This window comes from Typopeltis vanoorti, chromosome 26 (assembly GCF_054136105.1).
Source record: "Typopeltis vanoorti isolate ZY-2024b chromosome 26, IOZ_Tvanoo_1.0, whole genome shotgun sequence".
In the NCBI taxonomy this organism is placed as follows: domain Eukaryota; kingdom Metazoa; phylum Arthropoda; class Arachnida; order Uropygi; family Thelyphonidae; genus Typopeltis; species Typopeltis vanoorti.
This window is the reverse complement of record NC_143574.1, coordinates 31,710,127-31,782,215: the sequence shown is the minus strand read 5'-3', so window position 1 is coordinate 31,782,215 and position 72,089 is coordinate 31,710,127. Positions and strand designations below refer to the sequence as shown.

The following is a 72,089-nucleotide window of genomic DNA, read 5'->3' as shown; positions in this document are numbered from 1 at the left end:
ATGAAGCATTTGATGCGTTTCGGTAAAACGTTTACCAAGTTTAACACAAAAGTCAATCGCAGCTCTCTGTTTGAAACTCATTTTCTGAGCATTCATCAAAACACACTGTCACTCTTGGCACTATAACTCGGCTTCTAATAAAACAAATATCATAAACCGTTGACACAACACTAACGAAGGTTGCCGCTTTTGACAACAAAAAGATGCACGACAAAAAAAAAAAAAAAAAAAAAAAAAAAAAAAAAAAATACAGGTGGCGCCACTGGTTTCTTCTATTTTCTAAAAATTTAAAAATAGAAGAAAGAGAGGTTTTTATGTCTATGCGCAGAAATTCTGTTTGTTTCCTGAAGTTCTTTGTAGAAATTTTTCAAAATTTTCAGAACTTAGCAGATGTCTTCTGATGTGGATGAATAGGAATCTTTCCGAGCAGGGTGCGTCATTCAGATCAATATTCCTATTTTGAAATGACAGCACCAACAAAAAACCATGTAGGCTTTAAGAAACGTTCACTGTACAAGTTTATAAGCTCAGGGAGAAATTGGATGGGCGAAACGGCAGATATTTTGTTTTGATTGTTACCTAAGCACATAGTGCAATAAGCACAGTCTTATTGCACTGTTTTTTTTTTTTTTTAACTACTATACGTATCAAGATTAATATCCTCTCATATAAGTATTTTTCATTCTATGTTCCATTCTACCTTTTTTTTTTTTTTTTTTGATATGTTGGATGGTGGGTGCTGTCTGAAATTTTTCAAAATCTCTCTTTGTAAATATTATTGTTATCTCAGACTATTGCTGAGAAAAAGTATTCCTCAGAAAAGATATTTCTCAGGTTCACTGAGAAAGGTAATTTTGTATTCCGAATTTTGTTAATTTTGTTACCTTTCTAGTTAAAATTGACTTAACTTCGAAAATTTGAAACCAGGTCATTCTGCGCATGGGCAGATGACAAAAAAAAAAGTCGTCGGAGAAAGTAAAACAAATGGGCAACCCTTTTCTCCATGCGCGTTAATAAAAATCACGATGGCATGTATTTCTTATTTTTATTACGTGTATTAATTGCCTAAATTTTCAAAAATTTTCAAATTTTCAATCGATTTGAGGAAAACATTTAGGGAATCACAGCTTGATGGTATTTAAGGATCCTCGGCACATGGTGCCAACTAGAGGTTCTGATTTTTATTAATGAAATGAAATAGTAATAATAATAATAATAATAATAATAATAATCAGGGGCGGCTCGTGCATAGGCACTGCTGAACTGCAGCACCCCTAATTTTTCTCGATATATAAATATATTTATTCATATACTTATATTTGCTTATAATATTTAATTTTATCATCAACAATCCCATACAATTCTCTTATTTTGTATAAAAAATAATAAAAATCCATTTTGTAGCACTTAGGAGGGCGCTAGCAGCACTGTGTTTACCACAGTGTCATATTGCTACGCGCGCAAATATATGCACATCATAGTGAGATGCGAGCTATTAGCGTAATGGGGCACTGTCCGTCGCGCAGTTCCACTGTTGTTTATATGCAGGTTGCGCCAATAGTAGAGTGTTCGTAGTGCTTATCGTGTTTACTCCGTCTCTTTAAATATTTGGACATTACAATTAAAGGAATGGATTTTGTTTTTAAGTAATTTTGAATTATCTAAACTGTATAATTTTATCGATAATAAACAATATTTTTTCATGCTTTTTTTTTTAATTTTTACCATAATTTTGATATTTTATCCAAACACGTACACACTGTACTTACAGTGTGTACGTATATTTCGAAAGTTGCAGCGCCCCCACGATTTCAAACCACGAACCGCCACTGATAATAATAATAATAATAAAATGCACCTTGTAATGCTATTCAAATTTAAAATGTTATTTTACTGAAAAGAGTTTTTGATGTAAAAAAAGCAACTGTAATAGGGTCCTCCTGGAAATATGCTGGATCTATGAGAATAGTCGCCTCTGATGATCAAATCACCATAGCAACAAAGTAAGGCAATGCACAACCACAAATCTCATCATCATAATAATAGAATACCGAAATAAACAGCCGCTAAAAGAGCGATGCTTTGTGGTAACAAGATATTAATGGCATTTTCAGTCATTAAAGTTCGCATTAATGTCAGGAAGGCTGTTAAGTATATTTAGAAGATTAATTATAGTATGGAAAATATGGTTTAAATAAATACGTTTAAAAAATTAAACGTACTTATTTCAACTGAATGAATTAAATGTCAATTATTAATTAACATCACTCGTTAATTAACTTCTAATATTAATAAATATTAGCAGCTCTGCCTCTTCTCTCAAATCTTGAAGCGATAATCTCCCTTCCAGATCATAACATCAGCAGTGAGAACAGACGTAAGTCTTCAACAGCAAGACACAGAAAGACACAGAAACAATATCCGACAATGTCTGAACTTTTTAGTTACACAATTGATCTCTAGACGCCTTGTGTTGTCATTGTCCTGAATTGGGAGTGCTGAGACTGAGTGGCTGCCGTGGCAACGATACGTAGTCTATTATAGTGATACTCTGAGCACATCCAGAATTTCTTCAATATTTTACTTGCTCAGTTATCGTAGTTATAAAAAGTATTCCCCTGGGTCTCCGTGCCACTTAAACAAAGTTTTATATTTTACTTGCCACTGTTCAAAGTTGGTTTACGTGAAGACAACAAACATGATCATCGCAAGAATAAAATATCGTGGGCAGTCTTTCGATTTGTAGTGCCATGTTGCATATGAGAATAAAAGGCTTCAGACAAGAATATACAGAGCGGTTGATTAAAAAAAATGTTTAAATTGATATATTTGGCAATTAAAGAAGAGAAGGCAGCGTATTGATGTAATTTCTCGTATTTACATGGGAGATGATAAAAATTCTTTGATCACAAGGAAAAGTCGGATTCGTGTTATACTCACCGCAACACATTTCTGTGTCTGGTTGCTTTTTTTTTTTCAGAAGAACCGAGTATTAAACAGAAATATGTGAAATTTGCATTTAAATGAAATATTTCAGATATATCCAGTACTTTCTGTGTTGAAAAATGTAAATGTTCAAGACGAAAAATACTGGAGGAGAAAAAAAATGGTTTGTTACCATTCTGATGGTTTCTATGTGTAAAAGGTAAGAATGGCGTTACGCAGTGGCGCCATCTACTGAACTTAATATGATGTCTTGCAAATAACACTACACTATAACAAACTCAGTGATTTAATATTTAATTAAATTTATTGACGGCTTTTTTTTAATTATTTAAAACAAATAATCAAATCAGATTTAAGAAACGTCAAAAATTGTACAATCTATTATAAAGTTAATATTATGCTATCAAATACAGAAAACCTCGTATTCTCATTAAAAACATAATTTATTAGTATTATTATTTTGCTTAGTATAACTTATTATTATTATTATTATTGATTTTCTTAAAACCAATAAAAGATTAATTATTCGTTCGGCTGTGTTTAAAAATCCAACATCCAATTGCTTCTAAGATTTATGATATGTTACTGATGTGTTTATTACTTTGTACACGCTACTTCTGTCACATTTAAAATGATCCAGTATTTTTTTTTTTTTACCAATACTGAATCACATCCCCTGTAAGATCATACTCTTCCGACTCTAGTCGTACGCATGCGCAAAAGCACAATTTAGGATGGAGACGTTTTTTTCTCCTTCTCAAGCTTGGCGTATTCTAAACGATTGTGGTGAATTCTACACATGGAACTCGATCCTTCCTAACAAAATATTAGGGATTTCATGTGAGTCTTTTATTGCATCAAGAATGAAATATTTAGAATATGAATTTGCGTGTAAACTCTTGGTGTTTAGCATAAGGTCAAAGCGGCAGACTTTGACTGTGTTGCAAGTGATGAGAACCACCGAAATGAAAATAAATAAGGTGGAATGGGGGCTGTGGGGAATTTTTTAAATAGAACTTGCCATGCAGAGGTTTGTCCAAGTCTAGTGTAAAGCGTTGTGGCAGGCTATTTATCAGAACGTGTTAGTTCGTTTGTAGAACATTTAAGTAACAAATCAGAGACTAATATCGTCTTCAGTATGTTAGGACTGCATGGAAACATTCAATAATTTTTTGCAATTTTCACAGGTGATTGGGATGCGTTAGAGTAGCCATGTTTTTTCAAAGAATTTGAGTACATCGTCATTTAAATTGAATTTTCTTGAAATCAATCTTTGCTGATGCAACCCCCATTGGCTCAGGACGATATCAAAAGTTTATCAGACAGCTTGCAGGGTAACAAGATGTGATTGCCAGGGGAGAATGCTGGTCTTGAAATTCACGCTTGCTCTTGTTATCATTCAGGGAGTGAGAGGAGTGGTTGAAGTCTGATTAGCGGAATAATGAGTTACTGACCATTTAAAACTGTATATTTAGAAATTTATGTACATTTAATCATACAAATACAACATTTTACAAATGATATTCTATCTTTTTCAATTTAGCTACTTGAATACAAATTCTACCCTACGGTTCTTCTTTATGAACTGGTCAATAACATCGTCATAAAAAGTTGGTTGTAACTTAATTTTCCCAAGCAACACGCACACTTCTAAAGGCTGGCTGAAGCTCACTGGCTAGAGCTACGTTGACTGCGTATGGCCTGTGTTTAAGCAACAGAATGAGACGACGTGAAATGGCTATGCGCGCGCATGAAATCACAGTACTGCTGCGAGGACCTGGAAGCTTCTACAGCCGAGCAAGCCAAGGTAGCTTTGACTAAACGAGCAAGCATCGGCCTTCGATATACAACGCAAAGCTCAATTATTGCCGCGCAAGCTTAAGACGTCTTCTGTCTACAAAAAGAAAAGCCTAAATGGAATGCTTATAAATGCATGCATTTATTAACAAATAAATATTAATTCTTTCTCAATTGTCTGTTCCCTAAGGTTACAGTTTTATGGGAAAGACGTATTGAGAAACAGTAACTCCCCCTGTCAATTCTTGAAAATTTGCCTTTGTGCTTTGTAAATTATCAAAGCCATTTTCCCGATAATAACAGCGCATGGATGTTAACTATATTAACATCCCTGCGTTAATTTCTCTTTACTAACACGATGATAGTGAGGTTCTTATTTCTACAGTGAATTCTAAAGCGACTTCAGTAAAAAATTTTCACGTAGTAATTTCATTTATTTTTACCATCATCAAAGTAAAGAAAAGAATATTCCACGCACGTATATGAATAAATATCCCACGTAAATGGCTGACAGCCGCAAAAGAGTTCCAAATAGAATGTGACAGGTATCAGACAAGCGAATAAGTGAAGTAGGCATAAGAGCAGCGAGAATTTGACAGCGTTGCCAGAGAATGACGTTTGGATCACGTTCAATTTTGTGCCAAAGCATCATGGCCGCCCAAATAGCGTAGGCTTAATCAAAATGGAAATTGCAAAAAAAAAGAATCTGATTCTGGTAATACAGCTGCTGAAAATATACGTAGATAGAGACATACATAACTGGAATTGTCTTCGATCCTTAGCAGGATCATAGGCTTTAACAGCAAGAGTGCTTTTTCTGACACTCTATAGTGATGCGCAGTTATAGCTCGGGTTTTTTATAAAATATCCTGCAGTGATATAAAAGAGATCGAACTCCATTACGTGATGCACGCTATCTAACTGTTGTTTTGTTTGTTTCCACATTTGGAGTAGAACATTAAAAGTACGAAATATTAGAATGAGAGAGTTGTTTATAATATATAAATGAAGCAAAATAAAATGAATTAAAGAATAAATTAATAGTTAGAAAATTCAAGGAAGTGAAACCTTCTCGACTTGGCTGTCCAGTTCCAATTGTACGTTACGAGCTAGCTACAGTAACCTTTTTAGGCGATAAATGAAAAAAAAAATAAATAAATAAAGGTAGAGCACATCTACCTTTACTGGAATGTAACTGCTTCTCATAAAGGCGACTCATAACCCAACTGGAATTCGAACATGGTAATTTCCTCTTCCTTGCAATGTCCTACTTCTAAATTTCAAGTATGGTGTTTTGCTATCATTAGCCTTGTTGATAGCGATGCAAAATTGGATCGTTTGGCTGTAGCGAAATTTTTATACAAACACCAATGGTTCGTAAACTGAGAACCCATATCCCTGACGTATGTATTCTTAATTCACGTGTTTTGTTTTGAAGTGCGTGTATAATTAATAATTTATATAAGTAATGATCAAGTACGCGTGTGATTTTGGTTCGCGTATCCTAACATTCCAAAATCTGCAAAGTAGAATGTTGTTGTGGGGAAATATTCAACTAAAGCGAGCGAACGTTTAAATGTGTTCTTGGATTAGTCGTGACCTCCAATAGAGTAACACTTAGGCAATTTTTAACCAAAAAAAAAAAGTGTTAGAACTCTTTTTAAAAATTAACTTGAGGACCTGGAGCTTCCAGGTCCTCGCAGCAGCTTATAATTTATAAGAATGCTTATAAATGCATGCATTTATTAACAAATAAATATTACTTCTTTCTCGAATAATGAGCTTGCGCAGGAAGCATAGCAAACATGAAGAATTCGTCCCAGGTAATACGATTATAAAGCGTATACCAATCAAATTATTTGAGAACTAAATCAAGCCTAAACAGTGGTGGCTGTTAATTTTATTTTTTAAATTGGAAAAACGAGAAACGTTTTTCCAATAAACTATCGATTTTGTTCATAGTTAAAGCGTATTATTTATGGATGTAATAAAAATTTAAACTTTAAAATAAATTATAACAAAAAACGACAATAATTAAACACACTAAAAACAATACAACAGAACAACAACGAGAATAAATAAGGCAATGAAAGAATCGCGTACACTATTTACGTACAAACGCAGTGATTGGGCCAGACTAAACGGACCCCAAGATAAGCCATGCACCTGGTAAAGAAACACGATCGCTAGTGCACTTGCCTCATATATGCCCTGTGTTCTACACGTATAAAATAGGGCCAACCGTGGCTGGCCCAGAGACCGTACTAAGTCGCATTATACAATATTGCCCCAAAATACTACAGTATGTTTTTTATTAATCAATAAAACGTGTTAGAAATTGATCAAAAAATAATAATTACAAGAAACATATTTTTTAAAACTACAATTATTGCGCTACTTATACAAATATAGGTGGGGTCCGGCTCCAATAGCCCCTATAGATGAGCCGCCCCCTGAGCCTAAAGATCCCAAAATACGTTTGTTTTATAGACACATTTATGGAGTTATTTTCTGCTATATGAAATAGTAACAGAGTTTATATAAATCATGATGCGAATTCGATTTGTAATCTGAGTGAAAGAATTAGTTGAAAAAGATCGAAACGATAAATCTGGGTGTTACTGTAACTGATCATTTACAGAGTACGATCCTTTGTAAAACAAAAGTGTTAGCGATAAGCGAACTACAACGACCTCTATCGTCAGTGGAATCTACACTAACGTGAGGTCTGCAGTTATCTTTTCCGGCTCACTGTTATCGGCCATCAGCACATATAGGGAACATCATACACGGAGTTATTTGAGACGCAAGAAACATCCAAAAGGCCTCTTCCGGGTGTGCACACACAGAGCGCATGAAAACCGTTTCGAAGGAAGGATTGGGGGGGGGGGGGCTTTATTAAAAGAAAGGTTCCGGTTTCACAATGTGGAGTTACTTATCTAGGTGTTTGCGTTTTCATGCTTCGTTACAAAGAGTGCTTGTCACTTTTTACCCAATTTTTGGAGGGAGTGTCTCGTCCAGGAACGCGTCCATTGATCTTCCGGATGTCTCTAAGCGCAGACAGGTACCTCTCCTGGCGGAAGAGTCAACAAAGAAAGATCCGCCCTCGATCACCTGGCACCAGCAGAGCAACTCCAAATGGAATTGTCATATTAATCCATTTAGAACAGACGCGTTGGTCACCGGAACAAGGAAAGGTTAAGTTGGTTGTTTGAGAAGAATGCGTGCATGTTGCGTCTAAAGGTTAAAAGAGGTTAAGTAAGACAGAATTTTTTCTTTCGATTAATTAAAAAACAAACCTTTCCACCCACGCACACACGTATTCACTCCTTTAATACAAATCTATCGATGTATTTCGTTCGGTTATGGTTTCACGTATTTTAACATTATATGCTTATGTGAAAGCAAGCAGTTCCGATCATTCTGCCTACGTTTTGCCTGATGCCATCCTTATCCGGTGATTCATGAGGGTGCAAAACCAACCGTATCCTTGTGTTCTGTGTGCGCTACCTTCCGCACAAATTTGACACGGTACACAACGCTTGACTGTTTCCCCCAAACTCATTCACTGTCAGGAAAAGGTGCTTGCTTTGTACTATCGCGTACACCTTTCCCAACCCAGCGCGGGGTTGATCTACCCTTCTTTACTCTCGCCTGACTCATACTCTCTGAGGTATTGTTTGATCAAGAAAGACAGTGTAACGAGACTAGCGATGAGTGATTGCAATTGCAGGTGGACTTCAAGAGAAACACGATCGCTCGAGTACTAAATAAACATCTTTTCCCCTCCCATGCATGCAAACACAGATTACGAGTCTGATTTAGATTAAAAGCATTTTATATGAAGCAAGCGGTTTGTTTGGTTGGTTGCAATGAATAAAACAAATGAAGAAATTTTACAATCCCTTACAAAACCAATTAATTACTACATAGACAGCATAAACAAAAATGGATAGAACATTTAAATCGAATTACCTCCCTTAGACCAAGTTCCACCAACATCCTGCATTCAAATCACCTATGTAAACAGGTGATTTAAATGATAAATTCGTCTCTATGGCCATGTCTGACTATTTTATGTTCTTACTACGCTTTTTTTTTGTTTTGTTGGATAATAAAAAGGTGTTCATACCTCTGCATGAGGTCAGCTAACTCGCCATAGGCTGAAGTCATTTTCGCCAGCGAAGAGGATCAAACCGAGGTATTTTACAACTAAATGGGGTGTCGCATAATTCAGCCAATTGTGCTACGGAGATACCTAATTAGCGGTTAACTCAAGGGTGAGTTGAAGGAAGCCAGTTATTAAGCTCTATTTCACACTTCTATTTATATACATCGTCTGTCAACTTAACTCTCACTGGAGACTGCTAATTACATCAATGAGCATAATGCTATACGGCCAGATCTCTCTCTCTCTCTTACACACACACACACACACACACACACACACACACACACACACACACACACACACACACACACACACACACACACACACACACACACACACAAGCGAGGGGCATACAAACTACTGGAAAGATATGACAAAATCACTCCCTTTGTCCTGACTCCTTTACTTACTAGTTTGACCTCTTTTGTGTAGCACATAAGACATAATTAAATTCCGAATACAAACTACCTCCACCAGAGCTGCCCCCCCCCCCCCAAGAATAATGAATATCAGCTGCCAGATAAGAACACAAGCTTCATAGAAATCTGGTTCTCTTGGTTTTCTGAGGAAAACTCTTTATGGCCGCAGGCCCAAGAGGTGAAAGGGTGGCTTAAACATTTCTACCTTTTCAACAAAATCTACGAGATCTACAGTTGACCTGAAGTTGCTTTTACCAGTTTTGCTTCATATAACAGAGCATTATGACTCGTTGACATGACCTCCGATGACCAGCGTGTACTTATATTTCTCACGCGATGGGACTCGTTTTTGAAAATCCAAGTTCTGTAAGATTAGAAGTGGCCGCAGATTATAGTGGTGTAGGGGTTATTTGGGTCTCCAGGTCCGTTGATAAGCCAGTAAACAATTGCTGGAGACCTTAATGTCTACAAACAACTATCTTTAATGTTGGAATATCGTGAGCTCCGAAAAAAAATTCTGAACATTAAGTTGATATCTGCATCCCAGTTGCACTTCAGTTCTTTGGTCGCATCGGAAGCATTGTGACTCAGTGAACGAGAACTTTTAGCATTAAACTGCTACTAGAAGCTAACTTACGTAATCTTCCAGAAGAAAGCGTTTTAGAGATATAGCAGCGGCAGGAACCTTACTACGTCTAAAGTTAACCCTATGCCTATAACTATTTTATCTCTAAATGGGGTGTGTTCTACTTGCTGGTTTGCCTATAGGCAGGAAGCAAAACCCGAATTTTTGAGAGGGAAAACCTTACCACCTTCGCATGAGACCGGAACAACTCACCCTTCAGTTGAAAAGTCCTGAACAAAGATTCTTCACATCCCATAATTTTTAATGTATCATCCGCCTAATCTTAGTCCTCCTCTGGGTCTTTTTCTACCATTATAGCAACAAACACTTGATTTAATGACCTTTCTCATTCTGTTCAAGTGACCGTATCACCTGAGATTAGCTCTGCTCACACTCTGGATGCTAGCAATGTCACGTTCCTTCCTGCGATCTTCATTTTCATCGCGATTCTGTCATTGATGCCATCCATTCACTTTCTTTTCGAACCAAGTGGCCATTAGACGAGAATGCCAAGGCTCATAAATCTATAGGTAGTGATAACAGAAGCTTATGAAGTAGTTTTCATAAGAATTTTTTTTCTAGAGAAGGTATGTAACAACTGAAAATTGTGTTATTTGTAAAATTCCTAATTCTCATTTGTATTCGTCTAAGCAGGCATTACTTTATCTTACACTTTAGCATGTCCTGCTTAACGAGTCCAGTTTAAATCAGAAGAAACTAGCACAACAATATATATATAAAGAAAACCCACTCTCCTAGACTGCAAATCCCAGGTCGAGTTAAAGCAGTCATAACCTCAATATGTGTGAGGGGAATTCCTATTGTGTTAAGCCTTTTGGTTGTTTTCTACGAATTCAGATCTACAATTTCATGAATGACCCAGGGGATGGCGTGTGATCGCATCCTTCGTCTGCTGTTATACTTTATATTTGTTGTTACCAGCGCCTACACTGACGAACTGGTATCACCTGTTCGTATTTAGGACATTAATAAAAGATGACAACAAGAAGCGATACGGTGATACTCCCGAAAGGGAAAATTAGTTTTGCTATAGAGTTTTCGGTTGGATTTAAAACCGAAAATGAACTACAAATGGGTGCAGTAAAGAATAATTATTCTTTACTGCACCCATACATACTGAACGTATGTATACCCAGATTATAATCTGGGTAAAATGGAAGGATGTGACAATGTTGATTTTTGTGAAAACAGACACTGGGATGAGAATGAGGATTATGAAAAAAGTTGCTTGATCTGTTGTACAGGATAACAGCCTGACTACGTGCTGCTGGTGGATAAACTGCCAGTGTAATGAGCAGACAGAGAAGAGAACAGCCTCGCATCATGATCTTGTGTGGTCTGTTATCAAACGATATTCATCTTTAGCGGTAGGCGATATCACAGACAGGTCTCTCACACAAGAAAATGAGCCCTCATTACTAGGATGCAATCTTCGGTGCATTAAATGAAGGTTCTCATCTCATCAAAAAGTGCTTTCAAGGAAATGGAACAGGGACATCCGTCTTATGTTATGCGTTGTATTTTTTTCAAAGCTGCTTCACGACAGACAAAACACTTCAGCGTATCTACTTATGACGTAATTGTGTGCAGGACCTTACATATGACTATGATATATGTGGGATAATTGCGACAGTCTTGGTACGTTTCAGGGGATTCATGTTAAGCGGAAGAGGCCATTTTGAACCCAATTAAGAGTATTCTGCTCATCTTACCAAATGCTACGTTGTCGGTCGTAGGGCAGACATTTATTATACAATTGCATCACTCAGCGAGGTATAACGAGTGTAATTATTTTGGTCGTTCTCTCTCTCTTACTCGTTTTCAGATAACTGCTGTAACTGTCTGTTTTACTAACAGCTGGGTTATTCGTCTATTTTTTTCCCTTTTAATTGCATCAAACCTCCAAGCAGTGAGGGCAAAATGTCTGTTGACAAACTGAACTACAACAGAGCAAACTAATGATGCCATTTGCCACGACCTTATGTTCAGATAGAGATATTAGTCGTTTCGTGATGCAAATTAAATCTTGGTTAAAATACGTAATATGAGTTTGTTCGTGAAGTGGGTTAACATAGTTACTTTTCAGTTAAGTGGAGATTGTAACATGTAAACGGAGAAGTTCATTCTCGACTACGTTTTATTTCTGCAGCTGATTATATCATGTGGGTTACTTACCTTTGATTCGTTTTGAATAATTAAGTTTAAGGAAATTAATTGGGCAAATTAAAATTATATCTTCTGGAAACTGGATTGAATTCGAACTGAAATTTAAAAAAATGGAATAAAATTGCATAAACAGAGAAGGGGGGATGGAACCAAGTTTCTCTTTAAACACTTCCAGAAAAATTTAGTTTATTATTTCAAAAGGTAATAATGAAACACAATAGCATTCATATTTCCAGATTTTGAAATCATAAAAAATAACTAAATCAACGGCTGAATTATTATTATTATTATTATTATTATTATTATTATTAAGAGAGACCTCCAAGGAGTCAGAGACTCATCGAGGAGGCCACATACTACACACACCAACTATCATACTTATTCTTGAATTCATTCACACTGCTTGCACTCACAACATCCAATGGCAATCCATTCCAATCACGCACCACCCTCTGAGAGAAAATTCTAGCCCTCACACCTTCTTGGCGGCCTTCATTCTCAGCTTCCAAAGATCTAGTCCTTTCACCATCCTCCATAAATTGAAAAATTCTATCAATTGAAATCCTGTATGACCCTTCCAGAAGTTTGTAAGTCTCAATCATATCAACCCTCTTTCTCCTATTTGCAAGTGTCTGCAGTCTACAAATTCTCAATGTCTTCATAATCAGTATTCCACAATCCTGATGTCATTTTTAACACTCTCCTTTGTACTCTCTCCAATATATCAGAATCACAATGGAGACCAGATCTGCGCACAATAGTTCAAGTGAGGTCTTATCAAGGCCTTGTAAAGAGGCAAAATTATTCTTATATTCAGTTATTCTTTGAATGTACTTTTTTAATTATTTATTTTAGCTATTCTTTTACTATTCCTTTAAGCTATTCTTTTTTAAAATATGTTCAGCTGTATTTTATATTCAGAAAAAACAATTTCCAAATAAATAAATGAAAATAGATACACAAAAATAGAGTCTAATAAAATGATTGAATACAATCGGAGTTAAAATATAACTTAATAGAAACTTACTAATTCTCTTTTATTAGTTTCAATAATCAGTAAATGCATCAAAACTAAAAGAATGAAAATTAAAATTTACGGTTTACAGGAGAATCATGTTACTAACAAAACTTGCACAAATCTAGGCCTAGAAGTAACTCGACAGTGCTGCCCCCTGAACGTTAATCAAATGAAAAGAACATCTGATATTATTCTAAAAAATTAAATTGAAATATACCATGGCATTATATACAGTTAGTGTGCAGCTAATTATAGAAAGGTATTGGCATCTCTATGGTAACAGACTGAGCTGACCACCCAACCAAATAAATATACCTCTTGATAATAAAAACATTCCTTTCAAAGTAAACATGCTATTCTATCTGTACTTATTTCATCACATTGTGTTTACGATGGAAGTAACGTGCAGTTCCTTACAATAATCATAAGCGTTTGCAGGTCGACTCGTAGGGTGAAGATTATCGCATTCTTCTGTAGACAATAATTCAAATCGCCTCGTAGGCGTCCCAGGGCTGACGTTAACAGACTGTAATTTAGCAGTGACATCCTTTCAGTCACGCTACAATGATGAGAATTCCATGAAATGGCACATTTCTGATGTCACACAGAGAATAGCGGTTCTGCATTGTTAAAAGAACTCTGTAATTAACAAGACTCGAGCGAAGCTGCAGTATTAGAATGTGTCACAGGTCACTAACAAAACTTGCACAAATGTAGGCCTAGAAGCAACTCGACAGTGCTGCCCCCTGAACGTTATTCAAATGAAAAGAACATTTAATATTATCCTAAAAAATGAAATTGAAATATACATAGCATTATAATATATACAGTTAGTGTGCAGCTAATTATAGAAAGGTATTGGCATCTCTATGGTAACAGACTTAGAATAAGGCGAGCTCGTCGAACAATGCTTCCTGCACGAGTATAAACATCGTGCCTTGCAGCAACAAATTAAATACTTGTGCTCCACATATGTACTCAGGAGGATGAAATGGGGTGAAGTGTGTAAATACACTCTGGATGTGAGCTACTTAACCTAAATCGAAAGATGGGCCGTATCAAGAGTCGAGGTATTTTGTGCCTCAGGTTGAACTGAATATATAAACTAATATTCCGTAAACAATCCATTAAAAGTTTATTTAATTTAGTTGATTGAATTGTGTTGCTGGATCTTGTACGCTTTCTCATTACATCACCGTTAGAATCATCTGAGACAAATAAATGATGAACAGTTGTTGGCAACTCCACAGTAATAATAGAATCACAAGTGCCAAAGTGAGATGGAGATTGATCCACGAAATTTAACTTGAGAATGGAGAAAAGGTCTCTCATTTTGCAAGTATTTAGTAGCGTTTAGATTTATCTTCTGTGCTAAGTGATGCTTTGGGCTGAAGCCACTTCAATTGGAAGGCTGAAGTGGCTTCGCAAACTTCCATGTTTAAAGTAACATTTCGTTCTTCCAAATGTTTATTGCTTTTAAATTTGCTTCGGAGTAACACTGGGTTGCTCAGCTAAATAAAAATAAATGCAGAGAAAATGAAAATAAAATTAAAGAGAAAATTCTAAAAGTCGATTTTTTTTTTAGAAAATATATGACATGTTTAAAAATCTAATAAAGTTTCTGAAAGGTCTCCTGAAACTTGGAAAGAGTTCCCCGATGTTCAGAAAATTCTTAAAACTAGTCGACTCGATTTCATAATAAACTTTTTCATATATTTAGGGTTCTCAAAGCAAAGTATATGCCAAGTCCTATTACCCCTACCGTGTATTATAGCTTGGTTTCTGACTTAACATGTGGAAATTTACAATTGGATATAAATATTTTCCACCATTACATAAAATAAATTATTAAAAGTGAATCATTTATATTAACTGGCGGGTAAAAATTATTCTTCATACGAAAAGTTTGTGAGCCAACCTACAATAGTCATAAAATGCTTGGAAAGTTCTTGATAGTTACCATTAAGATTTTTTTTAAATACACCGGTGCTCTTGCGTACATTTGCTTTCGTGTGTGTGTGGGAGCAACATAAAAAAAAAATGTTTAATTTCCAATGCTATGATAATTAATTCTCACTGTTTGAGCAAAGCGTACAAAATCTTGTAATTAATAAATAGACAATTTAATGCCACAGATATTTTAGAATATTTGTACATGTGAAAACAGTATTTGCACCTGTTTATTTGCAACCAATCGTAAATGCTGATTGAAGGTGATTTATATTGCATTAACAAGTTATCAAAAAGACTGGATAAAAAAAGAAGTTCATTTTGTACTACGTCATCAACTAAAAGAAAGTCAAACATTTTGTCAATACATTTGTGGTAATAGCTTTCGAGATATTATGAATATGAAATGGTTGTTCCATCTCTCTTTTGTTTCTTTCCACATCTGTCTATCTTATATGTTTATTACGCCTCATCTAAATTGATTCTCGGAGATAGTCAGCCAAACATCACGTAAGATTTGCATTGAATGCATGGCCTCTAGACTCGCCTGTTATAGAATGAAAAAAATAAATAAATAAAATAGTACCTTGACACACAGGCAGGGGTATATTCATAGCACCTCTTGTTCGGAGGTATTTATATTTCGGGGTCATATGCCCCACTTGAATCAATAGAGTCTTTTATCGTTGCTAACAAACAGCGTCGAATACAACTAACCTGGATAAGCGCAGAACAATGAAGGTTATAAGGCCTTTCTGTAGTATCTACTTGGATGAATACTGCGATCAAGCTTCACTGCGTAACTCATAATGAAGTTCGCTACGACATGCACATAAAAACTTCACTGGGAATGATTAATCAAAGTTAAACTGACTCTTTTTCTATTTTTAATATCTTTCGATAGATTGAAAGTAGGAAAATATCCACTAAGAAGTAATTTATCTTGAATATCACTCAGTTAAGCCCACTGGCTTTACAACCATAAAATATCCGGAAAAGGTAACATACCTTCGAGAATCAAACAGCAAAGAAATAAATGTGTTCCTTTATATTATCATCGGCACCTCAATAAATCAAATCCAGTTAAACAGCGTATTATTCTCACTAACAATTCACATTCGATTGATTAATTAATGGCATTTATGCTATTTTGATGACTACTGAAATGGATATTGTGACTTAGTAGGAAACTTATAATATGGCGTCTGTTTAAGGTGGAAAAAAAATCTACATGGAATGGCACCAAGCAATAAAAGTTGGTTTTCTTTAAAAAAAAATAAATAAAATAAAATAAAAAAAATATAAAAAAAAACGGAAAAAAGTAATCCATTGCGGGAATTGACTATCGAGCATTAATTAGATAGCGCAGGATGAACAAACGCATGGAATAAAACCAATATTTTTTTATTTTTTTACAATACTGGTTTACTATTTCGTGTTAACTTTAATTGCCAACCAACGATTCGCCTTCCAATTCATCTACTACATTCAAAATATGTAGTCGTTTTTTTATTACGCAATTTCATAACCAGCCAATGTTCAAAAGTGCTCGGTATGATGAAAATAATAAACAGTGTTCGCTTTTTACAACCCGAAAAATATTCCACTAACATTATTACATTCACCGGCATACAAACAAAAACACACTAGTAAAAACTGACCTCTCATTATATTGAGTACAATATTTCATCGTACTTTTACTGCGCTGTGTTTACAGAAGGGTACGTTTTTATTATTAAGGTATTAACTAAGTGCGACTTAAGATTTACGAGACAACAGATAGGAACAAAATGAAATATTTAAATACATACACACCCTCTTTTCGATTTAATACTCTTTATAAAAATTAATTCAGTAGCTCATTATTCTTAAATAAAAGTCCTTAGAGTGCTAGTATCCCAAGTAGTTAATCAAATAAGTGGTTGCACATTTTTTTAAACGAAGTACCCTCTACTTTTATGTTATTTTATTTTACTTATTTATTTATTCAGTCATTTATTGCGATATGAACATATTCGACTTGCTTTTGATTGTTCTTTTACCAAATTTGGTACATGGATACCTCCTGTGGTTTCTTAAATAGAGACGGTTTGATTGAATCTCATAAGCCTTGCATTGAGTTCCACGAGTCCCATTTGTATCAATAGATTATCCATTTCGATTATGTATGTGTGTACACAATTCTCAACAGATTATCGATTTCGAATTGTGTATTCTCATCGAGATTTGCTTTTGTAACAATTGATGCGTTAGTCGGATCTTCAGAATAAGAGAGGAGGTGGATTTTCGAAATCTTTTAGGAAATTGCATTCGATTGAGGATGTAGGGGAAAAATCTGTTCTTGCAATAGACAAACAAATTGTAAATATTATCAAAAAAGTTTTGTTTCAATCATTTCAGTTCTTTTATTAATGCGAACTTCTTTTCCAAGGCGATTGAAAATTAAATAAATAAATTTAACAATTTTTATTTATTTAATTTTCAATTAAATATTAAAACAAAGCATGTGTTTCATTTTATTTTCTAAAAAAATTTCTTTAAGCAATTAGGTTTTGGTAGTCCGAATCATTTCTGATTTATGTTTACAGGTCGATTTTTTTATGATCTGTAGTATATTTTTTATTGTATGTATAATCTATAATCTATCACCACAGATTTATACTGGAATTGATTCTGAGATAAAAAAGAAAAAGAAATTTCTTTTCAATCCGTCGGGCACAAAATGTCTACAAAATATCAAAATCAGATATATCACTACAAAGATATCGCATACTACTAGATTTTAATTAAATTATTACTAATTTTAATTAAAATTATTCCAGCTGTATCTGGTCAAATCCACGAGAATATTTTATGTATTTTGCATGTCTACTGAGTGTATTACACAATCGATTTCTGTTTATGCTAGAGAGAAAGCAAAAAAAAAAAAAAAGGTGAAATATAAATAAATGAAAACCTAACGCATTTGTCTGACACTAGTTTACACCTCCTTGATTAAAAAAGACAGAGAAGAAATTTACTTATTTTTAACGGACTTTAAACACTCATTCTTTCACCAGAGGGCTGCTTCACTCCAACTGCGCCACTAAGCGTCATAAAACACTTCGAGTAATATAAAATTATTTTATTTCTTTTAGAAAAAAAAAAATCTTATTTTGTAAACGCTTCATGATTTGCATGTTTTAAAGTTTATATCTCAATTATCTTAATTACAAATTAGAATGAGAAAATTTTTAAAAAAAAAAAAGACATTAACGGGATATAAATTACAGATATTTCAAAAGTTAAATTGTTTCGAAACATTAAAAGTCAGAATATTTTTAAGTCATAAGTAATTATAAGTTAACTTTTTTGTTTGGGTGTTGGAAGATGATGTTATTTAATGGTTTCGATATACAACACTTTAATTAGAAACAGAATAACTTCTACATGTAATTACACATTTACACTTTTTTTATATACTTCGGTGAAGAGTCAAATAATTATAACGTTAATTTACAAGATACTACCTGTACTAATTCTGACTTGTTTCCAACTTTATAAAAATAAACACGATGAATTCGAAACAAATTATCTCTTCAGCATTTTTTTAGGACACACACAGAGAAATTGCCAAATGTTATTCTGGTTGTACAATACTAAACAAACTCTTGAGAGGATTGCGACAAAAATTTTGCCGTATCCAAATAATGGCGTTTTATGGGAAACCGATGTTCCTGCCATCTGTCGTCGATAAAAATAATCCTGGACAATTTTTAAATTCTTGTTATGTTCCAGAACTCGAAAAATAAACAACTTCACTGGCATATTCTTGTATTCCAATATTAGCGACTGTAATTACTCTTTTTAATCTAAAAACTTAATCTGTGTTGGTTTGTGATTGCTTTCTCTGGCAGATGTCGTGAGGGAAAATAATAATAATAAATAAATAATTTTTAAAAAAATGAAAGAATCGAGTGGAACAGAACCGGTACGGTGAGAGTGACAAGGAGAAGGACCACACAATGGAGGTCAAGAGCAAGAAAGGCGAACCATTATCACACCTTCGTTAGTGAAAGTAAATGCAATAGACGCTCCACGCCTTCGTACGACGCGATCGCCAATACGAAAAAGAAAGGCAAAAACCGGAGAAAGTAGACTGAGGCGGGTAAAAGGTAGGTCAAGTGGCTCGAGGCGAGAGGAGAAAACGAAAGTATATAAAGCAGGAAGGGTGGTCGAGCTCACTTTTCAGCCGTTCGTCTGGCAGAGTGAACCCCAATCGGTGACCTGAACGTGCACAGGAAATACCGACGCTACAGGAATGTTAGCGGTAAGTGGTGTTCTTTAATGTATAAAGGGAAATGGAGATAGGGTGGGAGGAAGCAGGAAAATTTAACTCTCTGACACCAAAACAAGTACGAACAGAAAGATGTTTGGTTGGGATGGATGAGTGATGTAACTAGAAATTCTGGGATCATCCAAGAAAATTATAAACCGGTTACTCATGTCAGTTTTTAAACCTATATATTTGAAGGTGACGTAATGAGGAATCCGTTACCTAAGTAGCTGTGAGTAGATACTGTATTGTCTGAATACGTATATTGTTGACTCTCGCAAACTAAACTGAAGTGATCATCACTGCAAACCATCTTTGAGCCTCTCTCAAGCAATCACAATTTTCCCGTCTAATCATAGAAATACGCACCTTATAACCTTTCCCATTACAGGAATGAAATTTTTAGACATTTATGTCTGTTATTTATATTACGTCATACATACGTAAAATAGTTTTTTATAAAACCTTTCCTATAAAATCTGAAACAAATATTTATCGTTTTGTAGTAGCCCTTACGTGAATTAGAATGAAGAGATACTACAATTGTAGCCTTTAAATAATAACAAATAAACAAATATATCGTGAAGGGTGGGGGAAATATTTTGAAGAACGAATATGTTGTCATGATATTTTATAATTCCGTTTATATAATAACTTGACTGAATTTTATAATTGACTTAATATTACTATGTGTCCACCTGACCTAGGGGCGCTGGTCATGGAACAAATTCTTTATTATGTGTTATTTACAATATATACCAATATGTTCGTGGCTTTCAATCAGGGGCGAATGCTGGTCTTGAAATTCACGCTTGCTCTTGTTATCATTCAGGGAGTGAGAGGTGTGGTTGAAGTCTGATTAGCGGAATAATGAATTACTGACCATTTAAAACTATATATTTAGAAATTTATGTACATTTAATCATACAAATACAACATTTTACAAAGGATATTCTATATTTATCAATTTAGCTACTTGAATACAAATTCTACCCTACGGTTCTTCTTCATGAACTGGTCAATAACATCGTCATAAAAAGTTGGTTGTAACTTAATTTTCCCAAGCAACACGCACACTTGTAAAGGCTGGCTGAAGCTCACGGGCTAGAGCTACTTTGACTGCGTATGCCTGTGTTTAAGACGACGTGAAGGGAGTGGAAACGGCTATGCGCGCGCATGAAATCACAGCGCTGCAGCGAGGACCTGGAAGCTTTGACAACCGAGCAAGCCAAGGTAGCTTGACTAGAAGAGCAAGCATCGGCCTTCGATACACAACGCAAAGCTCAATTATTGCCGCGCAAGCTTAAGACGTCTTCTGTCTACAAAAATAAAAGCCTAAATGGAATGTTTATAAATGCATGCATTTATTAACAAATAAATATTACTTCTTTCTCAATTAATGAGCTTGCGCAGGAAGCATAGCAAGCATGGAGAATTCGCGCCTACAAATAATGCTAGTTAGGGTTAGGAACATCGCCTATCTAAGATGCCACGATAAAGTACTGCGCTGAACCTCGATGACGGGGGAAAAAAAAAAAATATATATATATATATATATATATATATATTAATTACAATGAATAACGTCTCCCCGTAAACTGGCACGCCATAGGAATGCAATTCAATCTCTGCGATACTGAGAAATCAAACGTTTGGCCGACTTCCCCCCCCCTCTCCCCCAAGCTAGGACTAAAATTGATTTTCCTCAGACACAGGGAATCGAACCAACTCGATCTCTTTCACGATGAAGCCACTATAAACGGAAATCCCAATTCACCCTTAAAGAAACGTCTTAAAATTTAAACCCAAGAAATGATTTCTTGTTAGTATGATGTTAAAGAAAATGAATGAGAAGTTTTTTGTAATTCGCTCTCGTTATCCGACAGCCAATCTTGTTCTTATTGCATTCATTTAGTGACCCACTTTCACTCACTCGTATTCTAAAGATATTTCTGCATGAGAGTGCCCTCATAAACGCGTTGTACGGCTAAACATCGTAGCATTTAAGAAACGTAATTATCATTGAGTAATGAATTTTCAAGTAATGAACAGTAGTGACTTGATTAATGAAATGAAAGTTTTATTTTCATTCTATTAATCACTTAATTCGGATAATCCGTTGTTCACTGACTCTTCGAACACAGCTTTGCTTAATTAGTAACGTATAATGAGATTCCTGGTGGTTTTGTCACCAGTTAAAGCATAGCAGAAGACGCAGTTTAAGTAAATTACATTTATAGCAAAATGAGCAGGTGGCGTTTTTCAACTTTCTTGTAAATTTCTAAAGTAAGCGTAAGTAACATTTTTATAAAGTAATTTATTTATATACTTAGTGTTCAATATGTGATTTACACCTAAGTTTAAGATATTTCATCAAAACAGCTTTAAAAAATTTCAAAAAATGTTTTATAAAATAAATAAAGCATAGCAGAAGACGCAGTTTAAGTAAATTACATTTATAGCAAAATGAGCAGGTGGCGCATTTCAAACTTTCTTGTAAATAAATTACTAAAGTAAGCGTAAGTAACATTTTTATAAAGAAATTTATTTATATACTTAGTGTTCAATATGTGATTTACACCTAAGTTTAAGATATTTCATCAAAAAACAGTTTTAAAAAAAAAAAATTAAAAAAATGTTTCATAAAATAAATCTGCAGCAGATACGTTTTTCTTGAGTCTCATATATAGCTCTTTCCTTATTCGTCAAATAACTTTTTAGCATGCAAGTAATTTAAGAGGTGGACTATTTTTTAAAAGTTGAGTTTTCATTAGATATAGCAGTAATGATTTTTATATTTCATGGTCTATTATTTCAGTTAATTTTAGTCTTCTAATTGTTACAGCAGTTTATTATACATACGTGCCCTATTACATATGATAGCCGAGATAAAATATAGAAAAAAATATGATCTCCATTTATGAACGACTAACTCAGTGCTTGGTTCAAAAAAACCTAAGAAGAAACTTTCGTAATCCACCATGGGCAGATTAGTTATTAGGTCTTATATTTTTAGGTTTTATATTAGATCTTAGTTATTAAAATAACTAAGACCTATGTAGTCGTGTGAAAATGGTGTTGCATCCATAGCGCTAGGCCTCCCCGAAAAAAGTTTATAAGTTCGATTTTAGTCACCAACTAGAGAAACTTTTCCTAACCTTTTCTTTCTCTGGTTACCGAGTTAGTCGATCTCTGACACAGGCAAACAGGTTTTTTTCTCCTGGAAATCGAGTTTTTCGTCCCGGAAACTAAAGAAAACCAATCGAATAACCCACACTATTTCAGACAATATATTGTGTTAGGGTAAGGGACATTGAAGTGGGAGCACTTGTGTGTCTCTCTTCACAGGATGCTTAAAATTAATGATAGTCTTGGGCCAGAAATATCTGACCCAAGATTAACATTATATCATTATATATGAAATATCTCTGCTGTAATATTAGCAGAGAAGTGGTTCTAATATTCTGTTCACGGAGTGTATTTTTCCCTACTACAAACACTTTATTATAATGACACATTACAACAATTCATATAAAATAACTGACAATCACTTTCAATCATGAATGTTAACGTTGATTTGAAGCCAAGTAGCATTGTGTTTGGAAATTATCTAAGAACACACAAGAATGACAACACAGCAACCTCGTGAACTATTTCTAAACAAACAATAGGCTGGATGTTGCAAAATGACAGTCAACTGCTCTACTAAAATGTCTTCTTGCTTGAAACCTAAACAGTCAGTTCTCTGGAACAGTGGCGTAGAGCTTTTGCCGCCCGGGGCGGTCCCTGAGTTTGCCGCCCCTCTCAATGCACATCAAAAATACTACAAAAAGTCCAAACGACGTATAGGGAAATAAATTAAAACACTGTTTATTTTTGAAGTAAAACTTTTAATTCCAACATTCTAAAATGTTACTTTTTTTTTGCTTTTCTGTTAACAAAATCGTCGATGACATTGGCGAAGTCTATTTCATAGTAATGTACGTAATTCTTAGTCAATTTTATTTCGAAAAACTCCTCTCACAACTAGCGACACTTACAGCAATTGTGAGGAAAATTTGCACTAGTATTAAAATATTTGGAACTGAGTTCTCAGTTGTCCAGACAGTATTTTCGAATTAACTGTACACCATCCTAATTTAAGAATGCAACCAAGAAATTTATTTTCAGATCCTTTGAAAAACGCATACGTTTCTTTTTTTTTTTTGGTTTGTTTATTTGTCTTTTGCATGATTGTTAGACAAAGCTTACTTTTGCATTACCTGTAACATTAGTACAAATGCAGTTACTCTTGCTTATGTTTTGATTTATTTGCATAGTTTGAATTTAATGTCATCTGGAAACATTTGATTTTAGCTTTATTGGCAATTACTCCAACACCATCTTGCTGTTTAAATCTCGTTCATTAGTCTAGCGATGACTCAAAATCTCCTTATGTTCCTGAAAGCTTCGAAAAAGATCTTGGTTTGCTACTATTTAAACTCCGCACTCTGGTTCACAGTACTATTGTAGAGCTACACTCTTTGAAAGGTCACTTTTTAAAGCCAAATTGTTCGCATGGGTTGTTTTGTTTATATTCTTCCGTGCGTCACAAGCGGTCAATTCATCAATTCCACTCCCTCGTTTACAAACCACTCGCGAAGTTTCCTAATGAGAAAATGGCATTAACTCAAATTAACGTTCGGTTAATGGTTAAAATTAATTACTAACGTTCAATTAATAATTAAGCGAATAATAACCGAAATCTCGGAATACGCCTCTCATAGGAAAAGGGCAGCCGCACCCTTCGTGTCCCACGTATGTATGTGTTGAAAAATAAATGTCAACACGGGGGAAATAACATATGTTGCCATAGAGATGCTATCAGAACCATCATTTCTATTCCCTGCTTACAGAATAATGAATACAAAATACCTTTCGCCAAGAGCAGCTTTTTGTGTTAATGCACTGAGCTACACTGCTCAAAACAATTCGGGGATATTTTAATTTCTGTCGGATCGGATAATTATAAATTTCTGCAAATAATTATAACTATTGGTAACTTTATATATTTATTAGGAATTTAACAAATTATACATTTTAGAGTGAAATAATTTTAACAAGAATAGCCAAAAACGCTTTTGTTGATTTTTAGTAGGGCGTATGGTCTCCATTAACAGCCAACACAGCGCTACATCTTGGATCGGATAAGCTGATCAAACAGTTCTTGTGGGATATTTCCCCACTCTTCTGTCACAGCAATTTCGAGCTCTTGAAACGATCGTGGTGGCACCTGTCGAGCAGAAATGCGCCTACCTAAAGTATCCCAGGCATGTTCGATTGGATTACAATCCGGTGAACAGGCAGGCCAGTCCATTCGTTCAATACCTTCTTCCTCAAACCACTCTTTTATCAAATTTGAACGGTGTGGACGAGTTGGCATCCATAAAAATAAACTCTTGGCCAATTGTAGCAGCATATGGAAGAACTATAAGTTCCAAAATCTCATCGCGATAACTTTGGGTAGTTAAGGAACTGCTTCTGATAAAATAGAGATCAGTATGGCCACCTATACTTATGCCAGCCCATACCATCAAACTCCCACCTTGATGTTGGGGTCTTTCACGAACAAACTGTGGATTATTTCTTGTTCCACTTTTACGCCATATCAAGATACGTCAGTTACCTGGTTGCAGACTGAACCTGGACTCATCTCTTAAAAGTACACGAGCCTAATCCTCATTTGCCCAATTGCGGCGTTCCAGTGCCCAAATTCTTCGAGATCTTTTGTGATTTGCAGTAAGTGGAATGCAAACCATTGGTCTTCGAGCATCTAAACCTATGGCATGAAGACGATTTCGAACATTTCCAGTTCTCCAGAAAGCGATTCCAAAGTCGCGAAAGTACGCTTTGAGATACACGACACGCTTGAGCGACAACTTGCTGCGTTTGTCCAGCTTCTAATCGACCAGTGGTTCTGCAAGTCATGGATTCCAGAATATCATGTTGCTCTGCCATTTTCAACAAAATAATGGGTGGTAAGTGACACAAGTTTACAGTTGAAGTGATAATTATGCACTGTGGAAATGAACGCAACAAGCCACGTTTATATATATCCCCTACATGCTAATACGGCTGACACGTTTCCACAAGTCTGAACACGATTTTGTACCCAGATGCGTGTTCTACAGCATTGTATATTAAGAATATTTTAAAATAAGTGTGTTACATTTGTAAATTATTTTTATAACTTTATAATTTACAAGAAAACTAAAATATTCCCTAATTGTTTTGAGCAGTATATTAGAGAACTTTGTAGCCAATCAACCAATACTCTTTCTTCCGAAAACTCTCGCATTGGTGGGAGGATATAATCAATTGGTAGGATTAATACGGCGGTTTTGCACTACTTGTGATATCGAAAAATTGAGCATATAGTTTTCTGTCCACATAGGCTGGTTTGTTGGTTGACATTATGTCGAAGCGACCAGACGAGTTTCTTATGTTTGAATTGCTTATATTCTCTGGATGATTCGCCAAAATACGAAAAAGGAAACAGTTTACGTTTTTTTAGGAAGAAAACCCTGTTATCTTTATGACTAATTCGGTCTCAGTGATACTTACATAGCAAGAAGAATGTTATATTAGAATCTGAATTGTAATCGCTTATGGTTCACAAATGGTCGATGGTTAACATCCCAGTTCCTAACTGCCATTGAAAAAAAAAAAAAACAAATTTGAAACAGCGCCGTCTATAGACGAAGCTTAAAGATGAACTAATAAAAAGCAAATATACGGGGTCTTTGATCGTGTCGATGTTGCTTCTCCAAGAGTGGTAAGCGTCTGGTGATACATCTAATACTGGAAGTTTATTTTACGGTTTTGGATTTAAAATTAGAAGGGAAAATCTACCATCATTAGATTCTACATTACTGGCGAGATAAACCTGTTCTATGGCAAAAAAGAAAAAAAAAAAATCTCAATGCAAAGAAGTAATTACTAACGCTTCTCTGGAAATCCTCTTAAAGATATATTAAAACACAAAACAACCGTGAACGAAAACTATATTAAAGTCTTAATATAGAACATAGGGAACTAATCATTGCAGAAAAAAAAATTATAAGATTTTCATAGCGACTTAAAATTATTGGCTCGCGATGTGATGTGGAGAAAAAATTCAATAGCGTGTTGTAATTAAAGTAAAGGAGAGACAGAACACACTCAGACTTACTTATAATAGACTTCACTTGCTCATTATGTAAGGATTGTAGTTTGAATATAAACGAAAAAAGTAATCATCTTAGCGTGCCTTTATGGCTCTGAAAATTATTGAACTTGTTTCTGGTTTATTTTTATAAGATGTGCAGTTCCTCAGGCACGTCATTTTAATAGGTAGCAAAAGAAAAGAAGAAAATGCGAATAATAGAGGGAGAAGGGAAAGTACTGATTTTGTTAAACAAACATCAGTTGAAACAAGGCACAGATGACGCTTTGACTTTTTTTATTTTTTTGCATAATTAATTGGTGTAAGTAAATGAACTTTTTTTACACTTTCTTGAATTCGAGCATCTTTAATAGATCGAAATTTATGCTGAAATGGACTTGAAAAGCATCGTTATCTACAAAAACCTTAATGAGAAAGATCGCGGAACACCAACTGTTTAAAACTACTTTAACGATTTAAAAAAAAAAATTAGCATCACTTTAAAAAAGTATAGGAGAAGATTTTAATCATTTACACCGGATGCGAACAACACACACACACACACGCACACACAACTGCAATTTAACAAATGCACGCAGGCTGTACAGAGTCCAGGAACTTCCTTGACAGATATTAACTTTCCTGGGCTCTTTCAAAAACCTCTGCTGATAATCAAGATGGCATGTTTATAGCGAGTTCAATCTTAAAACCTTAAATTATTTATATTTTACCTCATGGTATTAATAATTCATGTTTTTAACCAGAATTAATTTTCGTTATTCCCCACTCTATTAATTCCGAAGTCATTTTACGTACTCTGTGCATAAATTCATCCGTGAATTGCTTCATTTTGTTCCCCAGGGGTCTCTGCCATCCATTAATATGCGTGATAGACAAGACTCTTGCATTTAGTAATTGTCTGGTATTACAAAAGTGGACATCAATTTGAATACGTAATACCAACTGGCAAAATGCATTTACAACTCCGCAGTACTATTTGACATTTTGCTCATGCAATATTCATTCACCATCGATTACTATGAACAACACAACTAGATACATCTACCTGCTGAGGTCCGTGGGAACACAGTTGAATAATAATAAAGAATGAGATAGACTGTTGTTGATTAATTAGCAGGTAGCAAATTCTTTCAACGACATATACCAAACTCTAAACATTCCTAAAACGCTTGGTGCTAAAAAAAGACATGGAATACGAAGAAATGTGTCATCTTATTGTGTGGCGTATAGAACTAGCGGGCAGTTCGCTCATGTCCTAATTAATCCTTTATGAGGATCATAAAACACGAGAATCAAATAACTATCGGCAGGAAGAGGAAGTTGCCCAACAAAAGGTGAAAATGAGAGTCTTTGATAAGTTAGAAAACGTGATCTCGGGTGAACGCTCTCTTTTCACGAAAAATACCTGTCCAGGAGTGTTTATCGGCAAGATTTATGTCCAAACAGTACGCGTTTGCATTTAATGGCATACGGCACAGGTACGACCTCTTTATTAATCCGGGGTAACGTCCCTAACGCACATCCAACTCTCATTAAGTACTTTTCAGTGGCGCGAGATGCTCAACCCGCAATCCTATTATTTGCTCAAACTTTCTACCACCGCTTCCTGTTAAGAACATTGCAAACATTCCACCCCTTCCGGCGCATGTGTATCGGAGACCTTTTCCTGTGTGCGTGGTCATGGCAAACGGCAAACAACCATATCGTCGCATTGAGTTAGACATTTTTTTATGGTTATTTTTATTTTTTCAGTAGCAAACAATGTAAACAAAGAAGCTAGTGTGTATTGGCAAGTTTATTTGTTGATATTACTTCTGTCTTAGCTGGCGTGCCACTAAAAGAGACTCTAGATCTTAATGAATCGCATTATTTGTATATTTTACAGAACAATGAAAAATATACAGCTTGATTTGACTGCATTGGATTCCCCTCCCACCCGTCTAAGCAGTTTCTATATGGAATACTTCGGCAACAAAGCCCTCAACACAATCATACTCCACCATCTTAGTTTTGGCTACGTCGTATTGTTGATATATTTTATTTTGTACCATTGCCCAGATATATTAGATATATTTTAGCAAATTTAAACAACTATCGTTCAAAACTAGGCTTCAAACGATTCACTATCTTTTTACTGAGTGTATAGAACCACATACACTGGAAGATACATAAACAATCAGCAGACCACCACCTACCAATGGCTGTAATTTCTGTATAATAGATAAAATGCTAACACTCCTCACGTCCTGACATATGTCACGCAAAGCTATTCCTATCCTCTATATCCGGAGTACATTGAAAAAGACAGCCAAAGTGCTAAACAAATACAACACCACCAGCATCAAACCACACATCAAACTACACCCGCTATCTATTCTCCTAAGGAAAACCACTATCCTTTGATACATTAAGGAGTGTATAAAGTGCCATGGGTCTACGACTTTATCGATAACGGACGACTTTATCTATAACGGAAGAAATGTTAACATCTGCCTTGAAGAACATTAAGAAATAAATAAGATCGATTAATATGCCATTAGGACTAAAAAGAGACAGGTTTTTTGTCCGTTAAAATTTTTAAATAGTTTACAATTACTTCAATATCAATTTGAATATAATTATAAATCTATTGAACTACCAGAAGGTTAATAAAATATCATATTTATTTCGTTTTTGACTTATGTTTGAGTCTCGATACCTAATATTGTCCTACGGTTTTAATGTCACTTGTACAGCAGTAGAAGATTAATAGACATGTACCCTAGAACCAAATGTACATCATTATACTGTCGTGGAGAAGTTATTCCTGGTCAAACACTTCATGCACTAGGCCTTGTCCCAACTATGGAGATTAGTAAGAATAGTGTAGCGTGGATCTGTTTCTCCTGGTATGGATGGGGAACTTTGGTTGCTGTGCAAGAAAAATGAATGTCAATGGATTATACAATGCTTATACATTGTATCTTTTTGTTGTCGAAAGCGACAACCTTCATTAGTGTTCTATCAACTGTTTACGACATTTGTTTCATTAGAAGCCGAGTTATAGTGACAAGAGTGACAGGTTGTTTTGACGAACAAAAAGATACAACAGGTGGAGCCAGTAGTTTCTTCTATTTTCGAAAAGTTCGGGGTTTTTTTGGACATAAGGTGTGTTTTACGTAATATAATGATAACTGTTTATCTTTTTCAAGACAACAACGTACCATATCAGACCACAGAATCTATAGCGACACAGCTTGAGAAAAAAAATGATGTGGAAAAACTTACTTCCATGCACAGGTTTCCGATCCTAATTCAGTAGGACACAGATTCATGTTGGATGACTGTTATCCAAAAATGTTACTCATATCATCAAGTAGGGGAGAGTATGTGTAGACGGTGTAAAGTGTCAGTGAAGCTAAAGGGGAAATCCACGTGCGATTGTTGTGTGTGTGTGTACGCGCGCGCGCGTGCATACTTTAGAATTCTATGTTAGCTAGTGCTGTCAATACTTTCAATACAGAGTATACCAGAAAAGTGTGTGTGTGTGTGTGTGTGTGTGTGTGTGTGTGTGTGTGTGTGTGTGTGTGTGTGTGTGTGTGTGTGTGTGTGTGTGTGTGTGTGTGTGTGTGTGTGTGTGTGTGTGTGTGTGTGTGTGTGTGTGTGTGTGTGTGTGTGTGTGTGTGTGTGTGTGTGTGTGTGTTAGACTCAATGACCTATCATGGTCAACTAACCTGGCTTTATAGAAACGTTTATTATGATATCGTACTTTTAATCCAGTCTGCATAGACTATGTTAGTTGTGTGTAATTTTCTAGCCTGATAGTGTTTGAGATTAAAAAAAAAAAAAAAACCTGTCGCTGTCGTAAATGAAATCAGCTAAATGATTCAGAACCATATAAAGTTTATTCGAATCCTGGACAGGACTTTTCCACCAATAAAACACCTCAAGCATAGTTCGAATACTATATCCAGCATTCCGTGTGTCCCCTGGCTGCCTGATTCTTCTGATATGAATCCCAGCGAACATTTGTAGAATCATGAGTCACGAATGACTTCAAGTCGTACAGCAGTATAGTGCCAAGGTAGTTCTGCGCTTCGCAACCATATGCGTGGGGAAGGAGTGTCCTAGATTCGATTCCCGTGGCCGACGGGAGCTTAAGAATCTTCCTCAGCCATAGCCAAGTTAGCCGGTCTTGGACGTAAACAGCAGGGTTTTCCCCTTAGCTTATCTGGGGGTTTTCATCCCGCAAACAGACTACAGTCATAGGATACAGTACTTAATCCCTCATTAGGAAGGCTCAACCAGTCTTAAGCGGCGGTCGAAGAACGGGTGGAAACCCCACACGAGTAAATAAATAGGTGTCGATGTAGCCTAGTGTTTGATAAGATGCGAACGAATCAGAAAAAAAATAATTATTTTAGGCAATACACCTGCGAAAATGCTTTGCCTGTAAGGTCTTACAAAGCAAGTGGAGAGATATAGTGATTTCAAATAGAATAGTGAAACAAATAATAAAATGCATTCATATACAGGGAAACTTGTCCAGGTACGTGTACAAATGACCCGTTTTCCTTGCAAGAATTTTACCCCATTAAAAAGGATGTAATGAAAATGTGTGAGCCGACCCACTTAACACGATTGTTTAATTCAAGATTAAGCCAACATTTCATTCTGTATCAACACCCAAAAAATTACCCCCAATACAGTACGATGACTCCCACATCGCAGTATCCAGTTATACATAATATATCCACACATTCTATTCACTTCTTAAAATATTTGTTCATTACTTTTTTAAGCCTAACTGTGTACACAGCTTTGATAAAAACTTTCTCAAAGTTGTTGATTTTTAAATCCAACTCGATGTTTACGATGATACATTTACTACATGAAAATATCGCTGGAAATGCTAAATGTTTTGATCCTTTTGATAAGTTTTCGGTATTCGGATCGTTCCTCGTGTAATCTCAGTTCCTGATTACACGAGAAGCGGTTCGTCTTATACTCGACAATTTCAACTTTCTCATCCATTTACCTTGTGGTAAATGCCTGTCTGTTAGTTTGTCTTAGTGACGTGTAATGCTACGGACAGGCACGCGTCCACCAGCATTCCGTGTGCTCCCCCTGGCCGCTCAAAGCGGGCGAAAAACGTCTCAGAAGTTAGCGACTGAACGAAAGTACTGATGTCGACCGGTGGATGTTGGTTTCCAGATGATTCGCTAACTTTTGAGACGTTTTTCTGTCTGTTTTTTACCATCTTCTCCAATCCTGATATCTGTTCTTGATGGGTTAATGTCTATTCCATTAGAATCTTCCCCAAAGATCAAGTCCTGAATAAAAGCATCACTAGAAACCATTTTCCAGTGTAGTCAAGATGCAACTCATTGGAAGCGGCCTTCTTCTAGAGACCATGCCGTTCTGAGTGTCCAGGAATTCTTAGCCAAGCGAAGCACTCTCATGGTTTTTCCACTGGCCTTACTAATCAGATTGTGCCAATCGCTTCTCGAATCAAAATTGAAAAAAACTTACAGTATTCTAAACTGTAAGTTCAGAGTTCAACTTACAATATTCCAAGCTCAGTGGTTTAATTATATGTAATTAGCGTCACCTAACCAAACTATTTAGCTCATATTTAGTCTTAAGGTAGAAATAACGGCTTAAAAGTGCATTTTTTCACTTTTCCAAACAAACTCAAAACATTTATGTTGTTGAATTTGAAGTGCAAATTCAAGCCAAACAACGGATGCAAAAAATCGCCTTCCATATTTAGAATTAACTGCATTAAATCATTGATCAGAGATGTGTTAACCGGAAATATCGAATTTACGACACCCGGACCGCATCCTTCAGGGTAGAAATGGAATTAAATTATAATGGTGGGGGAGAGTTGAATGGAAATTATCTTTCACCCTAACGGGCGTGAAACTTTTAGAAATACCCATCATCAAATTAAAGAGGCTCAATGAAGAGCAAGTTTGTTTGTGCCTATACTTTTAGTAACAGTATATGTAAATATTTGAGCCTCTTTAATTAGTATCACATCATCTGAATGTGTCTCCATAACGAGATACGATTATTCCTTTTACTGGGAATGCAAGGAAGATCGTTAACAATCGAGAGGATTAGTAAGTACTGGTAGATGGAGTGATCTGTGTATTGTTTGCTCTAATAGCCAGAATTAAAACCAAATTATCAAAACAAAAAACCGAATCCATGAAATATAAGAATTACTCAATTACTCAACAATGCATAAACAAGATTTTTGTGGGGAGAAAAAGAATGAGAGAGAGAGAGAGATCAATTTTCAATTCTGGTGCAACTGAAATTCTAGCGTGTTAATTTTCTCTTCTTAAAATTTTCTCTTCTACAAGAAAGCCAATCTGATATTATAGATAGTAGAGGTTCTCGCCTCGCACTGCCGAGGTGGGAACTTCTATGTTCTTCATTCTGTTTTTCAAGGAGGGGAACTTTTCTGTTCTACTTTTGGTACATGGCACTAATATAAATATGATTATCTTCATAAAATCAATTTTTCCTTTACCGTGATATTTCGTTTGCAATGTTTTGATTCCAATACTTAATCTAACTTCATCATCGAACTAATCTCATAAGATAAAAATTTATTCTACTTTTTTATAAACTTTTTTATAAAACAAATATTTTTTTTTTCTCCACTGTTAACTTGTAACCTAGACTTGTTTCTAGCGCACTAGAAACAATAGCATAGTTCGTGTGCTATATTACACAAAGAAGTAAGAAATTTTTATCATGTATTAGAGGCAGATAAAGAAAACAAATGGGTCTCGATCACCACTACCAGGTTGATCAAAATGAGTATTAAAACAAGTATGTGAAGGGTACGTGTAAAGAAGTGATCGAAAACTTGATTCACAGTCAGTTTGGCAGTTGGAAAAGGAATTCTGTAAAGGCTAATGTGCCGAAAACGAAGGCTAATTACGTTGTGAAAGTCCTGCAGCTGAATTTGATGAGAAACTGAAGTTTGGTTCACTTTACGAGTTTTAAGAGAACACCAGAGACATGCGAACCAAATATTAACCCAAGAGGAAAACGCCCCAAGACAATATGAACATGTTGGAAGCGAGATGGAAGGAAACGAATACTGCCAAGTAATTAAGTTAATCGATCGCTACTATAGTGATCCCGAGGAATCCCAGACAGGAGGAGACAAAACCAGAGCTTGATAAGCAAGTAACTTAAATGAAGCGTGACCGGCTGGAATTCATTCTTGAAAGAGATAGTTCAGGTCGGTTGCTTCAAGGTGAGTGACAAAGATTGTACAGTTCAGAACAAAAGAGCCTCTGAAAGGAGAGAGTAGAGTGCGGATATTTCCGTTTTGATCTTCGAAGACAGGTCGCAAGAGAGTAATGAATGCTATTTATAATACACATACGAAAATTGTGACTTACTGCTAGACAAATATTCAGTTTCAGATACTTTTGATAAGTTTTTCAATCTTATCGGAAGTATCTGTGGTCTGTCGGTCATTCGCATGAAAAGACATGGATCGACTTTCATTTAGGACACGAAGGACGTCTATAAGTTTTTTTTTTTTTTTACAATGATAAAGAATTGCTAGAAAAAAATTACTCAGAAAATGACAAAAAAATCAGTTATAACATAAAGACACTGATATTGTGCACCTGTATTCCATTTGAAATCGTATAATCTTCAAAGAACATATCGATCTTTTACTTGAAACGAAAAGCGTAAAAAAAAAATGATATAATCTCTGAAATCTGGCCTTCACCGATTCTTGTAATTTCCGCTTTCGTAGTCACAACACTGAACCCTCTGTCCAAAAAGAAACCGACTTTTGGAAAATAGAAGAAACTAGTGGCGCCACCTGTTGTATCTTTTCGTTGTCGAAAGCGGCAACTTTCCTTAGTGTTGTGTCAACTGTTTATGACATTTGTTTCATTAGAAGCCGAGTTATAGTGCCAAGAGTGACAGTGTGTTTTGACGAACGGTCGGTCGTCACGATATTCATGCCGTAAGCGACGAATTCTCGCTATCAATTGCTTCAAAACTTCGAGATAAAACTCACCATTGACCGTTTGGCCAGGCCGAACGAATTCTTTGTGGTTAATGCCCTAGGAATCGTAGAATCAAATCAGCATTGTCTTTACGTTTGACTTCTCCAAGCGACTTTTTTTCGGATGTCCCTCTTCTGGTGGTCTCCACTCAGCACTCGACGCTTTGTTTCGGGCTCGTACTAAAAATACCACGTTTCGTCACCAGTAACGATCGTTTCAAGAAAGTTTGAGCGGTTTTAATGAGGTCCTTGCAGTGTTCAATTCGATACATTTTTTTGGTCGTCGGTCAACTTGTAAGGAAAAAATCGCGAATTCAATTTACGAAGGCCCAAACTCTCGGTCAAAATGTTGTGAAGAGTTGATTTTGGAATCCCGAATTCATCTTCAATCAATCTCAAGGACGATTTCGGGTTTTCTTTGATGAAATCACGCATTTTTTGGATGTTAACTTCGCTCAGTCAAGTTTTTGGACCGCCCGGCTTTTCGTCGTCCTCAAGCGTCTCACTTTGAAATCGCTTAAACCACTCGTAAACTTGAGTACGGGATAAGCATTCATCACCATATGTTTCTTGAAGCATTTGATGCGTTTCGGTAGAACTTTTACCAAGTTTAACACAAAAGTCAATCGCAGCTCTGTTTGAAACTCATTTTCAGACTGTTCGTGAAAAGACACTGTCCCTCTTGGCACTATAACTCGGTTTCTAATGAAACAAACGCCATAAACAGTTGACACAACACTAATAAAGGTTGACGCTTTCGACAACAAAAAAAAATACAACAGATGTCGCCACTAGTTTCTTCTATTTTCGAAAAGTTCGGTTTCTTTTTGGACAGAGGGTGTAAAAGAAGAAGACACAAACGCTGAAGTGTCTGCATATTCACATTTTATTCGCTCAATATAAGGTTCTGCTACTAAACGTAACTGCTTAAAAAACTCGGTTTTCTTCAATGTGGCTGGAACTTATAATATTAGCCAGTGGGAAATCGTGAGCTAGAACATCTGTAGGGCTAAATGTATTGTGCTAGTAAGGTTTCCAGAATATACATTAGCATCAAACATTAAACATTTCTTTGATAATTTTCTGAATAAATTTTGCAATATCGAGTAATGAAAAATCTGTATGTTGTGAAGCATTCCATCATTTTTCTCCAAAAATTATAGCCCTTAACAAAAGACGCTTGCAATCCCTGATGTGCATCCATAACCCTTTACAAAAACTTACTAACATTGCATTAATTGCCTTTTCTCTATGAGCTCTTCACTAATACGTTAAATCATTCTGTTTATTTTGACTCTTCGCAATGCGTACAAATAAGTGTCGGTTTCTGACCTGTGAAGAACAGCCGGATATCATCCCCATCTCCACGATCTTGAACCATGACTATTTTACAGTCACGCTTGTTTTTAAGACAAAGAAAACAAAAGTACTGGAATGCAACTCTAAGAAAAAGTGATTTATTCAATACGGGACACATTCAGATTAGCCACGGTCACTAATATACGTGCCAAGTAAAAGTCGTGTGTGGAAGAAAGAGGACACACACACACACACACACACACACACACACACACACACACACACACACACACACACACACACACACACACACACACACACACACACACACACACACACAGAAAGAGAGAGAGAAAAAATGAGCGGATTCTGCTCCACTTTTACCATTACTTGCTTAGGTAGTTACGCGTCTAGTGAGGCTACACTAAGCGCCAAAGATGACACCACTCATATATTTCGAAAGAATAAACTCAAGTGACGAAGTACCTCGTTTTCTTTAACTTCGGTATAACTGCTTTGCACTAGTTTCTTCGAGATTACATCGTTCTTTGAATTCTTTCATAGTCAGCTGACATCTACCTTACAGCATGGAAAGCAAGCCCACGTTCAGCCAATCCCAAAAACGACGATAAGTCTATCATCTACTATGATCAACGTTGATCAATGTTGATCAACGATAAGATCACTAAATAACCTGAGGATCCAATGAAATTCTCTGTTACACACATAATTTGATATTTTATCCGAAATTAACAGACCCCTAGTTTGGTATTGTAATATCCTCTTTAATTTTCCAAATATTTAAATTGTGTGTTAATTTGAAATTCACATTAATTCGTTTAAAAAGTTTTAAATAACTCTTTCAAATAGTTTTTTAAAGGGAAAAAGTTTTTTAACGGGCAAATAAATTTTAAGAATTAATTATCATTACAAAAATAATAAAAACAAATCTTGTTATTGAAATTCATATCAAGACTTGATGTTTAAACTCGTAGACGTCAGAGTATAGATCTCATTCTGTAATCCACACTGACTATAACTGTAAGGAATATGTATTCTACATCGTGACTTTATTTAGCTATTTTTAAATTTAAAGCTTTCTATATTTAATTGCATTTTGATACTTTTCTTTTTTTGTATGTGAATTTGATTTTATTAATAATTAAATTATATTTGAGTCTAAAAGAGGACTGAGGATATTTTTTTCTAAGGACAACTAATTAGATTGAATGATCATAGAGTCAAATGCCAATCCTCAGAAGTCTCACGATGGAACTGATGTACTTGTCACCACAATGTGGAGTAGACTGAAAGTCCGGTGGAGTTTGTTAGGTCTGGAGCAATGCTCTGTCCACACCTTCCAATTTCACTGAATTTCTAAGCTACCCTGAATCCTCTCACTGAAAAACAATCACCAATATGAATTCCACCATTGATCATCAAGAAACCTACTTGTTTATATTACTCACTTTTGGAAAAATGCCGTAATACTGTTTTCACATTGAGAGTCGACTCCTAAGAGCTCCATAAAAATACTTGAATTAGTACAGAAGCGATCAATTAGGTTGATTGATGGCCCATCTGTCACTAATTCTTTCATTCAGACATTTAGCTTCCATTTGAGCACTGTTCATCAGATTTGGCATCAACAACAAATCCCCCCACTCTATTCTAAATATGTTAAAACGCATACAGCAGCTATTCAACTTCCCACTTCACAGTCTAAACTCATAGACCACATTTTCTTCATCTTCATTGGTTCCTTCTAATCTTGCTTGAACAATCTTGCTTCTTATTCATTTCCTAAAGAGTACAAGATAGTCTTCGAATCCAATGTTAACAAATACAGTATCATATTTCTACTCACCTTTCAATCCACCTTAATTTTTTTTTTATAATCTGACTTTTCATTTTAAATTTCCATTTGAATTTTCATTACTAGACCATAGATGGTATATCCTCAGGATAGACTACTACTATACTGAGCGTAGACTCCTATCCTCACGATAGTTTCTTTGAAGAACACAAAGTATCTCGTGGGGAAAATGATGTCTGTTGTTATATATCAGTTATGCTCTTAGAAGTTTGTACCTCAGTACAAATATTTGCTTACTTCGCTAAAAATATTATTCATATTCGTTGGTTCAAATACTTAATTACATTTAAACTGAAAAGTTTTGAGGCTCTTTCTTCAAAATAATTGAGTTGTGCATATTTATTAAGCAATCCTACTTTTACATACAACTGAAACTAATGTTAATGGATCTCTCAAAACAGTCCATTATTACAGTAATGTGTTTCCGAGCTATAAAATTCAAGAAATTTAAAGATGATGTCACTTGAAACCGGAAATTCTTTATCGCCTGCTGGAGAACCATTATACTGATATTACACGCGTGTGCAAAATCCATTACCTTTAGTTCAGATGAACCAGATACTGTTACTCCCTCTCTCTCTCTCTGAGTATTTCTAATTTTACTTCTGTCCATAAACCATAATTCAGTAAACAACAGATAGAATAAGCCCGTCGTTCCATAGCATGAGCGGATTTTTGATGACTATTCACTTAAGCAATGTTGCTAAACATTATACGTCAGCAGAATATGTGAAGTTGAAATCTTAGCACAACAAAAACTGCATCAAAGAAACATAAAAAAACGAAACTTTTTATCTGTTAATCACGATGAAAATGATGCATGGCACCAGACTTTTGCCACGTGCTATCAACGTAATAATAATTACTCAGATAGGTCAGAGGACTAAAATCTGGATAAACAGCCACCATAACCTGGTCACACAGCTGTACTACCCATCCCTGGGGCAAAGTCGGTCGTTCTCGCGTGTCAGTGGTGTGTGTGTGTGTGTGTGTGTGTGTGTGTGTGTGTGTGTGTGTGTGTGTGTGTGTGTGTGTGTGTGTGTGTGTGTGTGTGTGTGTGTGTGTGTGTGTGTGTGTGTGTGTGTGTGTGTGTGTGTGTGTGTAATAACCGAAGAGCACGCAGTGTTAGTTTTTTGTTGTTTGTTTTCATTTTGTTCGACTTATACCTAAGAGTTGATAGTTGAGTTCGTATTAAGAAATCAATTGCGTAACTGAGATAAAACGTTTTTCAAATTAATATTATGAAAAATGTCCGCTTGTTTAGAAGCTATTTATTAAATTAAGCAAATTTATTCATAAATAGCTTGGTAGATTAGAAAACCAGAAGAAAATAATTAATTCAACTTTGAAAGTGAAACGAAATATGGTTATTTCGTCACAGGTAGCATTTTTAAAAACTAAGACCTACTTTATAAGCCAGATAAATCGGTCAGAACATCCATCAGTATTTTACTGAAACTGCATACATGCACTTCTTTAAGTGGTGTTGACTTCGACGCATTCTGCAAAATTATATAAAAGTGAGTATAAGTATTATTACACACTTGTGTGGATACTACGTTGTTTTATCTATTTAACAGAATAAAAACAAAGTTTATTATTATTTGCAATCGCCAACGGAGTCTCATGGCGTATCGTCGGAGCCAATGCATTGGCTCTGTTAATTATTTTCTGTATTTTTGTCTGTTCATTGCTTCTGTTCTCGGGCTGGTTTGCTTCCTGTACTGTGTTGAATCTACTAACTCATCAACAGTTGAAAAATCCTCCATTATGTAGCTGAAGTCTTTGAAATTTGAGCTCTCTTCCCAACCAAAGGACTTTATTCGCTTCATTCTTCGGATTGCGTTACAGAGGCACTTTTAAGCATACGGTGTCTCACTTAGAGACACCGTATGCTTTTTGAATCATTTGATGCGTTTTGGTAAAACTTTTACCAAGTTTAACACAAAAGTCAATCGCAGCCCTCTGTTTGAAGCTCATTTTCCGATCGTTCGTCAAAACACATTGTCACTCTTCGCACTATAACTCGGCTTCTAATGAAACAAATGTCATAAACAGTTGACACAACACTAATGAAGGTTGCCGCTTTCGACAACGAAAAGATACAACAGGTGGCGCCACTAGTTTCTTATATTTTCGAAAAGTTCGGTTTCTTTTTTGGACAGAGGGTTTATTATATTCATCGTTATTCTTTTTTGATAACAATCTACTAAGATTGTTATTCTTTCTTTCCTTCTTTGCGCATGCGATGTCTTTGCAAATGGGTAAATCCATTATTGCTATTATTCCATTGAGATGGCTGATGCAGATAACATACCGACTCAGATACTTCACAATAATAATCATATTAGCACCTTATGTGAGAAAAACAGGATATTTCTGTTGAATATATAAAAAAATTAATTCTTAACAATTATGTTTAAAAACGCGTACAGTACTTGAAAATATGTTTTTGATTTAAAACATAATAAATTTGGTTTAAGTTTCTCTTAATGAACATTTTCTCTTCTTACTATCATAAATGATAGTAAGAAGAGAAAATGCTTACTATCATTCATAATATCATTATTATGAATGATAGTAAGCAGGCAAAGCAATGGCCTACCCCAATACATGAAAAAAAATCATACATCATGAGACTGGACATTATGACGGTATCCTGCTGTGCGGATTGTTCTCATGGACATCACTAAGAGCTCACCTTGATTGCTAATTCTTATCTGGAATTGTTTACTAATGCCTTGCACGGGAACAATGTAGACGGATGGATCTGCACTCTTCCAGCAGGACATTGCCGGTGTCCTAAGACTCGAATTGTGCAAGCATAGTTCAAATATTATATTCTGTGTGCTCCTTGGTCGTCTAATTCTAATTTGAATGTCATCGAACATTTGAGGGATCATGTGGAACACAACATCTTCCGCTTGAAGCCACCTTGCTCAGTCGCTCCAGGACTTACATTTGTCTAGTTGGGAAAAAATACCTCAGGACACCTTTCATAGTCTAGTGGAGTCAATGCCAAGACGAGTGCAAGCAGTTATCTCAGCCAAAACAGGTCCAACGTGCTACTAGGTAGTTAGCCATAATCTTACTAATTTTTTATGATTCATAAGGGCCCAGTTATAAACTACATTCTAATTAAGTACTGTTCAATTAAAATAATTTTCGAGGTTCCGGTATCGTGACATATTATTCGAAGAAGTCTTTTTTTAGGCAGTAAATTTAGAGATAACAAAATTCTAAAGGGAAAAAGTAGTGTTTTACCGTTAACCATACTTGTTAGCCTGGTTTGCTAGGTATCCACTCTCCAACCAACTCGTTGCTGGTTAGAATCTCTCCTTGGACATGGATGCTTGTGATTATCTTGTGAGCGAATACGGATAGACGTTGAATGTATGGCAAACATGGACAGTTGCATAAAATACATGAATTTCAAAATAGTTTTCAGGGTTATCTAGTCATGCATCTTCATTTAACACATCAAAAAAACTTTCTTGTTTGAAATGTACGTTTTTTTCAAAGTGGATACCATTTCACCCGAATTATCACCCTGCTTTAGCGGTTTCTTTTACTTTTTTAGTCGTTCCGGCAATTTTATAGAGCCTGTGCATAAGCCTCATCTAACATTTTTGAGCTACAAGTTCAGATCAATGGAATGAAGAACATTCGATACTAAGAAATGAATCATAGTATGGTACGTAAATTCATGACATGAAATTGTTTTGTTTATAGTCATGGGACAGATACTTTCATAATAAGGTTGAACGAGCCCATATAAATATTTATAAAGATAAATAAAGATAAATTATTACATAAAGAAATTCTTGCTCTTAAGAGGAGTTCGCATAGAATATTGCAGTAACAAAAAACCGAAATAATGCATTTTTTAAAAAAACTGTAACGAATATATTGAAACACGACTATTTCAATGTTGTTTCTATTGAATTTGTCCGAAACACTATTCTTGGTTTGAAGGGGAAAAAAATCAATAATGAATAGCATTATGAAGTCGCCATTTTAGTCTAACTGACTTTGGAAAACAATCAGGTTTTCTTGATTACAGATCTTTCTGTACTCAGAACTAAATGTCGCAATGAGCAATTATCTGATTAATTAGATCATTGCTCTGAGGCAATTGCACATAGACAGTAGTGTTTCAAGTTTGACTTGGCAACTGTCGCAAGCTTGCAAAATTGTACCGATAGTATACACAAAACCAAAAGTACGCACAGAAATTTTAATCTGTGCTGATAATAATATTAGGTTAGTAAATATTATATCCCGGAAAACGAATAATAAAGAAATCATAAACAAATAAAAAAAAAAGAAAGACATCAAAATTAATTATTTTAATAACAATCGTTTAATATGGTCAGCGGTAGATGGCGTTGGTGTAGTTGCAGTCAGTTGGTGGATTGTGAGTGATGGAAGCAGATTTGTGTGGATGCCCTCCCTCGATGAGTCTTTGGACACCCTGGAGGTGACAAATAATAATAATAATAATAATAATAATAATAATAATAATAATAATATGTTAGAATTGATTTAATAGTCTGTTTCTTTTAGAGGAGCACTTTTATAGATGCCTCGTTTTCATAATTTTTATTATTTAAGGATTATTTACTCAGAGCAGGTTTTTCATTTAAATTGGGAATATAATCTGAGTCACGATCCTTACCGAGTCATTTGAGAAGGCTCTCAAATTTTTATTTTCCTTGTAAAAATTCTGAATTATTTCTGATAAAAGTGTGAATGGGTAATTTTTTAGTAGCCTCAGAATTTTAAAGTCGCCTCCGATTTCTTCGAGTCTTTCAGGAGTTTATTTGAGTAACAGTTGACTGCTATTTGAATAGCAATCATAACTATACTATCATCATATACTCGTACAGATACCCATTGTACATCTTCATTTCACTATTTATGCCGTATTAAAATAAATAAATAAAAATTCTGCCCCCTCGATTCTGCTTTTCTTAGAAAAAGAACTATTTCTTTAGTGCTGCCATCTATCGTTAATATCCCCAAATCATTTTATTATATAAATTAAATGCAGTTTACATTTCTCCCTACTTTAAAATTAAAATATTTTTGTTTATGGTTTTCACATAAACAAAAAAGTTACACTAAATTATTGATAGAATTTAGCATTTTTTTTTTCTTTAATGCCAAGCTAGAAACTTGACAGCGTCAATACCACTCGTTCGATGCTGTTGGCACACTCTTCCTCGATGAGTCTTTGGACTCCCTGGAGGTGTCAAATAATAATAATAATAATAATAATAATAATAATAATAATAATAATAATAATAATAATAATAATAATAATAATAATAATAATATAGATGACGTGGAATTCTAATCGAGCTTAACAACGCAAAAGAAAGGATAAATATGTATAATAAAACAACTAATCTTAATATAGATTGATTACTTATAACTTAAGTAATCCGAATCTAAATAATTACAACAAGAAGTTTTTTTTTTTAATTTATTATTATTCCGACTGGAAGATTCTTATTTCTTGTAGGAATGTGCAATTCTTTCTACACAACAATAACATCCTTTAGATTGTTTATTCGAATTTAATTTTAAGACAAACAGCTATTCTAATGGGTCATTTGCATCACTCGCAGATGACCAAGCAGCACCCAAAAAACAAAATTAATCCAAAAGCGAGAAAGCGGAAATCTACCAAATGACCTCCTTTGGTTAACCAGTTTCTTAATAAATACGCCCTTATAAAAGATAAATCGTTGCCTCCTTCATGTCAGCTACGTTACTCAACCAGGATTTCTGTAATATTTAAAAAGTGCCAATGCTTATTTTAAACACTCCCATAGTGTAGAATACAATGGCTTGGGGATTGGGGGTAGTTTTACCTCAATTCTATCCAGAACTACTAAATCTCCAAAAAAACACAAGCACGCTGAAGAGATAGCAAAATTGTACAGAATTTTTCGTCCGAAAAACAACGATATAGACCCTTTCAAGAAGTTAAGCAACATTGCTGCTAGTGAATTAGTTTTACCCTCCAAATGCATCCACTCTCCAGCTGGTCTGTGATTCCCAAAACTCATTAATTATCTCGTTTGCTGACAATTTTAATAATTTTCACAAAGTCGTGCATTTCAACATTGCTTAATTAACTTGGCCATCAAAATAACAAGATAATTAATATACGGAGGACTCCAAAATTGTCGTATATTTCCACAAATGATTTAGACTAAGACGTCAAAAACGTTGTCAAATTCTAATGGAACTAAAGACATGGCTATTTAACGTTAAGGTATCCAAGGCCAACCACAATACAGAGAACTTGGATGCGAACAATTTTTGACCTCGTTCTGTAATAGTTAATTCTTTCATTAAAGTATAATAAGTTTAATAAAATATTTTATTAGCATTTAAACTGCATACGGAAAACTAAAATATCGCTGAGACTTGAAAGGAATAATATTACGATGCGAACAGTGAATTTATTCATTAAAAAAAAAGGACTGTGGTTATTCATACAATACAGAATTTAATTTGATACAAAAAATTATTAGCAATTTTTACTGATATTTCCAAATTTTTGATCTCTCTAAGTTTGGGAGGAAAGCGTATGCCTAATATCAGTCATACTCACTTTGTTGACCTGGTTGACGGTTTGTGCATTTGGCTGCAAGACTTCGGGTTAAAAACCGTGACCAATGTTCCTGATATCCATGAATTCCAACCTGTCTTCACAACCAAAGGACATACATTTGTTCTTTGAATGAGCCACGGTCTCATACAAAAAAAAAAGAATATAGTGAAACGTTTTAGAATATATCAAAACAAATCTTACAGCCGATACTTTTTTTTTCAGATAAATTGCCTATTAGTGCATCCTTTCTGCTTTAGCCATCATTCAAGTTGTTCCATAACCTCTTGAACAGACAGCAAAATTTCCACGACCTGGAACAAAGCTGTCCATGAGCAGAACAGTCCAGACCACCTAGTGTTTAGTCCATAACTATATTAAATATTTAGAAATTCACTGACTGACAATCAATGTTCCTAACCTTAGTATCATATGAACTGATTTTCACATCATTTTAGTGATGAGATCAGATCTTACCGCTGGAGAGCAGGCGATGTATCTTTACACAGTTGGTTGTATTCAACTATGAGTTTCCAGAGCGTCCCTGGAGGGGGCAATTGTTCTTCCAATGTCTGCGGGCTGTATATTTAACTTCATTATTCTTCACTTTCTACTCATGCGATATTTTACTTCTTCCTACCATCATTTTCTTTCTTCCCATTCTCTTCTTTTGTTCTGACTATCCGTTTGTAAATGTTAATTTGGTCCTATTATCATGCGATGAGTCACGTGACAGCTTGAGTTTTTCAAATGCGCTGTTGGCACTTTAATGTCCCGTTCTCGGAAGAATTCTAATGGTGACATTGTCCGATAAAGTGTCTATGTCCATACTGGGTGACCCCTGAAACGAATCTAAACCAGTAGTCTACCTGCATGTCCCTTGTTTTGTTATATAAATAATACAAGCGTTCATAAGGGCATTATCGCACATGTTACTCATGGTCATGCTGTCGATTTTTATCTTTCCCTCAATGCGACTTTCTCTAGAACCGGAACCCGTTTCGAATATAAATATTTAGTAATTTCAAGGCAATCTGGTGATCACTCACTCGATCCAGGTCGTATCTGATTGATGTGTGGCGATCTTGGGGCGAGGTGTGGTACAACAACAGAGTCGCACACTGTCCATTGTATCGTAATCGGGTCACGAAAGATAGCATGCGTAGCTACTATCGGCTTTGAATAATAAGCGTATTCACGGGATTTCCCTTCTCCAAGTAGTTTAATGCCCTTCAGTATCCTTCCCCGCGCACAAACGTTAAAATGTCAACAGCAATGGAAACACGAAGACTTGTTAGACAATATCGAGAGAAATAGTATTAGAGACGCGACAATAAATAACTTCTTTCAAAATAAAAAAAAAATACTGTTTTTTGCTCTAAAGTACTTGAATTATACTTCTTAACTATACTGCGTCTCTAGAGCTTCTTATCAATACCTACCTTAACCAGCGCTATCTCTAGCCAGATAACTGGCATAAGACAATTACAAATCAAACAGTTTTTTATTGTTGTTATTCACTGTAGTCATTAAGACAGTATTCTAACTTTTCTTTTAACTTCTCTTTCTCTTATACCTGTTTTCTCAATCCCATTGGCATCCACCAAACTAGAACACTCTTTTTGATATTTGACCAAAGGATGGGTAGTCGACAAAACAGAAAAACAGATGGTCATCTAGGCCATCTGTAGCGTGTTAAAAACAGGACAGTGAGAATCAGGTTATTTAGCGGCCTCACATTCATTTGAATACCCTGTTGTTATCGTCCACCTTAAAAAACATAAATAAGCTACTTACAGTTCATTTGTGTGCTAGATTACGAAGAAAATTCCCAGCAGGTGAGGCTGTCTAACCTTTAAAATGGTGGTTCAAATTATATTTGCGATGGCGATGATTATTTGCAGATTAATTTATTGGGGCCTCATGTTCGATTTATGTGTCACTTTAAAATTCATGAGAACTCAATGACCACTCACTAATTATTGATTACAAGTTGAAAGAGTGCCCTTTCCAGGAAGTAAAACCGACCTGAAGGATTAATAATGCTAATAGCCAATACCAAATAGTTTGAAAATGAACTTCAAGAATAAAGTGATAAGCAATGGGGTTAAATTGCACAAACCCTCATGCATTCTGAGAATTCTGGAAGAGACCTTAAGTGAAGCGATAGCAAATACTATTGGCAAAAGAGTCAAACTGTTGTGTGTGTGCTTTACAAAAAAAGCACCCCATTTTGCGGGTTAACGACCACCCTACAAATCAACATTTTCCAGACATCGCTTTATGAACGGGACTAGTTTAATGCTTTCCCCTCATCTATTTTAGTTGAAAGGCGAAACCAGTTAACACAAAATATACATTTAATCTGTTCAATTATGCATATTTCCATCTGTCCTGTTTCGTAGTCGACTTCTCGCCCATTTCGTGAGCTCCACATCCTGGAAGAACACTTTTAAAGTGAATAAAAAGTAGGTGACTTCAATATCCTTCTAAATACATTTAGTTATGCATTATTTGTCAGAATTTCTTGACGTTCCAATTCTTCTGAGAATATTACTATGCTCTGGAGAATATCCATCCGGGAATTATTCTGAAGAATATTAATATACCCTGGATCCTATCTTGGTATTCAAGAGAAGCATCTAAACTATTACAATCAATATTGATCAATATTCTTTTCCAGCTCTTTCAAAGACTAGATGTTTAGACTTCCAAACAAAAATAACGTTCCCCAAGCAGTATGCTTACGCATTTGTAATCGTACAAACTGAACTGTTTGAGACTTTAAAAAAATTCATTTTGTAACTTAACACTAACTATACGTTCACTTATTTTTATCATTACTACTAACGATTTTAAATTCATCTGAAAACAGCTTTTAACTCTATATTTAACCTTCGATAAAGGATATTTAGTCCTGCGTAGGCTCACAGTAATGTCGGCACAAAGATTTTCTGAGAATTGCTGTTGGTTTCCGCTTCTGCTTCCGCGAAAAGTTTAGCTCAATTTTTATTTTCTGTGTAGCGCGGAAATTATTTCATATTAGCTAAGTTAGTTTCTGCTGTGCCTATATATTCTGAGAAATTAATATCACATTCAAGCAGCTATTTAACGCGTGTATTCAATTGGAGTTCCAAAACATACAAAAAAATAAATAAATAAAAAAGATTTCGAGTGTCTCACTGCATTCATATTTGAATAAATATTAACTGGTTTGATAAACGAAAGTACTTCGTGACTATAGCACAAAGATGTCGTTGTTTTAAAAATATATATTACCATACTTTTCGGGTAATTATTATTTGTCAGTAACTGTGAGGGAAAAAAATCCACTAGAAGTCGCTTTGCGTTTTCCTTATTTCAATGCAGACGATGTCCATGTTGTTTTCGTCTATCCAGTTTATCTTTTTGTATTTGGTTTCCAATTTCTTACTAACTGTACTATTTCTGAGTTCAATTCTATTAATATGCTCATTTTATTCTTATCTTTATTTTTTTTTATTAGTTCGTTTATGGTTGTAATTAATATTCTTCATATTTTGTTTTAAATTTTTATTTTGTCAAATACGATTTTATTAACTGCTTTTTAATGTTTTCATTCCCCACAATCTTTTGTTTCACATGTATGTTCATATTAATGTCAAAGCAATAATATATAGATTCTTACTTTTGTTTCTTATGTTAGATCTTTATTTTACCATATTTTCAATTTAAACATCTTGATATTTTATTGGGTTTTAGATGGCACTTTTATTTTCGTTTGAGCTCACCGTAAATTATTATTTCTAAGTATTTAAATTTACCAATTCAATTATTGGTATATTTCTTGATTTTAATACTTTTAAAACATTGTGTCATTTAAATTGATGAAAGGCATTTTCTAAATCAATGCAGCACATTGGTTTGTAAATGTAATATATTAGTTTGTAATATACATATTTCTATTAACTGGTTTAAGAGAAATACAGCATCAGAACAAGATCTCCCCTCCGGGATCTTTGTTGTTCGTGATTATAGTTTAGCTACGATTCTAATTCTTCTTTCAAGGTCGTAGCAGGCGAGTGAGGCACCAGGCCTCGGGTGCACAGGATGAGGGATACATAAAAAGACAAGTTCTATCATTTTTTATTATACTGTATTTAAAAAATAATAAAAAATTAACATGGAAAATAAATAGAGTGCGCTGCATACATTAAACGTATGTATTGCATCATTTCACGCCGACATCCATTTCAACCTCTTTTTTTTTTTTTTTAAACAAAATAGTTGCAATTTTCTATTCATGTCTAAGCCCAAAAAAGTCACTAGCTATGATTTTGTTCTTCTTTGATCACTGTTATGCATAATTTTAAGGAACTACGCAGTAAATGCATTTTTAATCAAAGTACGGTAATTATAAATGCTTAATTATTTTAACTAAGATTGTCATTTGTTCATGCATTTCTTTACCTCCACATTTAGCTATTTTATTATAAATATGTAAGTTCAAACATAAAATATTTGATACCATCAGTTTAAAAGTTTCTACACACACACACATGAATTACTGATAAATAATAACTGCCCAAAAGTATGCGCGGAAATACTTCTTTTAAATAACTACAAATCCTAACGGTATGAAAGTAGCAAGATAAGTATATATAAACATAGGACAGTGAAAAAAAAAAAAATGCAATTACTATCCAAAAGCGTAAATAATTATACCTGTGTGTGTGTGTGTGTGTGTGTGTGTGTGTGTGTGTGTGTGTGTGTGTGTGTGTGTGTGTGTGTGTGTGTGTGTGTGTGTGTGTGTGTGTGTGTGTGTGTGTGTGTGTGTGTGTGTGTGTGTGTGTGTGTGTGTGTGTGTGTGTGTGTGTGTGTGTGTGTTGGAATAATCATTTAAATCGCTTTCTATCCAAATACAGAAAGCTCAGTTTGCATGCCTCTTTGGCACAGTGGGTAGCATTTCTACTCTTCTCAATCCACAGACCATTGGTCGAATCCCGTTTCGGTATGAATGTTTGTGAATATGTTTTTAAATGATAGATGGTTTCAGCATTCATGAGGTCACGATTGCTTATTAGAGGCATAAAGTGGCTCGAAAAAATCATTTTTGACCTCTAGAAAAGGAATTTTAAATTATCTAACTCCAGCCCTCTATCGACACTAATAGGTTTACCGCTTTGGTGAGTGGAATGATTGTTGAATTCGTGTATCATGAAGATCAAGGTCGAGCGATCTAACCGCTAACCATCTACAACTACACTACCTAGCAGAAATATAGAAACCATATTTCAATATGCGGTGGTGTAGGGTTGGAACTCTACGTGTCTTCAAATGAAACGGAAGAAGACGTACTTGAATTTCACTAGTGTTTGAGGTATCGGAATAACTTAAGTCCATTCCCATAACAATAATTCCTCCATACATGTCTTAAATGAGGAGCTGATGACTCAGCCACTATGTATCTGTATATTCTAAGAATTTTCATGGATTCCTAACTGAATTAAGATGTGGAGAGTGAATCACCGAGAAAATAATCGATTTCGTCACCTTTTTTCCCAGACATTGAGCCACAGATTTGACAAAATGAATAGCTACATTGTCATCTTAAAAGTAATATTAATCTCAATGGTTGGTAACGTAATCTGAAATTTGTAATTCGTTATAAGATATCAAAGGGTTCAATTTATGCATGTGAACATCCACCCCTCACTATTATTCAGTCTTCAGCAGCATGTAGAGTAGTTGCAAACATGAAGGGATCCATCGCTTCCTGTGATTGCCTCCACATTCTGCTTGATACTCTTTCCACTCAACAGTCCAGTCAGTCACTACTGACTGACTGGACTGTTGTATTTCTTCACAATTGAAGAAATAGAACAGCAATAGTCACACACTTTTTTCCCCTCAGGTACCAGCCATAAAGCCTTCCTAGAAGTTACACGTTTTGCTTACCATTAAGTCCAATGTTAGTTTGTCTCCTTATATTGACTGTATTCAAAACTTCAAGGATAACATGTCACTGAGATAATTCCGTTATTTCTATAGATTTCCTCTCAAACTCTGTAAGCAATGTAAAGGAAACCAAATTTATATTTTCTGTCAAGCAAGGCTATCCAGACTGTAATCCTGTTATAATTCCCATAATAATCTGTGTTTTGTTTGCCCATCAATCACCTCTCATATTTACAGTACCATGATGAAAAATCACTTGTAGGAATAAATCTGTTTTCTAGCGTCTTATCCCACCTTTCTTTATCAAATGAAAGACAGTTAATTAATTTCATAAGGAGATAGCAGCATGCAATATCTTCTTCTTTACGTAATAATATCAGTTTGTGCATGTATAGGCAAAAAAAAGTAAATATTGCCACAAAAATTATTTTCGTGTGGCTCCACCACGTGATAAATTCCTTTAAGATAACTATAGAGTAGCAGATTAAATCTATGATAAAGATAGTTCAAGAAGGTAAATAAGCAACGGATAGAGTTCCAGATAAGAATAAAAACGTATTTGTGTCATCCAAATGGTAACTCTATGAAGAACGATTTTGTAAAGTTCCACTTCATACAATACATGTATTACGTGTATATAAGTGGATTTTAATTAATATTTTAGAGTTTTGTCATTTATATTTTGCACATTCTTATAATCTTACATTTCTTAACCAGATTAATACAAAAGTATTTACAGTTTCATTTCATGCCTGTGTATAAAATTTTGTTAATTTAGCAACTAAATAGTTATTCAAAAAATGCGGATTCTATTAAGATACTCAAGTATTTTCCGGTGATCTGTGAGTAGCACAGCTAATCTTAGGTGAAAGTGTCTTCTTACAACTACGATCTGCTTTAATGGTTGTAAGAAATTCTTATGTCATTGGCTCGTTCATTCCTTCTGTGTTTTTACCCCCCCCCCACTGCATTTAGACCGAGTTATCCGTAAACCTTGCTGTAGTATTTTGGAAACTTTTTATAGTACACTTTTGTTTGTTAGTTCATTGCCGCTTCCTCATCAGCTGATTTGCCCTCTTATTTTTCTAGAGGGCAAATCAAAACGTTTCGATATGCGCCTTTACCAAGTATTTCAGAATTTCTCATCCTTCCACAGTAGTGCCCAAAGTGTTGTGTAATCGAGAATCAGCATGTGTTAAAATGTTGATAATAAGTAACTCGAGTAAATTATTAGCTCATTGCCGGTGAGAAGGAAGATTTTCTCATGTCATACACCCTCTGTCCAAAAAGAAACCGAACTTTTCGAAAATATAAGAAACTAGTGGCGCAATCTGTTGTATTTTTTTGTTGTCGAAAGCGGCAACCTTCATTAGTGTTGTGTCAACTGTTTATGAGTGCCAAGAGTGACAGGGTGTTTTGACGAACGGTCGGAAAATGAGTTTCAAACAGAGCTGAGATTGACTTTTGTGTTAAACTTGGTAAACGTTTTACCATCAAATGCTTCCAAAAGCATGCGGTGATGAATGCTTATCCCGTACTCGAGTTTACGAGTGGTTTAAGCGATTTCAAAGTGGTCGTGAGACGCTTGAGAATGACGAAAAGCCGGGCCGTCCAAAAACTGGACTGAGCGAAGTTAACATCCAAAGAGTGCGTGATTTCATCAAAGAAAACCCGAAATCGTCCGTGAGATTGATTGAAGATGAATTGGAGATTCCAAAATCAACTGCACACAACATTTTGACCGAGAGTTTGGGCCTTCGTAAATTGAATTTGCGATTTGTTCCCCTCAAGTTGACCGACGATCAAAAAATGTATCGAATTGAACACTGCAAGGACCTCATTAAAACCGCTCGTAAGGACTCAAACGTCCTTGAAACGATCGTTACTAGTGATGAAACGTGGTGTTTTGAGTATGAGCCCAAAACAAAGCTCCAGAGCACTGAGTGGAGACCACCAGAAGAGGGCATCCGAAAAAAAATCGCTTGGAGAAGTCAAAAGTAAGGACAATGGCGATTTGTTTCTTCGATTCCAAGAGCATTTTCCACAAAGAATTAGTTCCGTCTGGCCAAACGGTCAAAGGTGAGTTTTATCTCGAAGTTTTGAAGCGATTGATAGCAAGAATTCGTCGGGTAAGGTATGAATATCGTGACGACCGACCGTTCGTCAAAACACTGTGTCACTCTTGGCACTATAACTCGTCTCCTAATGAAGCAAATGTCATAAACAGTTGATACAACACTAATGAAGGTTGCCGCTTTCGACAACAAAAAGATGCAATAGGTGGCGCCACTAGTTTCTTTCTATTTTCGAACAGTTCTGTTTCTTTTTGGACAGAGGGTGCATATATATTATTTTTAAAAGGGAAACATTTTAAAAAATAATACAAAAGAACACTGCCAATTCGTGTTCTGTGCTTTTACACACAAAAGATCCAGTAATGTTCATTTAATCTCTGCGTTATGTAATTATGTTGCTTTTACTAACGATAAGAATCCTAGTAAGAAAAGAAAAAAAGATTACATCTGTCATTATTTCAAGTGGTCATCTGGTAAGAGTGCAAGTTAGATATTCCTAACTGCAGCTACATCACGCTAGTCACTAACAACATGAAATGTAAGACAACATAAAAATACAAAAAAGAATTCGAGATATCTTTGATAAGGAGGTTTAACTCAGGTCTTATTCTTTGTGTCTCTTTCCGGACATATCTTCTTTGCAAGTATTTAGAACACAAAATAAGGCGTTTATTCAAATGCAGAATGCAGCGTATCCTTTTTTAAAATTATTATTACACTTGATAAATGTGGGGAAAATGTTACTGACACCAAAACCTTTCCTAAATGACGTATAAATCTAGCCACACCCTTTTCATGTACCGCTCTATGACCAGTCATTCTGAGAAATTAAAAAGGCGTATTGTAGTTTAAATTTTAAAATCATAACGTATAAACTTTAAACAAAATTCAGGATAATGAGAGAACTTCTTTGGCTTAGCTGTAGAGTTGACGCCCGCAAAGAATGAGTTGTATTTGAATACCTTATCATGGCAGATTGTTGTAGGATTCATGTATTACAAGGATTGAGGTTAGCTTAGTACAAAAATAAATAAATAATAAAATAAAATAAATAAATAAAAAAGATCTTGGACATTGTACGGTGTATTAGTGGCAAACAATAAGATCATTACTATAATTTAAATCAATTAAAATCATAACTGAGTCAAAACTACAATTTGATTAAAATGAATCCACCCATTTATGAGTAGGCTGTCTTGTAACATTTTACAACAGACGAAAACAATCTAATTAACCTCAGTTGCAATGAAAAGAGAAACATCTCCAAGGATTGGACAAGGCCATTTGGTTTTCGATGGTGTATGGACGAAGCTAGAACAATATCACCAATTTAAAGTAATTACGAAAAGCACTTAAAAACAAAATTAACATAATCTAATTAAACAACATTGGAAATTAAACAGAAAAGATATATATGAAGGGTGTGATCTTATTGTTTCTCTCTGGCAATACTGACAAAGAATCCATTTAAAGTAGGTATAAGCTACAATTAATATACAAAGAGACAGCAATGACTCGCAAAGCTATACGTTAGTACCAAGTTGACCAAGACGGGAATAACGTAAACAATTTAATTAAAACTTATTAAAACTAGTACTACTTTCTTCCTAATTACATGGGCCGACCTCTTTAGGTGTAAATGAAATAACAAGCAGGCTTACCTTGTGCCTATTGCTGAACACCTTGACATGCTTCAGTTTGTGTATTTGACTGATCATAGCTAGGAAATATTCAGAAAGATTAATGCGTGGATTTACATTCAATCGACCAGAGTCTAATAACATCTCCGTCTCCAGATTCTTCTTTCGAAAAATCTGGGTTATTAGGCTGATAAGGCTTAGGCGGTGAAGACTTGTGAAAGATTTCAGATTTCAGAATAACAACTGTGAAATATTTCAGAATCATTCCATAGAACTTGATATATTTCTGCTCAGGCATCGTGGATTAGTTGATGAAATAACATATGTAATGATAGGGCTCACTTCTATTGTATTGGATTTTGTTCGATGGATTCCTTGTCAATATACCTACACGATAAAGTCCTGGCTATTCCAGACGGTTGTGTATAAGCATAAAGTGACTGGATTCTGATGAAAGAGTAATCACTGACTGTTTTAATTTTATCAACTAATCCACGATGCCTGAGCAGAAATATATCATTTTTATAGACATTTTAGAAAGATTTTTATTAGCAATTTCAGTTATTTGGCTAACACTTCCTCAGTCATTAATCAGACCGCGAGCTCTTACCCCTAGTATTAAGATAATGCCCAATTTTTGAGGTTTGTAGCGGTTCTTGGAGGCATGGAGGTATCTGTTATTATGGATTAGTTTTCTGAGGATAAAAATGTTTAATTTTCCAGATCCTTTTTTTTTAGCTTTAAATCCAGGAAAGGATGCACAAATGCACTTTGTCTTGGAATGACAGTTGTTAAGGTGACCCAGAAAATCAAAGTGATTTTCTAGACCACCTCAATCAATGGAAAAAACCACTTTTTAAAGTGAAAAGTAGCTGTTGCCCTTGGCACCAAATTAAGAATCATCGACAGATACTTTTCCATATCTCGAATTTGAGAGATATGCATATGTTCAATGGATGCCTCGTCAATTATATATATATATATATATGGATGTAATTGTGTGAGTTCTACGGTCGATTTTGTGAGGTGATGCATTAAAAACCTGTTTCTAGGAGAAAACACTCCACTTGCCTGTGCCAATGCAAAAATCGACCAACTTGAGAACTGGCTAAAGAAAGGCCTAAAAAAAAAAGTTCCTCTAGTCAGCGATTAGAATAACCTATCGATATCCATAACGATCTTTCTTCTAGAGGTCTATTGCTATGGAAGCCAATGCCATATTTTTAAGGTCACTGTGCATTTCAGTTGGTGCAAGGCCTCCCACCAGCGGGATTTTTTTTATGGCAATCCATCCATGTAAGATTCTAAACCTATCAAATCTATAGGACAATACTCCATCTACAGAGACCAAAAGTGGAACTTTCCAAGCTTCCAATGCGATGTATTCTCACAATGAGAGATGAAAATTGTATGCAAGTTGAGGTTTCTTTTTTTTGTGATATCCATAAAGGGATTCGAACCCAGCTTTCGGACAAAAGCGAATGGTCTTACTCTGTTGCGATACCGATACGGAATACACACAAACACAGTTTCGCTTTTAGCTCATATGGAGTGATTACAAATAAATAAAGTTTTGAAACATTTAATAAACTAATGCTGTAATAAGTTCTGTGTGCATACATCTTTACTAACAAACTTTTTCTGTTTCCAGAGGAATGGTCTCGTACTGGCATTTCTGTTACTAACTGCGCTGATCGGCAGTAACGGAGCAAGTCATTCCCAGTTGAAACCTCGAAATGCTCGAAGTCCATCATTTAATCAGCCACGTTCGAATGTTCCCCAACGCAACCCTAAATTGCTCTTTGGTTCCATCTACCCAACCTTTAATACGAAGAAAGAAGAAAAGAATCCAGTAAAATGGTCTCAGTTCTTTTACATGCAAGGTGATAATTCGAACAGCGGCAAACCCAAAGGTTTTTATTACGAGGTGCGCGATGGAGAAAAACCATTTGTTCAACGTTTCGGTGGTTTCCAACCGTTGAAACCGGATTATGGTAACGGCGCTGCTCATCCAAATAATTTTAATCTGCCTCTATATGAAAGGGGACCAAATCGCGTACCTCCTCAACCTATTCCGCAGACACCACTGCCTAGAAGGCCACAATTTGGTTTCCGTCCAGGAGGCATTCAAGATTCGCCAAATTACCCACATTTTCTGGAACCATTAAACGAAACACCTGCTGATTATGGAGGTCCCCCTATTAAAGACAGTGAACATGGTCTACCACTTAATAGACCATCATTAATACCACACCAGAATAACGACTCTGAGTCGACAGCTTCTAAACTACCACAGAATACCACTGAAAGTAATAGAACCCATTTAATTCATGAACACGAACGTCCACCCCAACATGAACCAGTTCCTCCTGATTATGCAGGCTATTATCCATTTCAGCCACCACCTTTTTCTTATGGTGCTCCTCCTCCTCCTCCTACTCATTCTGAAGAATCCACTCCAAAATTATCAACACCAAGTAACTCTACAGAGCAAAGCGTAACCCCAATTGTTCCATTCCAATATGATTCTGAACCATTTTATTTAAATAATTACCAACCTTTTCCATCTCAACCAATTCAAGAACCATTTTTTGACTCGCAATACAATGCTCATAATTTTCCTTTACCGAAATCTGATAACGAAACACATGGAAACACATCAGTGCCTTTTCAACGAAGTCCTTATCATTCTAATAACTATCGCCGTCCTCTTCCTCCATATCCGTTTGGTTTTCACCAAACTGTTCCTCCTTATAATCCTAGAACGCGACCTCTTGAACCACATAGTAATTACACTAACACTCATGGTACATCACATTCATCCGAATATCCTGATCCCAATGATTTTTCACCATATAGGCCTCGACATCTAGAGCCATATAATCTTTATCAGCCGTTACCAAATTACAGACCATATGAGACCTATGGATCCCATAGAGTACTGCCTAAAAATGACACAGCTAGCATAAACAATGGCTTTCGCCCATTACTTCGAGGTCCATTTCCATTCCAGGGTCGACATCCACATTATTATAATCAAAGATCACCTTCACCAATTTTCAACCCCCGACATACCTTTGCATCTTATGGCGATCTATCCGATCCTGAATTGGCCCATATCCATAGTCCTTATCCACAGATGCCTCGATATCAACAACAACACGATCGCAGTAGGCATCCTCAATATGGAGTCTTAGACACACAACTGCAATTGCCTCCACTAAGGTTTCGATTTCATATCTCTCCAGTATCTGATCATGCAAATGGAAACCACTCAGAGACGAGAAATATTTCACCTCATTCAGGGCCAGGTCAATTATCACCTTACCATCCGTCTGGATACTTTGCTTCTCCTGATTACTATGATAACGAATATGGTTATCCACCAAACAATGGGCCTTTTATTCATCAGCACTTTCATCAGTATCCTGACCCACACTACAGTTATGGAAGAGAAGGTGAAGTCAAAACAATCAAGTTGCCTTCCAGAACGCCTCGTCCAACTCAACCATCTCTGTCGTCGAGTATCGTGAACGGAGATGTAGAAGAAACTACAGCAAGAATGGAAATTACCAGAGAAATAGAGGAATCAGCCGACATTCAAAAAACACCTTCATCAACATCTACAATTGAAACAGTATCTGATGTCGGATCCTCATTGACATCTCCTGTGTCCACTACTGAAGAGCCTCAAACCGAAGACCTCGATAGCCAAGCTACAAATGGAATACTCATTCGCACACTTACCACTTCAGAAATGGAAAAGACAACTTTATCTATAACAAGAGAAAAAGAAGAGACAACTCTATCGTCAACAAGAGAAAGAGAAGAGACGAGTTTAGTGCCAACAGGAGAAAAGGAAGAGACGCATAACGACGAGGTGACTCAATCAAATGAAAATGCCATGGTGACTACAGTGATGCCTGATGATGAAACAACAGTATCAAAACAGTCTACATTTGAGAGAATAAGGGAAACAACTGAAACCACTAGTATTCCACCAACCACTGTTCTGTTAACCATTAGTACTCCCGCAACTACAATTTCTGATGTTCCAATTACGGTTGGCTCAAATATCTCGGATAGTGTGAAAGCAAGTGAAGTAATTGATAAAATAACATCAACTTTATTAGGAACAGGAGGACTGATAGGAAAAACAACAGCTAAATTTCTTGAAATCGCAGGACAGACTCAAGTAGACCTCAAACCAGCTACTAATCCTGAAAATACTACAACAGCAACAACAGGAATCACGATTTTAGAAGCTACCACAAACAGACCAACGACACTTCATTCAGAAATGAAGACAGATAATACGGAAACATCTCAAGATAACACAGAAATGTCTCAAGATACTATTACAATCACAACAACAACGACCAATGAAACCACTACAGATCATCCTGTAACTGAAAGGACAACAACGCTTTGAAATGTCTGATAGGGGTTTTAGTCCCACGTTCTTAACAAAGAGACTGAAATAAGCAACAGATAAATAGTCGCGATCCTGAAGAAAAAGAGGGGAGATGCAGAAGGTGAAAGAAATATATCGTTCATTTCTGACCTGCAAAATTTCGTAACAACTTTAGAACGAGCCTAAACAAATGAAGAGTTATTAGCTTGCGTAGTCTCTCTCTCTCTCTCTCTCATTTTAACTTTCTCTTTTGTTTTTATTGTTTCTAGACTGTATCCACGATGGATCCAAATGGTGCCAAAAGTTGGACTTCGAAGTGATTGAACAAGGATGTAATGTTGTGTTTGTACGATGTATTTTTTTTTTTTTTTTTTTTTTTACAAATTCAGACGTTGTAATTGTAACAATAAATTATTTTGCTTTTCAATGCTTGATCATTATTCCATGTTATCATGAAAAATCAAACATTAACAAACAGTTACTATTAATTACTTTTGGTGCAGTAAGTAGTGCAAATTTTATTTTAGTAAATTCTAAACGAATAATGCTAAATCGAAAAATAAAAATTCTTTTAAATACATAAGGGTAAAGATAACTGAAAGCATAGCACAAAACCAAATGAACTTTATATACTTCGAAACTCCAGTATAATAGCATATATAGAATTTTTTTATAAAAGAATCTGATGAATTAAATCACATAGCTGTATAATTACCTAACAAATTCTGCCTGATCCAATCCATTCTTTGATAACTTTGTAAGCATATTTTTATTTCTGTGCACTGATAAAATTAAAGGCATCTGCTTACTGATAATTTACATTTATAATCTAAAATAGCAGCGCCACCTCTGTCAAGATCACCTCATCTGAGACGGATAATTTACATGTATAATTTAATTCACAAGTATATTTAGATTAAACGTTTAATCTAAATAGACTTAAAACAAATTCAAGGGCCACTAAATGAAGATTAAACCAATCTACCTGAAAGAAAAATTATATATGAACCAGGAAAAAATAAAAATAAAATAAAATAAAAGGGAGGAAAAGAAAAAATTCTATCCAAGTAAAATAAAAATAAAAATGTATTTATTTCATAGGTTTTTAAACAAGCCAGTAGTTTGGAAGAAGTTTTTCTTGTCTTTACAATTTAAATGATCATGGTGCCATTAGCAGTTTCTATAGGAGTCGTCTGGAGAAAGTCCATTCTTAATGTGGCAGTCGAGGCGATGGCAACCTGGTTGGCCGAGTGGTTAGCGTATCTGCTCTGCAGACAAAAGGCTGCGGGTTTGAATCCTGCCGTGGGCATGGATGTTTGTGATTGTCTGTGAAATACTAGTGATGGTGATCGGCGGTAGATGACGTTGGTGTAGATGATGAAGGTAGTTGCGGTTGGTGGAGTGGTGGTGATGGAGAGTTGTAGTGTAGGTGCCCTTCCTCGATGAGTCTGTGGACTCCTTGGAGGTGTTACGAAATAATAATAATATTTTGAGTTGACTGCATATCTCTTATAGTAAAAGAAGACAACACGACACTGCACACTCGACACAATTTGTGCATCAAACACAATACCTCACATATTACACCATTGCACTTAAACATAGCACCATGTTTGTTTTCACTTAAAAGTCGTGAAAATCGAGAGATTTTGGTTTCCCAACTTCTGACTCAAGGCTTGATGATCAAAACTACTCAATGTGTGGGACGTAGAGGTGTTTTCTTCTTCTTGATAGTGATTGGGGTCTTTAAAATTTTACGTTTCTTTTTATTTCAAAATTAATGAATATCCCGAAATAATTCCTCTTGAGGAACCGGTCCCAACGGCTTACTTTCACTTTTTTCTAAATCTTCATCGCCTACAGCAATAATGATGGAATTATGACTCGTTTCCCTATTCAACGAAATCGTGTTGTTTGGCCATGACAAATATTTGTTACATAACAAACCTGTATACATACATTGTGAATACTGTGAATAGACTAAGAGTTAAGTGATTAAACCACCCTGCTCTTGAGACCAAAGATGAAATTTTAGGAAGCCACTAAACTGTTTTTCTAACCTATAAGCTGTATGAGCCTACAGCTTATAGGTTAGAAAACAGAGACACTCGGACAGCGTAGCCAACCCCTAACTTGATTATATACGCTGCTATGTTTCCAAAACAATAATTAACTTTCTAACCAGGACGCAGCGGCGTTTACTCCAGAAGATAGGTTCTAGGAAAATTCGCCGTAAACATTTACACCCTAAAAGAAAGAATTTAATTTTAAAGAAAGAATCTACGCCCTAAGAGATTTTCGGCGTAAGACATTTTTCATTATTTTTTGTAAATAATCAATGGATGATAAACGGTATTAAAAATCATTAAAAAGACAAATCTTTATTAAGGTAAATATCAGTGATACATAACATAATGAAATCATTCAAATTAAGTGGATATTGAATCCAACATTATTTCAAAGCCGAATAGAAAAACTACAAGAGTTTCATGCCGAATATAGAAACTATAAAAGTTCCGGCGGATCCATGCGTAAGCAAACCTTTCATGACAGGGACAACTCGTAGTAAAGGTGGGGTAAGCTCCAACAGAGACAATAGAAACAAATGAAATCATTTTATAATTGTGCAAATTAAAAGTGATGCTGTGATAATAAATAACTTTTTGCTGCGGATTGTCAAGTCAATAATTCCATCAGTAACATCGCTCATTGGAAGAAATGCTAATGCTGTGAAGCATTTAATTTTCGAGTTGAATTCAGCATCTGTTTGATAGCGTAACCAATGGCAACAAATTTGCGATAAAGATTTTGTGGCATATGAAATAAACAACTTGTTATAGTTGTTGATGTAAATATATTAGAAAAAGAGTTGATAGTTGCTTTCTCGAAGTCAATGTTTCGGTATCTAATGATGAACGTAAGCCCTTTAAGGCACTGTAAGTTAATTCTGATTTGCCAGGAAGCAAAGCAAAAACCGCCATGGAAACCTTAGGGGTCTCATGACGGTCCCAAGCCTGGATAAAGGAGGAGGGTCGGTCAGATGAGTGTCGATGTTCTAACCGTAAAGAAAAAACACAATTGTTATGTGATGTCTATACGATCAACAGCTTCAACATGCCGGCTCGGACGTCGCCCGGATCATCAACGTCCGCGATACCAATCGGGCGATCGGGGTTGGATCGAAAAGTGGGATACCGAAAGTAAACAGAAACTGAAACTAATGGAACTATTATGAGTAGGAATATGAAATGTACGGACACTTTGGATGTCAGGAAAACTAGAATTACTTCGCGAGGAAATGAAGAGATATCGGTGTGATATACTAGGACTGGAGGAGATGCGATGAATATCATCAGGAGAAATCAATGGATGCGAAGTAATAGGGTCAGGACATGACACCAAGCACGAAGCAGGAGTTGGTTTCCTTCTTGACAAAAGAGCGAAAGATGCACTGTTAGGCTACAAACTAGTCAATAAACGAATCATAGCAGCAAGATTTCAAGCAAAACCATTCAACATATCAATAGTCCAGATATATGCACCCACATCTGACAGCACAGATGAGGATATTGACTTATTCTACAAAGATCTGACAGAGACACTAGAAACAATACCAAAGCAAGATGTACTAATTATTGAAGGAGATTGTTAGCAAAGGCAAAGTATTGGTGGAATGCCAAAGTTGGAATAGATAATGACGGTTGGGAAAGAGTCAGGAGAAAATATGGGTTCAGAGAAAGAAATGAACGAGGTAAAAAAAATGTTAGAATTTGCTGTGGACCATGATATGATGATCTGTAACACAAGATTCCAGCAAAAGGAGTGTTGAAAATGAATGTGGCGATTAAATGAAGGGAAAACCAAGAACATGATTGTTATGATTATGATTAAAAGAAGCAGAAGTGTCGAACTTTTCAAGAAGCAGATATAGACTCGGATCATAGTTTAGCAATTGCAAACATCAAGTTGAAATTAAAAAGAAAATATACACCCCATCATTAGAAACGAAGACAACAAGAATAAGTGAAGCAGAAATAGAAAGAAGGTACAGAACAGTGTTAGAGGAGAAACTTAAAAGTGTGGACAAAGAAAAAAATTCGAATCTAAGAGTGAAACTAGTAATGAAGGCGATAGGAGATGCGGTTGGAGAAGAGATCATCAAGAAGAAATGGATTAGGCAAGAAACACTGAAGTTAGTACAGGAGAAAAGAATGTTGAAGATAAGAAGGGATATACCAGAACAAATAGAGGAGCAATATAGAAGAAAGTGTAATGAGGTGAAAAAAACAGTCAGAATGGATAAGATGAAATGGTTAGAAACTCAGTTTAATAATATAGAACAGCACTATGGTGAGCATAAAACTAGGGAATGTACAAAATGACTGGAACCATTAAGGGAAGGTGGTAACCAAAACAGACCACAGTTAAAGATGAAAAAGGCAAAGTATTGGTGAATAGAGATAAAATTGTACAGCGATGGACAATTTTATTTGTAGTGCTTGCAGTTGCAGGCACTACAAACTAGATTTAGATAGCGTTGGGAAAACTGACTGAAGAATTGAAGCAGATATCACCACTAGGTAATGAGCATGATATGGACATTTTAAGAGGAGGGTAGAAAAAGCAATTGGACGGCTAAAACACAAAAGTTCTGGTAACGATAACATCACTGGAGAAATGATTAAATATGGTGGCGAAAGTATGGTTACAGAAATGCACCAACTATGTAATATGGTATGGAAAGAAGGGAAAATGCCAGAGGAGTGGGTGAAATCAATATTAGTGACATTATACAAGAAAGGAAATAAACTAGAATGTAAAAATTATAGAACAATTGCCTTCACAAGTCACCTTGGTAAAGTGGTGATGATGATATTGACAGAAAGATTGAGAACACAATTGGAAGTATAACGGAAGGAAATCCTGCTCGTCTGTAAGCAGGATTTCCTAAATCCTGCTTGCAGACGAGCAAGCAGGCAGGCAATCGAGCAAGCAGGATTTAGGAAAGATAGAACTACATTTCAACAGATTATTACAATGCGGTTAATAACAGAGAAAGCTAGGAGAAAAAACAAAAAACATATGTACTTGCTTTGTTGATTTTCAGAAGGCATTTGACAGCATCAACCAGAAAGTGACATTATCAGTGCTGGAATCCTATGGAATTGATAGAAAACTAATAGCTATATTAAAATATGTTTATCAGAATGCATAGAATAGGTGATGATTTGGGGAAATGGTTTAGAACAAGCAGAGGTACTAGACAAGGGGACCCAATATCATTTTCTTCAGGACATTTTTCAAATAAGTCTTTGTTTTGTTTTTTGTTCCTCTTCATAAAACTCAATTTTTTATTCTTCTATGTCTTTGTTTAGCATTTATGGGTATTTCAGATCCCTGTTCGTTCATTTTCAGCTTTTCGCCCCACTATTTTTTATCAATGGTTAATTAATATAAGTAAATTCATTAAATTGATTTATTTTCGTACTTATAAATTCGAAGCGAAAATAAATAACCCTTAAATAGGTCTTCGTCTTGCAACATAGGTCTTACATCGTTTTAATATTGCACTTTATGAAATTTATTTATTTTATTCTTATAAATATATTCATATAATAAATTTATACAAAATTTATTATATGAAATCATTAACTTCCATAATGGTCTGTTCTGTTTCTATTTCATAGTATTTTAGGATTTGACATGATGAAAATATTTGAAAAGTAAGAAAAGCCTGTTAAAATGTATTTAAACTTCTAAATCTAACTCGAAATTTTATCATGGACACATGCAGACAACATGAAACATGTCACCTTTGTGATTCTAAACTCCTCTGATGATTACCACACTGCAAAGAAATAATTAGAACTAATTGTTATATTTTCTAGTAAAATATGTTATGAGTTGTCAAATCAGAGGCAAACAAGATGCTTCATGAAATAAAATTGCTCCTGTAATACACAAAACCCCAACTAATACGTAGTTTGTTATTGGTTTTGGTTGCTTGTTTGTCGAGGTCACTGTGCACAGAATATGAAAAAAGAATGCTGTTCTAATAGCAATATTTACTCTGATTTAATTGATTTCAGTTTCGTTATCATCAGACAGTGATTGAAATAAAAGTAAACATGTATATTATCTAGCTTGTTATTACTTGCTCCTCTCTAAGCAACAGTGGCTTTAATTATCGTTTCTGCCATGAAAGACCATCACTTCCTACCAGAAATAACGTATAACATAATCTCTAAATATGGAATGCCATTCCTTGCAATTGCCTTTTTTGGCTCTTTAATAATAATAATAATAAATAAAGGGCTCCCCTGATCTTTCCCTTCAATATTTGAATGATATTGAAGGGAAACATCAGAGACAGTGGACCATTTAATTAGTTCTTGCAGCAAGATTGCTCATGCAGACTATAAACAAAGGCATGATCGGGTAGCAAATGTTGTACACTGGAACTTGTGTTATTCTTTGACAGTGAATCCTGTTAACTAAATATAATAATAATAATTATAGGTCAACGGGACTGGTCAAGGTCTTAAGGGTCTATGAGTACGACAGATTATTATTTGTCACTTTGTTAACCTAGACTAGTATGTGTATCACATAAGTGATACACATTCTAATGATACGCATTTTTTCTTGTACAGTATTTCTTTCTTTCTTTCTTTTTTTATTTACAGGGGAACTCTGCCCCTACGCGCTTCGCTAGCCAACTCTTTTCTCAGCAGCATGGGGTGACTGACTGACACAGATGATTTCCCTGACGTAATGAGTGAGAAAACAACCAAAGTGAATAATATTCTATCACTTTTTTCGCTTTCTCGCTCTTCCCTTAAAAGCATATCGAATTACAGATGAAAAACACGGCGAAGAAAACGGAAGACGTAATAAAATTAAAATACCATGACTAAAGAAGCGGCAGGGAGACGAAAGGAAGTGCCAATAAAGAAAGCGAAACAACACAGAATTATAATGACGGTTATTTTAGTCTTTCTGTGTCTCGATTAGTCATGCGCACAACAGTCAAGATGCAGGGCTTAATGCTCTTTCCACCTCTACTCTCATTTGTATTTACGAAAATAATGTATTCCTCGTATTCTGTTACATAGCTATACGTAATATCCTTCCCTGTAAACTAGATCTCATTTCTGTCAATAATTTTAGACAGTTTGCATTGACTAATACTATAAATTCCTACCAGTAGCAAATAAGTATGTGAGTCAGCCTTTACACTTAAATATACCATTCAGTAACTTTTGATGTAGCATCCATCATTCCCCTATTCCTTGTCTCCAGGCTATCATTACATGTACAAAGATACTCTAGATCAGGAGTTGGAAACGCAGCGCCCCCGCAGGGAATTTTTAATGACGCCCTCAGAGAAATTATTGTAAACTGCTTTATGTGTGTCTACTAAGACGAGAGACCACTGATTATAAGTACAGTGGTATCTAGCGTTTAAGACAAAAATAATCAGATTCTAATGGTACATCAATTTAATTCTGTAAATAAATGAAGTAACTGATAGAAAAAAGCTACTGTACTGTAATGTAAAAATGAAAAAAATAATACAGTATACAAGTTTATTTTAGTAAAAAATTTAGTTTTGTAAGTACCTGTATTGTTGAGGATTCTGATTTAATAAAATTGCATACATAACTTAATTTGCTTAAAAAATATCACTTTCTTGTACACAACACAAAAAAAGTTTCACAAAATAACACAAAAAAGTTTTTTTATTTCTTTGTAAAAAAGTCACTGATTTTCTTTTGATTCTTGGAAGCCAGACTTTTTTCGAATGCTTCTTCTCGGAGCTGCATTAGCAATAAAACTTTGTGGAATGGCGTATCATTCTGTACACATTAAAACTGTCAACTGCCTCTTCATGTTTTACTATTTTTTTCTTCGAGTTCTTTATCGTCACCATCGTGTTCTAATTCATTCTGTAGCGTCATATTTATAATTTGCTGATTTGATTTCGAATTCGGTGATTCATGCCTACAAATACAGTACGTACTGTACAGTATAAAAAAGCAAACGTGAACACACACAATAAATCAAAATAGGCCTACAATATAACTATACAATCGACAGTATGAAAAAATACTGTACTGTGATAATAATAAAATAAAATAATAGTTAAAATAATAAGTATTAAATAAAAATAATAGTGCACAAAATAATAATACGTAATAAATAAAACTTCTTTTCTTTCAAACCACAGTTCGGATTACTGAAAAGGTTCGAATTAGCGAGATATCACTGTAGTTTGAGATGATGACGTCATCTAGTTATCAATGCTACCCTCTCACTACCCTTCACACCACTTCTAAACGTTGTTACAACCCTTTGTTTTTTAGTGTGTTTGTTGAATCACTCCCGCTATCAGTGCAAATAAAAATACTTTGTTTGCAAAGATATTTTTAATCCTTTATAATGGAAAAACGTTAAAGAAACGAACGTACTATTTTAATGGGAGGAAGGATATTGCTTTATCAATCTTAATGGCAAATATAATTGTTTAAGAGCAGGTACTCAAACTATATGCTTGATTATAAAAAAAATTAGCAGATGATGTACAAGGCCAGGTTTCTCATTAAATCCTATTGAAATTATATTTTTCATATTCATTTGTTATTTTATTTTTATGGTATTTTATATATGACAAAAATATATTGTAAAAGTGATAAATAAATAAATAAATAAATAATGTTAAAATTTGAAATCTCATTTTTTCTTAAAAACAACTAATCATAGAATCTCTAAGCCTAAAATGAGAGGGAAAATGCCTGTGTCATTAGCCCTTCGTAATTTTCAAATTTTATATTGCGCTCTTCATATTAAAAAGGTTGCCGACCTCTGCTCTAGATCATGTTTATGTTATTATATTCTATATTCACAAAAAAGCACTCCAACTAACAACATTGTTTCTCTAACTTTGCATTTGCATATTTTTCTCTCCAGTCAAGTCTCTTCGATTACTTTAACACCTCATTCTTTATTACGCATAATTTAATGCACATATACGACGTAGAACTTTGTAATGAATTTACGTATACTTACGTCACAGAATGACAATAAAAATTTAACCGAGACTTACTGGATGATTCATGGTGTTTTTGCATGCTAATACTCAGTCGTGACAAGTTACGCAGCTAAACTGTTGAGTTTGATTGCCCTGCCAAATAATATCTCTAATGTAATTAATGATATTTATGTGAAGCCTTTGATACTCTTTAAGAAAAGCTTTGCTTAGTCACCATAGCAACGCTGAAGGCGGATAAAGCCAACAGGCATACATTTTCAAGGTCACCTCTCTCTCCATGAATACGTTTACCGCCATAAAAAATAGTCGTTTGGCTTTTTATCTTAGTTATACGTTTATTATTATTTTCTTAATTTGTTTACCCAGTTATCAAAGCAAAAATATAAATTGCAATATTTAATAATAATGCATGTTATCTTACGATATCGTTCGTTTTTTTAAGCTTTTAAAAAAATGCTTCTATATAGACCTAGATACCCGAAAATAGTTAAGTTGAAGAGGGGAAAAAAATTAATGGCATTTTTATAAATAATATCTCGAAAGTGTATTTTATATTTCGGGCTTGATCACAACATATAACTCATTTTTATAAATAATAATAATAATTACATTTTTTTCTTTATTACTGTAATAATAAATTATTATTTTAAAAAAATTTGCATCTATCAAAGGAATTATCGACAGCAGAATATGTTTTGAAAAAAAAAAGATGAAAAATAATCAGATGTAATTAGGAATTTATTTATTTTACAAAACAAGGTTTACTCTCTTTAATTTGCTAAAATAACTGCACGCTACAGAAAACTTTTCTAACAAATAATTTATACAAGATTATAGGCATATTTTTTCCAACTATATAACTTGACAAATATATAGTTTTAACGGTTTTGGATTTATAGGAATAAGTAGCATATCATTAATGAAATAAACAATAGCTTATTTTATTGTGTATAATTTATCATTCAGATAAACCATATGTAATTCTGCTAATACTAAAACAATGGGCTTAAGTTGGGCTAGCAGAGAATTAAAGAAAAGTATATAGGGCGCCACTCTTTCAGTTTTAGAGTGAGTAATGCAGTTTGCTGATTCATGTTTAATGTTATTAATTAAATTTAGTTCCGGGATAGGCAGATTTTGCGTAGTTCGTGTCAAATCAGAGACTTAAAACAGGCACTCGTTACTGTTATTTATTCTTATAACGTTTTCCATGCTTTTCTTGTCAAAAGTTGTGGAAGCTGCTCGAAACTATTTGAAATATAAATTCGAATATGAAAAATAAAGTTTTATAAGTATATGTTAATTTGCCAATATTGTAATAATAATAATGATAATAATAAGACATTATGTCATTAAATATCTTCTAATTACTAACAAGAAATATTTGTTTAGGATTTTTAATATCTCGATCTTAAATTTAATATTAGATTTAAGATTTAATTTCTAAGATTATATTTAAGAATCTCTCTCTCTCCCTCTCTCTCTCTCTCTCTCTCTCTCTCTCTCTCTCTCTCTCTCTCTCTCTCTCTCTCTCTTTCACAAACCGGTTGCTATTCTTATCGCAATTATTAAGATAAATTTAGAGCTTTTTACATTTTATTTGGTCAAAGTACAGCACAGTACCTGCTTCTTGTAGAAGCAAACGTAAAGGCAAGAATCACAAACATTGTAGTAACAGCATAAATAGTCTATTTTCTGTTTCGAAACTTGAAAACGCCCTTGAAAGTATTAGTTTCACAGTCCATAGTCCGTAAATAATTTCAACTGCTCACATCACTCATGATTGCATCTCCAACTGGTACCCGTCATATACACCTTCCTGGAACAATACAAAGTTGATAGTAGTATACATTAAATATGAAGTTCCGCATCGTATACACCGATAATTTTATTTTAAGAATTTTAAACCAGTCCATTAGCTTGAGAAAGAAGTTTGTAAATCCATTTACAGGAAAATAGAAAAGTTGTTCAGCAAGGAAAACTTTACTTTCTTATAAGTACGTGTACGGTCGCTCAATTTAGTTAATGCCCTTCCAAGAGAGCAGGATGTAACGCCATTTTTATACTTACTTCATATACACTGCGCAGAAAAGATAGGCTTAAAACTGAAAGGCAAATTAAATTGCTTTGATTCTACATTAATAGAAGTAAAAGTAAAATAATCCAATAGAAATAACATGTGAAAGTAGGCGATGTTGTGAAATGCATTAAGGAGTGCTTTGGAAAAAAAAAAAAAAAAAAAAAGAAAGAAAAAGAAAACAAAATATCTGAAATCCTTGAAGTATTTTAGTGAGGAATGAAAATAATTGAAGTTTGTAGGGGGGGGGGGTTAAGAATGCTGTTTTTTTTTTTTTTTTTTAAACTTTCAGGCTTTATATCCTGAAAGTTTATATTCTTTTCCGTTTTTTTTTTTTTTTTCTGTAACTGGAGTAACATTTAACATTTTAGTTTGATACTTCAGGCCATTCACTTAGGCTGAATTAGCGTTTGGTTTTACAATATGCTGTATATGCAACGAGCAGTAGCGGCTCATGGCTTGAAATCGGGGGACTGCAAATTTCGAAATATACATACACACTGTAAGTACAGTGTATACATGTTTCGATCAAATATCAAAATTATGGTGAAAATTTAAAAAAAATTAAACATGAAAAAATATTGTTTATTATCGATAAAATTATACAGTTTGGTATAATTCAGAATTACTTAAAAATAAAATCCATTCCTTTAATTATAATTAAAGGAATGGATTTACAATTTTTGGACATTACAATTAAATCCTTTAATTGTAGTGTCCAAATATTTAAAGAGATGGAGTAAACACGATAAGCACTACGAAAACTCTACTACTGGCACAAACTGCATATAAACAACAGTGGAACTACGCCACGGACAGTGCCGCATTACGCTAATAGCTCGCATCTCACTATGACGTGCATATGCTTGCGCGCGTAGCAATGCGACACTGTGGTAAACACAGTGCTGCTAGCGCCCTCCTAAGTGCTACAAGATGGATTTTTATTATTTTTTATACAAAATAAGAGAATTGTATGGGATTGTTGATGATAAAATTAAATGTTATAAGCAAATATAAATAAATTAATAAATATATTTATATATCGAGAAAAATTGGGGGTGCTGCAGTTTCGTAGTGCCTAAGGAGTCCGATGAGTCTTCGGACTCCTTGGAGGTATCAGGAATAATAATAATAATAATAAATACACGAGCCGCCCCTGGCAATGAGAGTTGCGCTAAGTTCAACTGCTATGATTAATAGACGGGGTTTCTGTATAATATTGTAATTATCAAAGCCACCTTTTGATGATCTGCAATAATTTCTTACTTGTTTTTTAAATTAATTTTGTAGACAATTCCTGCATGCTTTTTTACACTTACATGGATCGATATGTAAGCATAACGTTATTACCATATAAATAAAAAATAAATAATAAAAAAGTAAAATAAATGCTCATTCATGCTTCCTAAATCAAATACCGGCTTTCATAGAAGAGTTGGGTGAAACGCCTACGCTTGGTTATTGGCAGGCTGCACGTTTAAATTCTATTGTGACGTAACTAGTCGGTTTCTCCAGTCTCCTGTCTGCAGCAAGTTTCGGTAGGTCTAGCGAGGCCTTGAGAATTTTATTAGAAAACTCTCAGGGTCCTTGTCATTGGGTCCATTTAACTTCTTGGACTCCTCCACTCATTATTGAGTTACGCTGTATGGTGCAACTACGATCTGAAGAACAATTTCCAATTGTGGATAGTGATTATGGAAAAAAAAATCCCTCCAGGATTTGCTTTTATTTTATTTATTTATTTATTTATTTATTATCTTTTTCTGCAAATTAGTAGATCAAATTCATCTTCCAGAACCCCCCCCCCGTTTAATACAGTGGCGCACCCAGAGGGGAGGGGCAAGGGGTCCTGGCATCCCCCAAAGAAACAGAGAAAAAATACTAGAAAATTTTTAAAATTTTTTTCCTAATTAAGATTTATTTTTTTATTTATGTTGTGTCGTGTCTTCTATTTCGATACTACTTATGAATTAGTGATCATTGTAGATGCTCAGTCATAGGTCGTATACGATGCGTAGTGTGTATTCTCAAGTCGTGTACTCAACTCGCTCCCCCTTCCCCCCCCCCCCCACACACACCCAAGATTAAATCCTGAGTGCGCCACTGGTTTAATAAAAGCCTAGTAATATTAAAGCATCGAAGTTGGCTTCCACGACATTTCCTGTATGTATTAATCTGTGAAGTAGTCATAAAAAATGTAAAAATTTTCAAGACATCTTGCGTATACTCACAATTTCGAAACTAAAACAGGCTTTATTTCATTTTAACTGTTGTTTTTTTTTCTTCTTCTTTCAATTCTAAACTGATATCCAGGAATAAAACATTACATTTGCTGCTCATTTCATATTTTTATTTTTATTTTATCTAAATTTTAGATTGTGCTACTATAAACATCATTTATAGTAGACATTGTGCTACAATAAATGA

At 35.0% G+C, this 72,089-nt stretch overlaps 1 protein-coding gene across 1 annotated transcript; it reads left to right on the top strand.

Moving 5' to 3' along the window:
- Window positions 1–19,257: 19,257 nt before the first annotated feature.
- LOC150092462 (uncharacterized) lies at window positions 19,258–58,857 on the top strand. Its single transcript, XM_090415075.1, has 2 exons — window positions 19,258–19,422; window positions 55,771–58,857. Exons 1-2 carry the CDS (start codon window positions 19,414–19,416, stop codon window positions 58,549–58,551), a joined length of 2,790 nt encoding a protein of 929 aa, XP_090271201.1. The 5' UTR covers window positions 19,258–19,413; the 3' UTR covers window positions 58,552–58,857.
- The last annotated feature ends 13,232 nt before the right edge of the window (window positions 58,858–72,089 follow it).